General features: G+C 39.8%; 1 protein-coding gene across 3 annotated transcripts; it reads right to left on the bottom strand.

The window, feature by feature from the left end:
- Positions 1-39,722: 39,722 nt before the first annotated feature.
- LOC147422367 (polygalacturonase At1g48100-like) lies at positions 39,723-47,484 on the bottom strand. Of its 3 annotated transcripts, none has more exons than XM_086503777.1 (9): positions 46,603-47,479; positions 46,356-46,484; positions 46,031-46,207; positions 43,982-44,008; positions 43,522-43,729; positions 43,052-43,133; positions 42,691-42,799; positions 40,656-41,068; positions 39,723-40,054 (listed from the first exon to the last, which is right to left on the bottom strand). In XM_086503777.1, exons 1-8 carry the CDS (start codon positions 46,900-46,902, stop codon positions 40,661-40,663), a joined length of 1,440 nt encoding a protein of 479 aa, XP_086359903.1. In that variant the 5' UTR covers positions 46,903-47,479; the 3' UTR covers positions 39,723-40,054; positions 40,656-40,660. The 3 variants fall into 3 exon arrangements, with proteins under 3 accessions (XP_086359903.1, XP_086359902.1, XP_086359904.1); XM_086503776.1 differs by having other exon boundaries at positions 39,723-40,051; positions 46,603-47,477; XM_086503778.1 differs by lacking the exon at positions 43,982-44,008 and having other exon boundaries at positions 39,723-40,051; positions 46,603-47,484.
- Between the last annotated feature and the right edge of the window lie 24,605 nt (positions 47,485-72,089).

Below are 72,089 nucleotides of genomic sequence, written 5' to 3'. Positions count from 1 at the left end.
AAATTTCACATCAACCACCAGTAATCATCACATTATAATTAGGGTTGCAAGAAAACACACATAGCTTGGAGAAGACGAAGGAAGATCAAGGCACACAACAGAGTGTGCATTACTCAATGTGCAATGGAAAGATAGATAGCCCTAGAATGATGGGCGTATATAAAATGCATGGGGGAAAAAACCTCCTAAAGAGGGAAAAAATTCCCCGAGGGTCCTAAGTGTTTTCAGACACATCACTACCACATGTATATGGTACCAAATCCCCCCTGGAGTGATGCGGTGAATGAGAGCTAGCACATAGAGTAAAGGGAAGTGTCATGTCCTGAGGACATCATCAGTCTACAAAGGGGAGTAAGCCCAAAGCTCTGTGGAAAGCTTCAAACTTCTCACGAGACAATGCCTTTGTGAAAGGATATGCAAGGTTGTCCTGTGCTGGCACATAAGCCAAGCCGATCTCTCCTGCTGAGAGTCTCTCCCTGAAATAATGGTAATGCACCTCAATGTGCTTTGTACGAGCATGAAAAACTGGGTTCCTCGCAATTGCCAATGTGCTTTGACTATCGGTGTAGATAGTGTTGACAGTGTCCTATCCAACACCCAAATCAACCATAAGGCATTTAAGCCATACACACTCAACCGTAGCTGTAAAGATTGCCATGTACTCAGCCTCACAACTAGAAGTGTCCATAGTAGGTTGCTTCTTGCTCAGCCATGATATACATGAACTGCCAAGCATGAAACAAAAACCACTTGAGGACACTCGCGTGTCAAAAAAACCAGCCCAATAAGTCCAAAAAAGCATGTAAGTCTGGCGACAATGATCTCCCCTTGGGATAAAACAAGCCAAGATGTAAAGTGCCACTCAAGTAGCAAAAAATCCTTTTAAAAGCATGCCGATGCTTAGACCCTGGGCTATGCATAAGTGTGCTGACTTGTGAGACTCCAAATTAAATAACCGGCCTCGTGTTGCATACATAAATGAGGCATCCAACAACAATTTGGTAAAGAGTGACATTTTCAGGATCACCAGCATCTTGAACACTCAATTTCAAACCTATTTCTATGGGAGTGGCAATAGGTTTGCAATCCTCAACGCCAAACTTACATAGCAATGTCTCTATGTAACTTTTTTGACACAAGGCAATACCACCATCACACTGCTTAAATTGTATACCCAAGTAATGATGCAACATCTCCAAAAATTTCATCTTGAAAGTAGCATTCAAATCAGCCTTAACTTCATCAATATGTCTGTCATTTGGTCCAGTGATCAACAAATCATCCACATAAAGAACCACAATGAGAAGTACATCACCCTCATGCTTTACATACAATGTGCTTTCTGTTGGACTGTTATGAAATCCTCGTTTGACCAAATGAGTGTCAACTTTCTCATACCAATCACAAGGAGATTGCTTCAACGCATACAAAGCTTTCTTACATATGCACACTTTATCCACTTGTCCTTTCTTGAAAAAACCGTGAGGCTATGTTACATAAACTTCCTCAAATATGTCACCATTCAAGAAAGCAGTAACAATGTCAAATTGATGTACATCCCAACCAAAATGAGTTGCCAATGCACATAGAAAGGTACAGTAGTCATACAACAAGTGGGAGAAAAAGTCTCTTCATAATCTATGCCTTTTTGTTGTGCATAACCCTTTGTAGCAAGTCGAGCCTTGTAGCGATCAATCTCACCATTCGGCTTGCGTTTCAACTTGTAAACCCACTTAGTACAACGGCTTTTTTTCTACGAGGAAAATCACATAAAGTACATGTGTCATTTTCTATAAGTGCATCATATTTAGATTGCATGGCAGCCATCCAATTTTGTGAATTCTGTGCTTCATCAAAAGATAGAGTTTCCTCAAGATCATCTAAGCTAAACACAACCAAAGCATAACAATCTGATGCATAAGATGCACGGTGAGAACTTGAACGAGTACCTTTTTTTTTCAGCACTATAACCAACAAAAATACATTTGACAGCCTTACCATCCAATTTCCAACGCTGTGTTTGTGGTACCAAAGCATATGCCAAACAACCAAAAACATGCATGTACTCAATAGAAGGCTTTCTATCATGCCATTCTTCATATGGAGTAATAGACTGCAAAGATTTTGTAGGACACATGTTAAGAACATAAGTGGCACACATGATGGCCTTAAGACAAAACGAATGCGGAAAATATTGACGTTTGACCATACATTGTGCCATTTCCGTAAGTGACATGTTTTTCCTCTCAGCAACACCATTTTGTTGAAGTGTATAAGGCACTATACATTGGTGTTTTATCCCATGACTAGCCAAAAATGCATTAAATTCATGAGACATATACTCCCCCCCTCGATTGGAACGGAGGGTGCCCATAGTACATTTCAAGACATTTTCAGCCATAGCCAAAAATTGGTTGAAGCACATAAATACTTCAAACTTTGTGAGAGGTCCCTCCCCGTCTCACCTTGATGGAACTGGAGGACACCTGATGGTCACTAGATCCTATGCGAAAGCAAAAATAAATTGGGTAAGAAGAAAACCAGTGGATGGTCTCTCATCACTTAGTGAGTTGAGTCCAAGCCACCAGTGAAAGGAGTCTAGCTCCGCCCCACAAGGGAAGCATAACTACGTACTATCGGTCCTAAATCTCATCTTTTAAGAGGAGAAGAAACCTTTTTCCCCGTATCTTTCAGAGACACGTACAAGTTGATGGAAGGAGTGGAAGCACTGCAAAAGAGGAATGGCAGTGTGAAGATACCAGCTCTTCAAGCTCTGACAATCAGTCTGACCAAGAAAGAGAAGAAATTCATGTGAAAATTTGTGATAGAATTCAGAAGCTGACTATAGAGCTAGAGGATATCACAAAAACCTTGCCTGAAGTGGCCAACTTTATCAGACAGCGCAGGAAAGCTGAGGTGGAGGCCAGAACAATGGACCTGACAACCGTTCGAGATGATGAAGTTCCACTTATTCAGGTGGACTACAAGGTTAGGAAGCAGTGGGAACCTCTCTCAAGTGTTATCTTGGATGGAGGAGCAGGAGTCAACATAATGGGAGTTCATCTCCAGCAGAGAATGGGTATCACTAATATGAAACCAACACCATTCAAAGTACGAATGGCAGATCATAGAGTGGTACAGGCGACAGGTGAAGAGGTAAATTCTCCCTCATCTAGACCTTGCATGCTGGCTAACACATTAATGGTTTCTTGAACTATTGATTTGCTTGAATGTGGGATGGGTATGGAGATGATCCTTTGAAGGCTACCAGCCCAACAACATGCTTTGATGTTTGTAAACCATTCTTCATCTCTTCCTACATCAAGTTAGGGGCCAATCCCATGGACTCGAGAATGTCGAGTCTGATGTATAATCCAATGAGAAAGCATGAGCTACGATTCTTTTCACCTCAAGCTTGGAATCATCCATTTTTAGCATACGGGCTCAATGTGAGTGCAACCGAGTGGAGATGTTACTGGAAATCATGATAGTCTAAAATGCAATCAGGTTCATGCAATTGGGTAGGAGGTTCAACAAAATCAACTAGAATATGTTGGCCAATAATATTTCATCCCCATGCAAGCGTTTACGTAAAAGAATTACATGAAATACCGGATAAATACGAGAATGTGCCGATAATGAGAGTTTGTAAGCTCGATCGCCAACTTGCTTGAGTATATTGAAAGACCCACAATATCTCAGAGATAAGTTAGGTGTTGGCCCAGTCTTCAGACCTTCTAAATGCTCTAGCACACGCAAAAATACCTCTTTCTCTTCCATGAAGGTAGCTTGCCGACATTTCTCATCAGTGTACTTCTTATACCAATCATGCGCTTGTCAAACATTCTGACAAGCAAGTTTCAGCATATACATATAGTCTTGAATAAAATCCTTAGCTTGTAGGAGTTTTTCAATTGCTAACCCCACCATAACACCGTACATGAGCATGAAGGGCCTAAATCAAGTCGTGACATGCTTACCACTGTTGTAAGAAAACCCAAGAAGAGATAGATACTCTTCCAAGTGTGATTGTTTCTTGCTAATGTATGCTAGTAGCATATCCTCTAGCACTTGGTTGACTCATTTAGTCTGACTATCTATTTCAGGATCATCTATTGTATTGAGGTTGAGTTGTGTACCCAATCATTTAAACACAGCCCTCCAAAAATGACTGTTAAACTTTGGATCACGATCACTCACAATATTACTTGGCAATCCATACATCTTGTACAGATTCTCCACAAATAACTTAGCTAATTCTAGCTCCTTTATTGTCAACTTTGTTGTAATAAACTTTCATAGTTTAATCAACCAATCTATGACCACCCATACCATGTCATGACCTTGTATAGTGGTTGGTAAAACCACAATGAAATACATAGAGATACTTTCCCATTTACCATGAGGTATCTCTAGTGGAAGAAAGAGACATCTTGCCTTCAGGCACTGTGCTTTGTTAACTTGACATTTCTGGCAATGCAAGACATAGTCTTGGACAAAGCTGTGTAAACCTGGCCAGTAAAACCATCGTCATATGAGAGTATAAGTCTTCTTAATTCTTGGGTGCCCTACACTTGGACTATCATGACATTCATAAAGAATTTGGTGCCGAATGTCCATGTCCATCGGTACACAAACTCCCTCCTTGTGAAGTAGGTATCCATTATCAATGGAAAAATTCTTCAATCTCTGCAGTTCATCACTTGACAGAGGAGAATTGGGTGTGGAGGTTAACGACACACTACCAACATTGGAGTAAGAAGATCCCTCATTTTCACATGACTCCACAATTTGGAGATGTGTCATCGTGCTCATATTTGTCCTTAAGAGAATCCAAAAACCTTGGGGGGGTCAATATGTAGTATGAATTTTGTATATCGCGTGCATTCAAGGACTATTTTTAAAACTCCTTATCTATGAATTTTTATAAATAAAATAAACCCTTTTCCTATTCAATCTATTTGTTTTTTCAATTCCATTTTACAAGACCCTTTTGTATGTAAAAATATGAAAAAAAGATATTTTTATAGCCCCTTCACTCACGTGATAGTCATATAATTATTAAGTGACCCCCTCAATCCAGAAACTCACTTTGAATTTCTATGAATAGAAGAGAGTTGATCTCATGCATATGACTAAGAGCGTCAGCTACCACATTGTATCGTCCTTTACGATACTAGAGCTTTGCGTCATACTTTTGAAGAATCTCTGCCCACCTGGTCTTTCGACCCTTCAAGTCAGTTTGTTGTGTAAAGCATTATATGCTTTCATGGTCAAACACGATCTCAAACTGAGCTTCATACAAGTAATGTTGCCATGTCTTCAAGGAAGACATTAATGCATAGAGTTCTCGTAGAGTAATTCTGTTGTGTTGAATCAAGCTTCTTGCCTTCAAATGCAACTGGCCTCCCTCCTATAGAAGGATTGATCCAATAGCACAATTACTTGCATCCGTTTCCAAAACAAATGGCTTCAAAGGATCCACAATATCTAGAATAGGGGTTGTAGCTAATGTGTCCTTGATAGTGTCAAAACTTTGCTGCTGAGTGGCACCCCATTGAAAGTGTTTTCCCTTTCCTTTCAGCTGATCCACCGTTGGCACAACAATGTGAGCATAGTTCTAACGAACCTTCGATTAAAACCTACAAATCCCAAGAAAATTTTCAACACTTCCAGATTTTTGGGAGTAGGCTACCTCCAAATGGCATCCACTTTGGATTGATCCATATGCAGCCTACCAACTAAGATAACATGCCCTTGATAGTGAATTTCCTCTTTGAGAAGATCACACTTTGGCATACAACTTGTTTGCTCAAAGAAATTTATACACCTGCCTCAAATGTTGCAATTGCTCTTCCTCAGAGGCATTGTATACGAGAATGTCATGGAGAAAAACAATAAAAAAATTGCCCAAATACGATCTCAAGACACTATCCACTAGCCTCATGAAAGTTGTGGGTGCATCAGTTAACCCAAAGGACCTAACCAAAACTCATAATGTTTAAACCTTGTTCGGAAGGTAGTCTTAAGTATATCAGCAAGTTGAATGAGTACTTGGTGATATACTGACTGCAATTCTATCTCAGTGAAAATACGAGCATGAGTGAGCTTGTCAAACAACTCATCCACTCGTGATAATGTATACTTGTTTCTTACCAGTTATACCACATTCAAACCACGGTAGTCAACGTACATGCGCACGCTACCGTCCTTTTTCTTCACCAATAGGATAGGAGAAGCCCATGGTGAAGAACTTGGTTGAATAAATCCTCTGTTGAGATAGTTAGGTAGGTGACATTCCACCTCAACAGTCTTAGAATGGCCCATTCTATTGGGTGGTTTGTTAACGGGTGTACTGACTGCAACAACGTCTATGCCATGTTGCACAAATCATGTCGGGGGTAATCCTGGTGGTAAATCATTAGGAAAAACATCTTGAAATTCCATTAACAAATCTTTTAATTTACTAGCAACTTTGCTTGTTGAGGAGAGAGAGTAGTAGCCATTGCCGGAAGAGAAGAGAGAGAAGCATGTGGCGTTGAGGAATTTTTAGCAGAATCAAAACTTGAAAGAAAATGATACAAAGAGTAACACAAGAAAACGGTGTACTGACTGCAACAACGTCTATACCACGTTGCACAAATCATGTCGGTGGTAATCCTGGTGGTAAATCATTAGGAAAAACATCTTGAAATTCCATTAACAAATCTTTTAATTTACTAGCAACTTTGCTTGTTGAGGAGAGAGAGTAGTAGCCATTGCCGGAAGAGAAGAGAGAGAAGCATGTGGCGTTGAGGAATTTTTAGCAGAATCAACACTTGAAAGAAAATGATACAAAGAGTAACACAAGAAAACTTCTTCTATTTCATTATCAGAAGTGACCTTCATAAGCTTTGTTGTACATATGAGTGGTGAGGAAGGTACATCCTTGTCTCCTAACAGCAACACATGTGCGCCATGGGATTCAAACATAAGACTGTTGTGCTAATAGCTATGCTAAATGGGCTATGAAACCATTCTTAACCAAGTACTACATCTGGCCACTCCATATTCATAACCTATAAATCCAAGGATGTGGTATACCCTTGAATCCATGCATAAACACGAGCTCATGTGGATCAAAGGTCTACTGCCACATGGAAATTAAAATACAACATTCAAGTACCACCTCGAGGTGTGTGGAATTGGAGCTGGTCTCTTGAGACAGCTAATTCCAGTGTTAGAAGATTTCAGCTACTAGTGTGAGAAGATTTCAGACAGTAGACTGGACAGAAATCAGAAACTAGACTCGAATTTGGATACAGGAATAAGAAACAGGCTTATGTACTGGAAATAAGGTTCAGATTCAGATTCAGAAGATTGGACGAGAAGTAAGTGTAACTGGAATATATGTCATGATTGGGATTACAGATCAAGATTACAACGAATATGATTTACAAAGAGAGTACAGTCGACAATACTGCCAATGATTCTCAAGTACAAGTGTAGCCAAAGTGCTAACCCAAATGATAACAATTGCCAACCCGATTACAATGTAATGGGCCCTATTTATACACTTCGGGTTTACTGTAGTAATTACCATAATAACTACTAAGTAATTCGTTGCCCATCTCTTAAGAGGACATTCCCACATAGTGAACTATCCATCCGTCTACATCCTTCCCTTCTTTCTTGAATTTTGGCAAGATTCCAAATTTTTTGAAAAACTTCCCCTGTCTGATTCTGATGTGAGACTGAAAAATCCACCGTCTGGTTCTGATGTTGGGAATCGGGCTTGACCACTGACAGAGTGGCCATACAAAGATTGCGAGAGGTAGCTGAAAAGGCCAAGATAGAGCTCTCACCAAGCCAAGGTAGAGCTCTCATTAGGCCAAGGTAGAGCTCTAATCTCCACCCTGCCCGCTGAGGAAGAAAAGTCACCACTGAATTCTGAGATGGAACTACCCAGTATCCTTCCATTGGACCGTCTTTCGTTTGCCCTTTGACCTGGAGGGTGTCTGAGAAGTCCCAGTACCAGCATTCTCCTTCTGAATCAGTCAGTAAATGGCCTCATGCTCAAGCTTATCCCGCCTTTCAGTGGTCATCTCTACTTCATAAGGCGTGAGGGAATGATAGGTTTTGGTGTCAGGATCATAGAGTGTATGCCTGCCCTTGGTAATCTTGGTTCTAGCCAGCTTATGACAATGCGAAGCCGTATGGATCCATCCTTCTGGAAGAGGCTGATTAGTTTTGACTAGAGCTTCGAAAAGAATCTCAGCCATCTCCCTATACTGTGGTGCCAGACCCGCCTTTGCTGCAATATCCTTTTCAGGAAATTTAGAAGATTTGACACTAAGTTGTAGCAGCTGATTAGTAATCCTGGTCAAGCCTCTGATTTGAATCTTCCACTGGCCCATACACATCCGGATCCTATGCATCTCCTCTTTCAGTGCCTGAATATCATTGATTTGGAGAGCATCATTGAACAGCGTTTGCCAAGTCTTCCATTCCACAGTCGATCGCTCATACCAATCTTGAAGCTCATCAGTAATCTTGAAGTATGTAAGGTGATCAACTGGTTCTGGGTGTTGAGGATACAGTTCTCGAAAGAATCTTGGCAGCTCTATCTCTCTTGCTGGAAAGGCATACAAGAGAACTAGAGAATCATGCACGAATTCTAAAAATTGAGAACAGCCTGGTTCTCTTGCTGCATCATCTTTCTGGTGATTCTCACTAGCTGGAACAATTTTCGAAGAGCAGTTGCCTGTGCTCCGACTGACATTCTAGTCTGAAGTCCTTTGCTAGTGGCTGTCTGGTCCTCAATAATGGCTCTGACTCTCTGATCCAAAACTCCTCTGGCAGTTTGCATTGCACCAAAAATTCCTTTAGCTGTTTCCTAACATCCTTCATACATCTGTAAGTTGGTTTGTTTCCCAGCAGAAGTTCTAATTCTAGGGCAAGAGAGTGACAATCTGCAGTATACTGCCTTTGCAAGTGTGGGTTTGTCACTCTCTCTTCAGGAACTCTTTCCAGCAACGAGCTGGACTGTATTGGGATGTGCAGGTAAATGGCAAGCTTCTTTATCATGGAAATCTGTTGATTTCCAATGCTCCACCATTTCCGTGGATCCAACATACAGCCTTTGAAACCGTTCCAAATCAGACAGGAGATCATCATCCTCCAGATATTTTCTGGTTATGGAGGCCTGTTGATGTCTCAATTGCCTGTTCAGGGTAATAAGCTGCAATGAATGTTGATGATCAGCAGAGCTGATCCCTCATCCTACACGTTCATTTTCTCTTTAACATCCCTACTGAGCTGGGATTGATCAGCTGGCTGATTCCCATTGTGACTGGGCTGCTGTTCTTCAGTCTGCTGATTACCCGACTGGTGCCCTTTATTCTGTCCTTCCTGCTGACCCTCATTCTGGTCTAGCTGGTATGGCTGTGACTGGTTTCCTTCAATTGGCCATGTACCACCAGTACCAGATCCTAGAGATGGAGATGGTGGTGGGGCATCATCATCATCATTTGTATGCCCTTCTTCTTGGTTATCCTCCTCCTTATCAGCCTCATCATCCTTGTCTTCTACTGCTTCATCCGGAGAAGTCTGCTGCTCAATATAATCCAATATGGCTTGATTCATCAGAGCAGTATTATACTCAGTCACTTTGTCCTACAAATCACAAAAAAAGCATTGCCTGCTAGATTTAGAATTTTAGCCAAGCTGTTATAAATGTATCTCTTAGTAAGAGAAGCCTTCATAGCTGTATGGCGCATGAACAAAGAGTTGAATTCCATCCGCTTCATTTTGAGCATTGTTTCAGCCCATTCTAAAGCTCTCAGGGCTTCATTTCGTTGATTCTTGATGATCATTATCTCAGATTCAGCCTTAGCTAGCTTCTTGTTTAATAACTCATTAACCCTTTCTGAATGAGCTTCTAGTACCCTGTGTTGTTTGTTCTGCTCTTCCCGTGATTTTTGGAGCTTTTGAATCTGATCTTCAGCCTCCTTCAATTCAACTTTAAGCTTTTTCACCTCATCTTCTGACCCTGCAGCCTCCACTAGTTGTCCCATACAACTGATAATGGTATTCCAAGAAGACTGTATGAGAACTGAACATCTGTCCTTAACTATAGCTGGATCAGAATCAGTAGGCTCATATATTGTCACTGGAGCCATGTAAGGTAAAGTTGCATAATCAGCTTTGCGTAGCAGAAGATGCCCTTTCAATTGATGGGTCTGCATTTGCTGCAACTTGTCATGTTTCACCAGGTGCAGAATGTGTTCAGTATTTGGAGTAGAAAATCCCCCTGGAAGAGTCAAAGAAGCTGGGCCTTTGCCTTTGTCCACATGGACCTTGCCTTTGTCCACTGACTGTTCTGCTCTCTTCTCAGAAGTTGCTGCCTTGGCCTGATCTTTTCCAGAACCAGTAGCAACTGCACTTTGTCCTACTGACTGGCTAGGCACAGTCGTCTGAGCAGGTTGCTTCTCTGTTTGGCTCATTACAGCTTTCTCACTATTCACTGTCTTGACTTGGCTTTCTATCTGCCTCAAAAACGCACTGCTCTTTGTCAGTGTAGTCTTTGGCTTCTTTGAACTACCAGCCTGTTCTTCAGTTGCTTTCCTTTTCAGGTCTGTTGATGTAGTCTGACTTTCCGTTGCTTTGTCGTCTGAGGACAGCTCAATGTTCTTGGGCTCAGAAACCGGCTTCTCACTCCAAGCCTTTTTTACCCAATACAGAAATTGCCAAGCATACCAAGCTTTAAAAACATTTTGGGATTTTAGCTTGGCAGTTTGCTGGAGCACATTGTGTGACAGGATTTGAAAAAGGTTAATAGGAACCTTTGGATCCAATATCTTGGCCAAGAGCATAGCAAAAAGTTTTTCGGATACATATGTTGGGTTGTTTTTAAGGATTACTGTTTCAACTACAAATCTGTAAGCAGTGGAAGCTTCCAGTCCTGCTACTGGAACACCTTGACCACTTGCCTTGCGCTTATGTTTAGTTGCTTCATCCTCCTTCAGGGTGATACTTATCTACTGTGGAGTTGCCACAGATGGTTTGGGCTCATTGGGCATTCTGAATGTAAAAGCTATGGCCTCTGATGTCACCGACACCTTTCTACCATTTACCATGTCACTGCCATCTTCAGCGTCGAAAGAATCAGAACTTGCTTGATGATGTCTGCGTCAAAAGCAATTCTTGTAGCTTACAACACAACTCGGAGATCCCATAGTTGTATCAGAGTCATTGCTTGGTCAGTGAATACATAATGCTGGATTTTATTGTATGGTATGATGGGAAGGCTTGCCTTTGCAACAACAACTATGGCTTGGGTTTCCTCAAGAGACTCCTGCATCTTGTCTGAGCGTTTCCTTCTACCCATACACTATGAAGACGATGAAATAGGCGAAGGAGAAGAAGACTTACTTGACATTTCAAAGCCGTACCCTGGTGTTGCTGGCAAGGCTAGCTGACAGTTAACTATCTCTTCAGAGGTCGAGGTTTGCGGTTGGAGCGAAGAAACCTCGGAGCTTGGCAATTGCAAATGGTTAACAGGAGAAAAGCGTCGCGCAGGGGAATTGTGAGGAAAAATGCCAACTCTCGCGACTCTTATACGTGTTCGCACCATAAAATCTCCACCACTCGCCGTTCTTAGACTTGTGTGAGTCGTTGTTGTCGTGGCAGACATGCATTGGACAAGACTGAGACCCATCCTTAAAATGATTACTACTGGCGTGCCATCTGACCGTTGGGCGCTTAAAAATTGAAAAGTATGTCCCCACTGATACTGGACTTGTTTCCAGTCTAGCTCAATCATACTAGTACTGATTTTAAGATCAGTCTGATCTGGTTCTCCCAGTACTAGTTCTGAAATTGGAACTGGTTGCACATGAAAAAGCCCAAAAATATCTGATTCTGGTATCTTTTGATCAGCAAGTCCCAGTTCCTTAGTACCTTGTTCTTGCCCATTTTCTCTAGCCTCTGAATAATAAAGCTTGATCTTTGCACCATTATATACTCCTGGCAACAATAATCCAGATAAATCTTTCAGTCTGATTGTGCCATTGGAGAAGACCCAGTCTACCTCAAATGGTCCTGCCCAAGCAATCTTCAGGTTTGGCTTCTTTGGACCCAGTCTAGACTGATATAGAAGCACCAAATCTCCTTTTTGAAATTCCCAAACTTTAATTTGGCGATCATGCCAGTACTTCCTTCGTTGTTGAACAATTTCTTGTTCCAACATAGCCCGTTGCCTGAGTTCATCTACCTGCATCAGTTCATCTAGACTTTTTTTAAGATTGTGGTTGAAGTCTAAGACATACTTCACAGCCATTCTCAGACTTGGGATCACAAACTCCATAGAAACCACAACTTCAATGCCATACACCATTCTGAATGGTGTCATTCCAGTAGTGACCTTATAAGCTGTTTTATAAGCCCACAGAGCAGTCTGGAGTTTCAAATCCCACTGGTCTGGTTTCTTTTGCACCACCTTAGTGAGAATAGTCTTTATTTTCTTGTCGCTACTTTGAGCCTGCGTCCATTGCATCTGGGATAGTAAGGAGTAGATTTAGGATGCTTGACTGAAAGCATATCCAATAGGATTTCCATAGTGTCATTGATAAAATGTGTTCCTTGATCTATCACAATCTCTACTGGACATCCATATCGGCAGACAATATTCTCAAACAGAAACCTTGCAGTTGACTTGGCTATGTTGTCAGGAAGAGCCTTAGCTTCAACCCACTTGGTTACATAACAAGTAGCCATTACTATGTACTTGTTTTTCATGGGGGTAACCTTCTTAAAAGGTCCCATAAAATCTAGTCCCCATTTCATGAACACTCCATGTGGTTGTACTGGCATCAAAGGAGTCATATCTGCAGCTGTTGGTCGACCCATTCTTTGGCATATGTCACAAGTTTACAAAAACTTCTGACATCATCAATCAGTGTTTGCCACCACAGACCAGCTTGCAGAATCTTCTTGTAGGTTACTTCGTTGGAAAAGTGTCCACCAGATTCACCATTATGCGCTTCTGAAATCAATTGCATTCTTCCTTCCATAGGGACACAACGTCAAAGTATACCATCAACACCCAATCAATAAAGTAATCCTCCGATGATAGTAAATTTCAGGCTTTTTATGATCAGGGCTTTCTTCTGGTTCTACTGCCAATCCTCTGGAAAGGCACCTTGGGAAAGAAATTGATAAATATCGTACCATTCAGGATCAACTGATTCTTCTGCCTCTAACTGAAATAAGTCAGCGTCCACTGGTTCATCTCTCAAGGGTGATTCTGAATAACCTTCCATACTTCTTGAGAGAAAATCAGCTCCACAATGGTTTTTGCCAGGCTTATGAAAAATTCTGAATTCAAACTCCATTAGGAACATCATCCATCTTATCAGCCTGCCTTGAATAATGACTTTATTAATCAAAAACAAAAGAGCTTGATGGTCCACATAAAAATGGAATAACTTCCCCAACAGGTAATGCCTGAACTTTGTAGCGTTGAAAACCATTCCAAGAGCTTCTCTCTCCGTAGTTGTATAGCCTTGTTCAGCCTAACTGAATCTGCGACAGGCAAAATAAACCGGATAATCAATTCTTCCGTCCAGACGAGCTAATATTTCCCCCATTGCCAATCCCGAAGCATCTACATGTACATGGAAAATAATATCCCAGTTTGGCTGCCTAAGGACTAGATTACTGATAATGGCTTTTTTCAGATTCTGGAAGCTCTCCTCACATTCAGCAGTGGTACTGCTTGAGAAGCAAACTTACTGGTCTTCTTTGTAATCTCATATAGTGGTACTGCTTGAGAAGCAAACTTATGTACAAATCTTCTATAGAAATTCACATAACCCAAGAAAGAGCTCAAATCTAAAGCAGTTATGGGTGCTTTAGCTTGCTGAACACACTGACTTTTGTCATTGGCCATCTCTATTCCATTTCGGGAAACCACATGTCCTAGTAGCTGTCCCTTCCAGACTAGAAAAGCAAATTTGAATGGATTCAAACAAATCCGCTTTTCTTGACAGCATTTGAAAACCATTTCTAGGAATAGTAGGTGATGTTCCTCATCTGAATAGACAGTAAAGTCATCCATGAAAATGGCGAGGAACCGATGAAGGAATTCATTAAACATCTCCATCATACACCGCTGAAAGGTAGCTGGTGCATTGCACAGGCCAAAAGGCATCACCAGATACATGAAAGCTCCCCACTCAGTGATGAAAGTGGTCTTGGCTCTATCTTCAGGAGCGATCTATAACTGGTTATAGCCACTGTAACCATCCATGAAGCTATACATTTCATATCATGCGATCTCATCAAGCAACATGTCAGTAAAAGACAAGGGAAATGGATCTTTGATAGTTTGGGCGTTTAGTTTCCTATAGTTGACACAAACTCTCAATTTCCCATTCTTCTTGGGAACAACGACTATGGGAAATAGCCAATTGCTACTTGCCACCTCTGTGATGAACCCAGCCTTGAGAAGATTATCAATCTCCTCCTTGACCTTCTTTGCATAGTTGGGGTTCATCCGGTATCTTTGCAGTCGTATTGGCCTAGCATCTGGCTTCAGTGGTATTCAATGCTGACATACTTCAGGATCTACTCCCTTCAGATCTGTATGTTCCCAGGCAAACACATCTTTATAGTTCTGGAACATCTTACGTGCCTTCTCCTTCATTGCCGGTTTGAGGTGCTTGTTGACCTTGATCATCCTAGGATTATCCTCCGATCCTAGGTTCCACTCTTCCACTTCTTGGTCGTCTGGAAGAAACCAATTAGGCCCGCCTCCTTTTCGTTTGGTCGACTCTTCAGCGTAATCCCAGGTTGGTCCATTCATTTCTGAATCAGTATTCTGATCCACTGGGTACTCTTCAGAACGTACTAGTTCCTCTACCATACCAGTATCAGCTGGTTCCACCATCCTTCCAGTTAGCTGAACTGTTCTTTTCCCTGTGTTGACTTCAGTAAACTGATCAAGGAATTTTCTTTTCTGCTTATCAGCCTGCTCTTTATTCAGCAAGACTACATTCAAGTCAATCTCTGCCAAAGGGAATATGTTCATGGTTGCTAGCATTCGCTCGATCTTCTTGGCCCTGTACTTCTGACATAACTCCTTCGGCCTCAGTTCCTTCTCCAGATCCTAGTATTGTTTGTCTGGATTTGGATTCTGCCATTGGCCCCTTCTATGGTTAATGTTTGGTTTGCATAGTCATGAACAACATGTGTTGTTCTCAACCATGGGCGCCCTAGTAGCATCCCATATGCCCCTTGCACATCCAGAACTAAGAAAGTGGTTTTAAATTTCTCCCTTCCAACTCTTATCTGCATATTTTCAATCATACCTTTGATTTACGTACGCGTCATCATGTATGTCGACACGCTTTAGTCAAGTAGGAAGATTGACCTGAAGAAGGTGCCACTTGGGAAACCATTAGTTTTCTTAAGAAGAAGTTTTCCACTTTTGTGTTCGAGGATGAAAACACTTCTCCGAGGGGGGAGTAATGTCATGCCAAGGGAAACCCTGGGGGTCAAGGACCGGAGGGAATCCTAGGCTAGGTGGCTATATAAAGGGAGGTTGGGCGGAGGATTCACTATTGTAGTTCTAGGGTCCTCATATTGAGGATCCTTTGCATCTCTTTAAAGATTGACCTTCCTCACAGAGTCTTGCCACTAAGATCTACAAATGTGTGAAGAGGACTTGGAAGGTGCTCTTCTTTAGGAATGACCTGGTTCTAGGAGCGAGAAGATTCCAAAACCAAGCCATTTTGATGTGCACACAAATCACCAAATTCTAATATTCTCAAAATTAGATGTGGAAAGCACGTAAGCTTTGGATCTTTTAAAGAAAAAATGTAGTAGTTCAATTCACTACTATCATATGTGAAAGCACGCAACTTATATTTTTAAAAGGGTAAAGAGTAGGGTCTATGAGTCAAGGGTGTGTGGAATGTGATACTCCGCCTAGCCTGCTTGCCTACTCTTATACGTAGTCCCCCAATGCCGGTTCACACCCTTGGCCATGTGTGGACTGGGGCGGGGGGGGGGGCTACCTGAGTAGGCAGACATGTTGGGTGGAGTATCGGGTTCTACAGACCCTTGCATCACATCATAGGTTTTTATCAAAGGTTTGTTAAAAGCTATGTCCAGATTGATATTCCTTTGACGGACCAATTGAAAGCCAAGGGCAAAGAATTTCATTGGAAGGAAGCTCAACAAAATATTTTCAATGCACTTAAGGTTGATGGTCGCTCTAGCTATGTCATCCATATTAGCTATTGTCGATCCTATGAAATCTTTTGTGCTTGAAATAGATGCCAGTGCTCAAGCTATTGGGGTACTTCTTCTCTAGGAAGACATACCCATTGCCTTTGATAGCAAGAAACTAGATTCAGCATAGCAAAATTATTCTACATATGAACGTGATCTCTATGAAATGATGTATACACTGAAAACATGACAATGTTATTTGTATGATGTTGAAGACATAACAACATTATTTGTATGGTGCTCAATTTGAAATTGTGTTTAACCATAAAAGTATAAAATGGTTTACACAAAAAATTGATTTGAAGGTTCAGAAGAACAGGTGGACTAAGGTTCTTTAAGAGTACGATGCAAAGCTCCGCTATCATAAGGGATGATACAATACGGTAGCTAATTCTCTTAGTCCCATGCTTGAGATCAATTCTCTTCTCTTCATAAAACTTTGATGTGAGTTTTTGGAGTCTTTGTAGGGTAAAGCTGGGCATGATGATGCGTACTCCAAAGTGTGGAGCCATGTCAAAAAGAGATCCTTCTCACCAATGCTGATAGATTGTCTACTTCATCCACACCCGGTTCTCCTCTTTTGATCAATGAGCTGCAAAGATGGAAATTTTTTTCTCTAGATTATGAATACCTAGTTCACAAGGGGAGAGTTTGTGAACCGATGGACGTAGACATTTGGCACCAAATTCTTTATAAATGTCATGATAGTCTTAGTGCAGGGCATCCAGGCATAAAGAAAACTTATGGACTCATACAAGGATAGTTTTACAAGATAGGTTTACATGGGTATGTTGAAGACTATGTCTTGCATTGAAGACCTATTTAGGAATTTTGGGAATTACTCAAGTCCCATTTCTTATAACGCTATTAAAAAACTTAGTATTTTTGTGTAGTTTGAGCTATCATCTATTCATGGTTACACTCTATGTTTCATATACCCCTTAACACATATCTATAGGGATATGTACATTTATATACATACTTATATGCATCAACTACAATGACATCAAAATAATGAGGGAAGCATGGCACTAACTCAATTTGCATTATACTATATTATTCAAGTAGAAAAAGTTCTTTGAATCAGTAGCTCAGATTTGAGACATTAACGTTAAAGAATTGGCTATATCAACACTCATAAAAAGAATCTACAATAATCAAAAACAAATTTTAGAATTGAAGGGACCTCAAAATAGTGTGGTGTTTAGAAACACCAAGATAAAAAATAAAATTCAATTCACATATTTACATGGATCCAAGTATTGTACAACTCATTTGAGGAAATGATACTATGTCAAGAGGCTCAATGACTATAAATACATCATTAAACTTTGCGTTTTCTCATGTATTGCTCCAATACGTACAAGGTTTCTCTATCACAAGCTGCTTCATTTACCAACATATTGCAAGTATACTCTCGTTTGTCCCTTGCATATATCCAACCAAGTAACCATGCAGTGATTGTTCTCTCCAAAAAACTTTCAAGCTCTTCATTTGATTGATTCCACATTTTTGGAAAAATCAAGTAGGTTCCGGGCATATTCCACATTACACTGTAAAGGGCCTCGTCAAAAATTAAGGTATTATTTCCATCCAGATCATGAAAAATTCTCCATGCTACATCCAAGTTCTTGTGGTATACAAATCGATATCCAATTAGAAGATCTGTCTTTTGGCATGTTGCTTGTCCTGCTATGACATTAAATTTTTGATGGTGTTATGGAAAGCATAACTCAAGAATACGACAAGTCCTTTGCAATCTATTAGTGCTCCAAATCCACACCTCAAACTATTGCATGCAAAAATCAAGGAAAGTGAATGCATCTTTGCGAATAAAATGCCACACATTTGTACTCTCTTCAACGAGATGCATATGTTTTCCCCAATCTAGGCATACATCACCATGTTGCATTTCAATGGTCTTAAGTAAAACACCATTGAGTTCAAGGATCAATACTCTTCTTTGTTTCTGTATAGTATCTGAGGGTGGTGGAATCAATTTCCTTCTAGGCCTATGAGTCCTCAATGACATGTGCCACCTCAATAGTAAATGCTTTGTATATTTGAAATCAAATTTATATGCTTCAGAATCTCCTGTTCCAAAAAAAAGGCATGATGGTCAATGGAAGATATATTATTTTCAATTAACACACTGTGCACCAACATTATTTATTTTATCCATGATATATATAGACTTAAACCTTGAGAAGACAACAAAAGAAAATATTTTTCTTCAATACACAGAAGAAATCTTGTACAAAGAGCTCCAACCACAAAGATAAAAGAGAGACTTCTTTTCCAAGGCTGAATAACATCTAGTTGATGAAATATAACAGTGTACATATTTGGTTCATGTTCAAATAATTGGACCCAACACATTGTTTTGGCCGGAATACTAGAGCCCAACACATTGTTTTGGTCAAAATCTTCTTAACACATTTCCACCACTCTAGATGTATGTGAACATTCCAGGTAATTGAGTCAACACGCACGCCAAGCCCTTACTGGTTGTTTTCTTCCACCTGCAATAACAAATATGCTAGATTAGATAAAAATTTGATTTGATTTTTTATATTTTTTGATAAATCTAAAGTGAGTCCTACTAATAAGCTTAAGTAGGCCTTTTGTACCTTTGATATGTATGCTTTTGCTGCAACTCCGCTAATGAAATGACCACGACCATACCCCAAGCTAGTAGCATAAGCAATAGCATGTTGATCACTCAAATTTTTTGTTTTTTGAGACAATTTTAACAAGTTCAGCTGGTTTGAAGATAATAGTGGCACACCAAACTTGGATGCCAACATAGCTGGATCCTTGCTTAAGGAGTTTACTACTTTCTTGCCTCTACTTTCTTGAGCATAACTTAACTTGTTATTGCACAATGGTAGTTGTGAAGTTGCACAAGATGAGCTTTCCACTTTGACTGAATTGTTGTCAAGTTCTTCCCTTAGAACTTGGACATTGAACATGCCCCATTCTTCCATAATGTCTTGAAACTTTGTAAATAGGTCATGAACCTCTGTGATTGGAGATTGTCCTAGCCGATTGAGTGAAATAACAGATCGAATGTCATCTGTATTATTTAGATTTAAAAGGTATGGTAGAAGCTCATTGCAAAGAAGATAGTCAGGCCTCCCTTGAAAACTTTCAGGATATAAGCAGTTATCATTTGGGTTAATACATCCCTTGAAAGGGCTATCATCAATAAGCAATATATTCTTTGTATTGCATAAATTCCTGCACTGATACCAAACCCTCAACAAAGGCTTAAACATAGCCTCAACATTAGGCTTATCCGGTCTATACACTTTTCGAAGATTATGGATGTAGCAATCTTCTTGTCCCCATACCATAAAGAAATGATATTTTTTATGTGCATGCTTTTCAAGAGTGTTCACATAAGTGTAAACATTCTTTTGTAGCATGGTTAACCAAATACCAACATGAAAGTACTCACATATCTCATCCAAAAATTCAAAACAACTCGGGCGAACAACAATTGTGGTGTGACCAAGGTCAATTTTGACACAATCTGTACATGGATGCCTCTTGTCTTCTTTGCTGAGTAAAACTCCATTAAGATCAAGAATGAGTGCATGTTTCTTCATGCTGATTGCATGAGAAATATTTTTTGCATACGATACAAAAGAATGATAACAATTTAAGTTTTTGCACTTATAAATCTCAAAACAAGGGACCATATATTTGCAGCACACAATTGTAGATTGCACACGTTTATTTACGTCTCATACTCCCATACTCATCTATAATGATGTCTCCTAAAAGTGATTGCATTTCTCTATTGATGTGGGAGGCTTAAAAGACTAGTTTATTTCCATCTCTCTCAAAAGAATATAAGCTTCCAAGTGGCCTACGTTTTCGTACATCAGGATGTAGCTCCTCAATGTTGATATCTACTTGTGGCACACTGGATCCTTGATTTTGAATGTCAATTTCACCTGCAAAGACAACATAATAGAATTTTGTATTATCTTCCAAAAAGGGCCATATCTATACTAATCACATTGGACAAATAAGTACCTTTGTTTTTCTCACCAACTTCAATCCCTTGCTCCCTTTCTTGAATGCTTTGGACTTTGTTTGTATTTGGTGTCGCTTTTCCTGTCCCTTTGTCAGTTTTTTCTTGTATGTCCTTGGTTGCAAGAGTCGCTTGGAGCTCTTCATTGGCTTCACCCTTCTTCTCACTACCCTCTGCATCCTCATCTCTTTGAGGCATGTTGTTAGTGTCGTGTGAAGGTTTTGGAGAATTTTGCACAACAAAATCACTTTGATGCTCTACCACCACCATCTTCTCTTCACTATTCCTAATGTCACTTTCATGAATTTGGGTCTCTCCAATTGTAGGTAGCATGTTCTCGCTCTCTTTAGTCATGTCATTTGAATTTTTTTAAGAGGTTTGTTCTACAAGATCACTTTTGTGCTCTACAAGATCACCTTTATGAAACTCGGTCTCTCCAACAATGGTGGGCAACACTTGTGCTGCTTGAGATATGTTATCTCCGTCTTCTATTTTGTTGTCTTCATCTGAAAGATGAAAAAAGCCAAATTTTTACCTATTTAGAAAATAGTCTAGTGGATTTTCAATAACCATAGAATCCATTTCATTTCCATAATCTAACCCAGGCGTTTTATGCTAGAAAGGCTCCATTTAGCACATTAACACAAAAATGCTAACCTAAAATGATACCTAAAGCACATTTGAAAGTGAGGCTTAATCTTAAGCTCAGCCTAAGGCTTAAGTCTCAAAGTTTAGGCTTTTGTTTCAAGCCTAAAACTTAACTCTCAAAATTTATGCTTATGTTTGAAGTTTAAAATGTAAGTCCTAAGCCCTTTTTAGTCTTCATCATTCACTATGTGAAAACCTTTTATACTATGTGCAGTGAAGACCTATTTATAAAACCCCTTATCTATGAATTTTTCAAGGTATCATCCAATTTTCTTCATATTTTGTTATTTGTAACATTTTTTTGCTACAATGCTCATGAGACTGGACTCATATGGTAGTGCTACTGATAGCCGTTTTTCGGCTCTTTGTAATTGCGACAGTGAGTTACCTCACTCTACCAAAATCACCCAAACACTGTGGCTATCCCTACCATTTCATTGTACATAGGCGTGCGTGAGTCACGGGACTTTTCCCATATCTTCTTAAAAAATCCTCAATTAGCTAGTCATTGGGCTAGTTGAGCCAAAAAAATAAAAAAAAATAAAAAAATATAAGTATATTATGGCCCATGCGTATGTAAATATTTCTTTGTATATAGGGCCTAAATAAAAGATTTTTTCATAATTATTTTGGTATTTATTTAAATATTTCTACCTAGGTGTGTGTTATTTATGCTCTGTACATTGCCTCACCATTACCACAATTTTTCTTACCATTTTTCATACTCTTTATTCCATATAGAAATATTTTCATGTAAGCTTCTCTTATATTTGGTGTAACTCCACCCCAACAAAAATCCAAAAAAACTAGTTTTATTTATGTGTATATTTTTTCACTATTGTGATTTTTCCCTTCCTACATCTATTTTGTTTTTTTCTAAAAAATTAGAACACCAAAAATATTTATCTTTTTATGGTAGCCTCATAATGAGAGAGATTTATTTTGACCCCTTTATATTTTTTCCACTTATATTATTTATATTTGACATGTACATATTTTTTAGACCCCTCAATATTTGATTTTTTTAGTTATACTATTCACTTATATCCTAATCTCAACAATATCTTCAATTATAGACCTACCAAATAAGGTCAAGGGTAGGTGGCATGCATACATGCACTATAAAGGGCTCACTCTTGGAGGTATTCAAAAGAATCATCCAAAGAAGGACCCCACAAGGACCTTGTGCAGTGGAAAAAAACGGTCGGTTTTGCTGAATTTTTAAAGTTCACTTGCTCTCCGAATTTGAAAAGGTGATACAAACAAAAGTTGTAGTTCGTGGGCTGAGCTTTTGCCTCAAATTTTTTCATTTTTTTTTGAGCTACGAGCTGTGAGCTATGATTTTATTAGTGGACCCCAATTTTCCCATGCTATGCAGCCACACTCTCTCTTCCACTTTATCATTTTCCTCTTTCACACACACTTCTCCACTCATCATCTCCACCTCTCTCACCACTCCTCTCTGCACCCTACTCACCTTCTCCTCAACCTTGAAGAATAAGAGAAACCATGGTGAACTCATACCTCCCACACACAATTCCATTCCAAAATTGACCACCTAGTCTCATTTTTCCTCCTCCAAATTACCCATATCTATCAAAAAAACCACAAAATTCAGCCTCTTCTCTTAAAAGACAGCATCATGGTGGTTGATTACTCAGCTTCAATTACTTGTCTCTCAAGGAAGGTCAAGAGTGGAGAAAAAATGTACCGTCAAAGCTAGTGGACCGTCAACAAGCGTCAAAATTGGCCCTACTCAAGACACTTGGAGCATCAACCTTGTAAGAAATCCACCTTTTCTTACCTCTTAAGAGTTTTTCTTCCTTATTTTTATCCTACATGGATACTCCCATTGTAAATATCCAATTCCATTTGTAAATTAATACTAACTCTACTAACACTAACCCACTATGAAAAGTCCTATCACCTCCATTTCTCTCCTCTCTCTTTTCCCACCAACTTCTTGATAATTCCAAGCAAAAGAAATTAGATAAATTGCTGAAAATCTAACCCAACCATGGTTAGAGGAGTAACCCTAGCCTTCAAAATTGCTATAAAAGGAGGGTGTAGCTAGCACAAAAAGGGGAGCCATAAGCAAGAGCACTATGCTATAGCTTGAGAAGCCAAGCTCAACCTCCCTAGAAGGAGCTCTTGAGTGGAAGCTCATTGTCTTATGCACGTGCATGTGTTGTAATAGGGGATTAGCAAGGGAACTCTATGCCATTGTAAGAGAGAGAGTGATCATTCAATTGAGAGTAGGAAATCTATCACTTCTCCTACTAGTGTAAGCCCAACATTTGCTGAATCAAGGAGGGTGGATTTGGACTAAGCTTGGATACTCTGTCTCCCTTCCAACGTGAAGTAATGGAAAACAATGATGCGTAAGTGTCTTGGTGTTTTTTGTTAAGTTCTTGATAGCTTGTCTCTGGTGCTGTCATCAATCTAGCCATAAATCCCACATACTGTAAGAGGGCGACAGGGTGGAGAGGACTCCCCTGGCCTTAAGACAGTGATTGGGGTGGCTTTTCTTGTGATGTGTTGTGGTGAAATTTACGCAAGCTATGTTCAACAAATACTAATCTCACTTTGATTTGTCATGACAGATTTGTAAGAAGGTATTAATGCAACAAGCACCCCCTCCCCCTTTCTCTCTCTTTCTTACATATATAATTGTGTTTGCTTGATCATTGCCGATACGTTTCAAAGCAGCCCGAGCACTATCTCTCTCTCTCTCTCTCTCTCTCTCTCTCTCTCTCTCTCTCTCTCTCTCTCTCTTTACGCGTCCTAGTTCGCATCCAAAACTAGGTGGTGCCCCAAATTTGTGTAGGGTTAGGTTGCGGGTTTGTGTGTGTGTTTGTTGTTTTTCCAACCCCAACCCAATTGAGCAGCACGGGAGCCTTGAAGGGTGTCTAGAGGTTGCTCTTCTTGTTGCCCGCCCCGGACCGCTTCACTACACTAACATACAAAGGCAAGGCTCGAACTTAAGTTTGATCCTACAAAATAAATTTCAGTTTCTTGTTATAGATTATGACTCTTTCTCTTTCTTAACATATGTAATCGCTACAATAGGATATGAAATTGTGAGCTTCACTTGGAAGTACTGAGGTAGGATTCTATGACAAGGACTTTTGAGGCTCAAACTTAAGTTCATGCCTAAGGCTTAAGTCTTAACCTTAAGCTTATGTTTCAAGTGTAAGACTTAAATCTCAAGCCATGTCTAGTCGCAACGCATTCACTATGTATAAAATTATTATATTGTACACATCTAGGGCCTATTAAAAAAACCTCTTAACTATGAATTTTTCTAGGTATGATCCTTTTTACTTCATGATCCATAAGTATTGCTATTTGGAAGATTATATTACTACAATGCTCTTGAGATTGGCATAACATGGTAGTGCTCATGAGCTCGGCCTCACATGGTAGTGCTACACTAACATGTGGAGACAAGGTTCAAACTTAAGTTCGAGCCTACAAACTAAATTTCAATGCCTTGTTAGGCACAAATACATTATGAGTTTCACGTAATATATGCAAGTGCTACACTAGGATAAGGAAGTTCAAGTCTCCCTTAGAACAACTCAGCCATGACTTTTTTGATTGAAGTTCATACACAAGTGCTTCACTATCTCTCCTTGTTAGGCTTGAACTTAAGTTTGAGCCTCATTAGTGTTTGATAATGCTTCATTATTGTCTCACCAAAACCAAAATTTCTTACTCTTAAAACACATTTGTATGTTAGCTATGCTTTGTGAATTGACACTTTAAATAAAGACATGTGCTTTGTGATGGCTCAAACTCAAGTTTGATCCCCCCCATCATTTTTTAAAACAACAACAATTAAATCTAATTAAAATGACATACTTTTAGATAAAGACACAAGATAGTATTAAGAAAATAGTGTTTGAAGGACCTAAAATATCACAATTGATCAATTCAATACACTATCCTGCCTTGTTATACTTTAGGAGTCTGTTGGTACATGATAATGGCATGCATCATTAAACCTAGTATCAAAAATACTCTAAGAAGCATTCGCACCTTTTTCATCAGCTACTACAATGTCTTGAGGGGCTCTATCATCCTCTTGTGCATCCTCATTGCCTGCATCATCATCCTCATTGCCTGCATCATCATCCTCATTATCTTCATCATTTTCTTTTGGACAGTCAACATCCACAACTAGACTCATTTCTCCAACATTGTCTGCCCCCCCTTGATGATCAAAATTCGTAGCTTCTGGAACTTCACTATCATCCGTGTTGTCTACGTTATCGTTGTCTTCATTTCCATCAACATCGTCTCCACTGCTTTGTTGCTCATCGATGTCAAGATTGTTAAGGTCTTCTTTTTCTTTATCATCCAGCTCCACTGTTTGTCTCGCAAGTGATGCTTGACTTGCACCACACCACTCTTGCAAGGACAGATTGCTCTCCAAAAGACTAGAGCATTGAGATTCTAACTTCATTGCTTCAAAATCATCTTTACATAGAGCAATTGCCCTTCTCTTCTTCGACAAGCTTTGCTCCAACACAACTCCACTGCAGAAAATTTCCAACACATAGCTTTGCTCATGACAAAACCCTGTGATAAGGCCATCAATGAAGTTTCTATCAATAAATTCATGATCCTTGCCATGAGAGCCTGAGAAAAAGACTCTTTTTGTATGAGCTTTGTCAATAGCCTCAAATCTATCAACCTTGCTAACAAAAAGAGCAACCATTGCAGAGTCCACAGTTCCATCTATCCATGAGTCATCTCTTGTGGCTTGGATATTTCCATATTCAATATGGACCTTAGTTGACTGGCTAGAAACCCCTTCAACAAGCATTCCGATATTGATGAAATCAATGAAACACACTAGCACATATTCGTATTGTGCATTCAATGTGTTTAGATTGAGTGCCAAATTTGCAAAAAAATCTATAGAGAGATTTTCTTTAGTACCATGAAGATCCAAGACAACCAATTGAAATGGTACATGCTCTGTATTGCAAAAGTATTTGATCTTCCCCATATCAAAGCCCACCCCCTTGATTCTCCATGGAATAGAATCATCTTGAGATATTATGCTCATATTAGCTCTATAAAGATGATTGAGGAGAGTTATTATACTTTTTGGAAGTGAGGGTGGAGTCTTCTTTGCTCTATTGAGGGAGTCCTTGACATAGTACTGGCTATAGCTCCTCATTTGATTGTACGCATGCTCTCCTAGCTTGTACTTATCACAAACTTGCTCCCAAGATAAATTTTCCCTTGTCAAATCAAAGAAGAATGATATTATTGCTTCTTTCAACACTTGATTTGTTTTTAGCTTCCAAGCCATCTCAACCATGTCCATTCTATGAGGGGTATGCTTGCTCTTCTTTAGCAAGATGGTTTTGTCCAGGATTGCATTCTGTAGTTCAAGAACTTCTTTATTCTCGAGGCCTAAAATGCACCTGAACAATGTAGGTGTCAGTGTTGCTGTGCCAGGTGCTTGTCGAATCTGACCACCCTTCATAGTTAGAAATTTAGGATTTTCGTTGGAACCTTCGTCAATTGTTTCTCCCTTTGTATTTGGTAGCAAGCCTCGAGCATATTGTCTCATGATCTTGACCCAATTCTTTCATATCTTCTCATCACATAGAAGCAAATGCAAGTCGGTCTTGACAAATCCCTTTTGAAGTGTGTGCTCTGTTGTCTCAACAAAGGTCTGCAAAATTGAAAATTCCAACATCAATATTGACAAGGCTCTAACTTGTGAGATTGAGACGTATACTTAATAAGTTCAAGCCTATCTAGATTGAATTGTTTCTTTATATGCTCACATACATCTATGCAAAGTCCAAAATACATGGGTATATGTAAGTGGGGCTCAAACTTAAGTTCGAGCCTCGCTTAGCCTCATATGCAAGTGACACTAAATCTTAAGTTAAAACCTGAATTTAAGTTCTAAATGAGCACATGGAGGTCTTGCTTGAGCCTATGATAGACTCTAGTTTACAAATAGATATTGATTAAAAAGACTCACATCCATTTTTTCAAAGAATCAAACAAGTACCTTCCAAGCCTCAAAGTCCTTCTTGGTTTGGTTGACAGCAGGTGGTGGCTTAGAAGGACAACCATTTGCATGCCATTGTGCTCGTGCTTGCATAAGTTGGTCAAGAAATGGCTCCTTTTGCATTGACATTGCAACAGATAGATTCGAATCTTTGGAGATTTCACGAGAGATCTTTGGTGGGCAATTGAGAATAATCTTTGATCGTCTATATTTGAATTGTTGACACAATTGAGGGGTAACCTTTGCAACGTTTGCACCTTGCAAACGTTTTGCAGCACTAATGGAGTGTTGTCCAGAGATGATCCAGTAATCAACATTGCGAACATCCTCTTTGGCAAGTTTGTCAAGAGGATGTTTTTTGGAAGGATCACAAGGCATCAAAATTGCTAGTATCTCCTCTTGCTTTGGTTCTTGAATGAAGTCTAAAGTCAAAATCCTGACCCAATCTAGATTTAATCTTCTGTACACATAGTTTGATGGAGCAGGAAAACACCTTGTCACGTCAATGCTAAAGACTTCATTGATCCCAAAAGGATAGAATCCCTTCTTGATTTCTAAAGAGGTCAGTGCCTTGTTATCTTCGGATGGAGTTTCCATGTCCATCAACTCCTCTTCAGAAACCTCTTTTTCTTCTGCACTCTTTTTCATCTTCCTCTTTGCTAGTTTTTGTCGATCTTCCTCAAGAGTAGAATCATCCTTTGACTTTCTTTTTCTTATGAGTCCTTGTGCATCTTGCCCTTCTGAACCTTCTTGCTCCTCTAAATTAATGGTGGCAGTGATCTTCTCTACATGTGTTGAAGCGATTGCACAGGCACCTCTTGATGCTGCAAGTGCACTCCTAACTATGGCTTTCCCTGTCTTCTCTACAACTTTCTTAGGTAGTGCCCCTATTGGTTTCTTTGCAGGTACAATCTTCTTTGGTAAGCTCAAGACTCGCTTTGCATGTTTCATTGCCTTCACTAGGTCTTCCACACAGTCCACACCCGAGTCTTCTTGATTACTGAAGTTGGAGATCTTCAATCCTAATTTTACAATAGAATTTTCTTTTCCTAGTTTGCTACCATTCATGTCTGCTACATGAAAAATGCCCAATGATAAGCAAAACTTGTTTGCCTTTGTGGTCTCTCCAATAGGTAGCACATTACATGCAAAGCATGGCATTGCTGTTGCATCCACATCATCTTTGACACCCACAACAATCCCCATGTCTCCATATTTCATATCACCTTGTGACAAATATAGATGGATGTCACCTTTGTAGTTTGCATCTGTATCGTAGGTATCCACAAACCACTTCACTCCTTCTTCTTTTGTTAACTCAAAGGTCTTGTCAACCTTTATTCTTGGATTAGTAGTTTTGGCGTGAGTGGACATTCCAAGAACATCGAGTGTGAAGACTTGTGCACCCTGCTCTGGTATACTTGGTACATTGGAAGCCTCCATTCCTGAAACAACCAAAAAGAACAATGTTAGAACCTAAACAAGGAGCATATGTTTAAGTTAAATAGTACATTTAAAAAAAAACACTAGCATGTGTAGGCGAGGCTCGAACTTAAGTTTGAGCCAAAAGATGTTGTTTTGTACCCTTGCTAGCCACAAGGATGTCATGACAGTAGTCTTGCAAGTTAGTGCTACATTAAATTTGAGCCTAAAAGTGAAGCTCTATGATTTTTCTAGCTAGAAGGATGTCATGAGGCTAGGCATGCACCCCAGTGCTACATTAGCATATGGAGAGGAAGCTCAAACTTAAGTTTGAGCCTGAAAGTGATTTTTTATTCCCTGATGCACTTGAGGCTCGAACTTAAGATCGAGCCTAAAGGTGCTATTCTATGCCCTTGATAGCCACAAATATGTCATCAAGCTAGCCTTCCATGCTAGTGCTACACTCAAATATGCAAGTGGGGATCAAACTTAAGTTTGAGCCTCTTGTCATCGGTAACCAAAAGGATGCCATGAGGCTATACTTAAGTTCAATCCTAAGTGTTTTTCTATTCTTGCATGAATCCTAAAAGGACTTAGTGAATCTAGATTTTCATGATAGTGCTATACTAACATATCTAGGTGAGGCTAGGCTCGAACTTAAGCTCGAGCCTCTTGCCTTTGGTAGCCACAAGGATGTCCCTCGGCTAGCCTTACACCCTAGTGCTACAATAGCATATGCAAATAAGGCTAGCCACAAGGATGTCATGAGGCAAGCCTTGCATCCTATTGCTAAAGAATATGCGCTTGAGGCTCGAACTTAAGATCGAGCCTAAAGGTGTTCTTCTATGCCCTTGGTAGCAACAAGCCCTACATGATGGTGCTACTCTAGTATATGCAAGTGAGGATCGAACTTAAGTTTGAGCCTACTAGCATTGGTAGCCACACAGATGTCATGAGGCTAACCTTACACCCTAGTGCTAAAGTAACATATACAGTTGATGCTCAAACTTAAGTTCAAGGCAGACTTGCTATATTAGCATATGTAGGCAAGGTTTGAACTCAAGCTCGAGCCTCTTTTCCTAAGTAGCCACAAGGATGTCATTAAGCCAGACTTGCTACAATAGCATATGTAGGCAAGGTTCAAACTTAAATTTGATCCGCTTTCCCTAAGTAGACACAAGGATGACATTAAGTTAGTCTTGCTATGTTAGCATAAGTAGGAAAGGTTCAAACTTAAGTTTGAGCCTCTTTCCCTAAGTAGCCACAAGGATGTCATTAAGATAGCCTACAATAGCATATGCAGGCAAGGTTCAAACTTAAATTTGAGCCGCTTTCCCTAAGTATTCACAAGGATGTCATTAGGTTAGACTTGCTATACTAGCATATGTAGGCAGGTTCGAACTTAAGTTCGAGCCTCTTTCCCTAAGTAGCCACAAGGATATCCCTCGGCTATCCTTACACGTTGGTGCTACAATATCATATGCAATTGATGCTTAAACTTAAGTTTGAACCTAAAGGTGTTGTTCTTTTCCCTTGGTATCCACAAGGATGTCATGAAGCTAGACTTTCATGCTAGTGCTATACTAGCATAAGTAGGCAAGGCTCAAACTTAAGTTCGAGCCTCTTGTCCTTAGTAGACACAAGGATTTCATGAGGAAAGCCTTGCATCCTAGTGCTACACTAGTATATGAAAATGAGGCTTGAACTTAAGGTGCTATTCTATACCCATGGTAGCCACAAGGATGGCATTAGGCTTGCATTCTAGTGCTACAATAGCTTATACAATTGAGGCTCGAACTTAAGCTCGAGCCTCAAAGTGTTTTTCTTTTCCTTTGGTATCCACATGGATGTCATGAAGCTATACATGCATCGTAGTGCTATACTGACATTTGTAGGCAAGGTCTACACTTAAGTGCAATCTTTTTCCCATTGTTTGCCACAAGGATGCTATTCTATGACCTTAGTAGCTATAAGGATTTCACAAGGCTAACCTTTCCCCCTAGCGCTACAGTATGAAATACTCAAACTTTAGCTTGAGTCTAAAGATATTTTTCCATGTCCTTGATAGCCACAAAGATGTCATGAGGCTGTGCCCTTGCATAGTAGGGCTACACAACAAGCAAGGCTCTTTCCATTGGTAGCTACAAGGATGTTAGGAGGCAAGCCTTGCATCCTAGTTCTAAAGAATATGCACTTGAGGCTCGAACTTAAGATCGAGCCTAAAGGTGTTCTTCTATGCCACGTGTAGCAACAAGCCCTACATGATGGTGCTACTCTACTATATGCAAGTGAGGATCGAACTTAAGTTTGAGCCTACTGGCATTGATAGCCACACAGTTGTCATGAGGCTAACCGTACACCCTAGTGCTAAAGTAACATATACAGTTGAGGCTCAAACTTAAGTTCAAGGCAGACTTGCTATATTAGCATATATAGGCAAGGTTCGAACTTAAGCTCGAGCCTCTTTCCCTAAGTAGCCACAAGGATGCCATTAAGCCAGACTTGCTACAATAGCATATGTAGGCAAGGTTCAAACTTAAATTTGAGCCGCTTTCCCTAGAGCTATTATGCTCTAGCCCTAGCTAAGTCTCAAGAACTTGCATGAGGCAACGCTATCATGCTAAAATATCCACAATAAGCTCATGAGGTCACACTAGAGTGGAATATGCTAGTGCTTTGAGAGCATCAGAAGGCGAGGTTTAAGCTACATCATCTCATTGTTCTAGTTTCTCAACAAGAAAACAAGGCACCAAAAACGAGCTAAATATCAAAAGCAAAGAATCTACGTCAAGTGGAAATGTCACACTCAGTACCCAACCAAGTAAGTGTTGTTATCTATCTTTTTCTTTAAGTAGATTAATTACTTAATTACAGTTTTAAAAAATTTTAATTAAAGTACTTATTGATTAAGTACTCTAATTAAAGAATAGACACTTACTTTCAATTTATAGAGCGTGATTTTAGACGTAGTTGTAGTTTGATTAACTTAATGATAGAGTTTAAAAGGTGTATTAAGGAGACGATAGAAAACAATAATGAGTATAAGTAGTCATTAGAAGTAGATTAAATAGAGATTAGAAACTAATAGAATGATATTGAAGACTGAACTTTTGAGATGCAAGTTTAGGAGAGATTAAGAGGAAGGGAGGGAGTGATTAAGAGGAAGCAAGGGAGATTACATAGAGAGATTAGAAGAGATTAGGGAGTGATTAAGAGGAGGCAAGGGAGATTACATAGAGAGATTAGAAGAGATTAGGGAGTGATTAAGAGGAGGAAAAGGAGATTACATAGAGAGATTAGAAGAGATTAGGGAGTGATTAAGAGGAGGCAAGGGAGATTACACAGAGAGACTACGGAGTGATTAAGAGGAGCTGATGGTAATTACATAGAAAGATTAGAAGAAGATATCACACACACACACACACACATGAGAGAGAGAGAGAGAGAGAGAGAGAGACAAAGAAGTGCACCTGGATAAGCCTTTCGAATTTGAAATTCAAATTTCAAATCTAAACTGCAATCAGATCTTCACCTGCAATCAAAAAGAGAAAGATATGCACACACACACACACACACACACACACACACACACACAGAGTTAATGTAGAGTGTTTTGGGACTGCAAATAGATTCATAGAGGAGAGGGAGATGGGTAAGTAAAGAGCCATACCTGTCACGTCGTCGTCAGTTTTTTCACTGTCTGCACAAAAACCGAAACCCTGTTTTAATGTAGAAGAGAGAGAGGGGGAGAGAGAGAGATAGAGAATTAATCTAGAGTTGTGAAAAAGAGCCTTGTGGGGCCGCGAGCAGATTTGCAGAGGGCAAGGATATGCGGGAGTAAAGAATCTCACCTGTCGCGCCGTCGTCGAATTCGTCAGAGTCTGTAGAAAAAACCAAACCTATTATAATATAGAAGGTTTTAAAAGCATTAAAAAGCCTTTAATAGCTTTTCCCACCAACCCTACCAAGGTTAGATTAGCAAACTCACATGCGTGGACCAAAACTAATGGTTTTCATGATGGTTAAAAGAAGTGAAAAAAAAACTTTTCACGAAAATCAACATAACTTTCACATACGGAGTCCGATTGCAAAAATTTTGTTATGAGCCTATAGCTTGAGAGCGGCTCTATGCTTTTCTGAACAAACCCTGTTCAAAAAACAACAACAACAGGTTTTATGAACAGTTTTCAAAAAAACGACGTTTAAGGGGTCAAAAAATTCGACGAAGTTAGGGGTGTCTAGAACTAGTTTTTTGAGAGTTTTGGGAAAATAATACTCACAAGTTGGACATAGTTTTGACTTCCCTTGGCTAAAACCTCTTAGGATCAATGAGTGAGGGACCCACCTCCACCAATCCTCTTCCTTAACCGATTTCATTGCACCTTTTTGCATGTAAAATTGTCCTGCTACAACACATAAAACACCAGGACTATAATCACCAAGAATCGATTTACACATAAACAACTGAGAAAAAAACCTCATTGTATTTTGAATGTCCATCAACGCTCAATTGTCATAGCATATCTCCAAGCCCACCTATACTCAAACTAATGTCCTATCCTAAAAGAAAACTATATGACTAACTAGGCTCGAACTTAAGTTTGAGCCACTCATGCAACTACTTTGAATCCTCACCTTCTTGTAAGCTCCGACTCTTTTGATAGTTCATTGAAGGAAACTTAGGTTTTATGTAAAGCTCATCATTACCTTGGATCCACCTTACAACTCTTTAAATGTATAATATAGCTCGAACTTCAATTTGAGTCTCCTTCCAAATTCAAGGCTACTTCAACATAGCTTGGGTTTTTTCTCACACATGTTGCTCGTACATTTCTAACACTTGAATGTGCATCTATGCTCAAACTTGAGTTTGAGCTTTCTACCAAATTCCATGGGTGCCTCCATGCAACTTGGGCTACATCTTGCAACCCGTGTGACAAGTATAGATTTCTAACACTTGGATGTACATTTAGGCTCAAACTTGAGATCGAGCCACCTACAAAATTCCATGCTTGCCTCTATGAAACTTTGGCTTTGTGAAACTCTTTTTATCTAGGTATTTATAGCACTTATATGTACATCTAGGATCAAACTTGAGCTTGAGCCTCCTACCGTCGTGCGTGGGTTGACTTATAGCCTGAGATCCATCTTACAACTATTTTAAGCTAAAGATTTCTAGCACTTAGACCTACATTTAGGCTCCATCTATGCTCCGGCATTGTAACTTAGGCACCATATTAGACCTATTTTCAACTTTAAATTTCTAGCACTTAGATGTACATTTAGGCTCAAACTTGAGCTCGAGCCTCCTACCATCCCCAATGGGTTGATTCAGTATAACTCGAGATCCATCTTGTAACTCTTGTGAGCTATATATTTCTAGCACTTGGATGTGCATAAAGGCTCCATCCTCCTATCAAATTCCATGGGTACCTCTGCAATGTAACATAGTCCCTATCTTGCAACTCTTGTCAGCTTTATATTTCTAGCACTTGGATGTACATAGAGGCTCAAGAGCCTCCTACCATCCTCCATGGATTGACTCATTGTATATTTTCTTAATTGAATGGGATGCAAGATTTTGCCAAAATTGTGAGTGTATCTTGGGAATGCATTAAATTTTGAGCTATATGTTCAGGCATACAATTTTACTGATATCTCTTGATTTTCTCAAAAATTGCAGGGTCCAAAACAAGGTGATTCAGTGTTTCTTGTTGATGGTTCCACAAAGAAAGCTCGTGGGGTTATTCATTCCACTGATGCATCTCAACGTTGTGGTTTTGAATTGATTGGCACAACATGTGTGGCGATACATGTACTAGAAAGTTTTGATGACACCTTCTTGATTCCATTCATCACTATGGATGCAAGAACCATGTCTCAAGCAGTTGGAAGCATCATCAAATGGCCATTGCATAATATTGTTATGGATAGAGGAAAATCTCACACAATAGATGAGGATTTTCTTGTTGGTCAAGAAGATGGCTTGATAGATAGAGCGAGTTGGAAAGAGAAAAGAGTCATCCTTTGGGCTGACAATAGATCTACAAAACTTGGTAATGGAGTGGTATTGCTGGTCCACCCATATGAGGCTATAAGCTGTACTGAACTAGGTGAGAGTAGCTTGGGTGTCATTGTGGAAGGGTCGATGCATCCACATCAAAGTGATATTTCAAGTTTGAATTTGGTAAGCTGGCCTATTAGGCAGCTCATATTTGAGAATGGTGAGCCCTTGATCAAAGACACTGGATCCTCTTCTGCCATTGAGGGTATTCAAGATTTCCTCATGGAAGAAACGGGAGATTCCCTTGACAGCTTATATGCTTCCAGTGATGACTATGAGGATGATGGCATAGATAACAACACTGAAACTAGTTTTGAAGAAGGTACCACCAGTACAGAACTAGGTCTTCTTCTTCATACTCAAAATGATAGAGAGCAGGATGCCATTGCCGGTGACTATGATATAAGAGATGGGACAGGTAAGAAAAGGAGTTATGTGCATAGAGTTAGGCCTAGAAAAAAAAAGGTAATGCTCATGCTTTCAAAAAACAATGTGATGCTACAAACATTCACAAAGTTGCAACAATTGATTGTTGTGAGATGCGATGCTTCCAGATTGGAAACAGATCCAAAATCATGCAAGCGAGGGCAGACTTTTGGGGACAAAGCTACACTAGTCGATGCACATTTGTATTGGATTGTATGAGCATGGCTCATAGAAAAGATCAAGAAGAGGAATGCTTTGAGTTTACTTTTGATGGAAAGAAGGTATGTAGTAAAGCATGGTATGTAATGCATGGAGTAGGAAAGTCAACATTTTACAGGCTGCGTAAAAAATTCTTGGATGGAGCATGCAATGGCAATCATGGAAACACTGGAATAATAAGGAAGATCTTGACACATGTTGAGATGGCAAAAGCACTCATACAAGGCTTCATAGATAATAATGCAGATCAAATGCCACATAAGTCAAGGACAACCATGCATGGCACTTGGGAAACTCAACGTGTTCTACCAACGATGTACAAACAAATGGACATTTTGCGGGAAGTAAATGACACACTTGTCACAATGGAATACAAAACGTTGTCACAGCCAACATTCTCAAGGTTGTGGAACACAGTCTTCAAGAGACAGTCACTTTATCAAAATCAAGCACATTCTCTAAATGTGACATTTGCACATCCATAAAGGTCAAGCTGGAGTCTCCCAAAAATCAGGTGGAGCGTGCTAGATACATGGCACAGAGGAGATCACACATGTTGCAACAAATGAGCTGTAGAAATCTGTACTATGCTTGGAGGAGCTCTTCAGAAATGAATCCAACCTAGTTCTTGTGCATTATACATGACAAGATGGACCAGAGTAAGACTGCTATACCACAAATTAAACCAGTTCCAAAATCTCTCAATGGAGTTGAGAGGCTTCCAGTATCCTTGACAGGAATGCTCACTCATGGACATGGACAAACAACTTATGGTCACGTTGCATTGGGATTATGGCCGAGTGATCCCAACTTCACAATTGCATCTCTCAAAATGTCTAAGAAACTTAGAAAGAAGAGATAAACATATGTTTGGTGACTTGAGCTTAGAAAACTCAAGTGTAGAACCACGAACAAATCTTTTTGATTGTGTTTTGTCTACAGCTTCTCTCTATCACCATATGGAAGTTCTTAAGGAGAAAAACCAGTACTGCAAGGAACAGAGTGCTCAGAATGAAGAGGCAGAGACTGATCTAATCACAAATGTGAATGTGGACACTGAGAATTTTGCTTCTAGACAGGGAAATGATTGTCCAAGGATGCAATCAATCTTTGGTACTTATGCAAATGTACAGGAGGATGGAAATGTATTTGGGTTCAAGAGGTTGCCAAGAACATTGCTGTTGCAACTTGACAATTGTGGTTCAGAAAATAAGAATCGATATGTGTTTGCATACCTATCATTTTTGGTTGCACGAGGAGTCTTTGACAATGTACAACTTGGATTTCTTATGGTTGGTCACACTCATGAAGACATTGATGCATTGTTCAGTCGCTTTTCTGAGAAGGTTAGAAAAAAAGCCATTTTTACATTTCCACATTTGATGAAGATCTTCAGTGAGTGTGTTAGCATGCATCCAACACCTTTTCTCTTACAAAAGGTGTCAGACTTTAAAGGATTTGTAAAGGGGTTCTTACATGATGGAGCAGATAGCTTAGCGGGTCATTCAAAGCCATTGCAATTTAGGTTCTATATGAGTGATGGAATACCTTTGATGCAGTACAAAGTGCACCCTAAAAATGTGGATTGGTTACCCGAAAATGGTATAGAGTTATGGAAGAGAAATGACCAAGGAGGAGCCAGGTTTCCTGAAGGTGTTCCAAAAGTATTACCACCCTTTGAGTATGTTAAAGATAGTGAGAAAGTTATGGAAGGAATAAAGAAGTATGTTAGTTGGTGGAAAGATCACTTGCAAGAGAAAGGAGATGAAAGTGAGTATGCTAGGTGGATCAACCCAGTTCTTATGTACTGGGAGAATCTCATGCAAGCTATGCAAAACCCTGGACAAAGTGAAAACACTTTATTTGATGACTTTTGGCCAAGGAGTATGCGTGAACAAGATCATCCTCTTGAAGTTCCATTGGAAGATGGTCTAGATGAAGCACTTGACATAATAGAGGGCCACTATTGTGGTCCAATGCGCAACAAACCTGCTGAGGAGTTCAACCCAACTCTTGATGTGGCAAAGGGAGACTTTGTACTTGTGCAACCTTGTGATGAAAATTACCCAATTTGGTTAGGAGTGGCAGCAAGAGATATTGATCAGAACAATGACTCGGCAACCTATCTTCAAGTGAAGATACAATACTGGGCACCAATTTCAAAGAAGAAGAATGCAAGTGATGTGGAGGTTTACAAGGATTGTTGGAACAAGTATTGGAGAGAGAACATCAATGATCCTCAACGTTGGGAAGACACTAGCTGCATCATTTGGGCATGGAAGCCCAAGGGTGGACGAATTCCTGAGAAAATCAAGATTCCAAAGGCAATAATCCTCAAGGCCAAAGAGAGTCAATTGAAACTTGATGAACATGAGGCACGATCAAATGTCAATGCAAATGAAGAGGAATGATCGCTTAGCATTCACCTTTCAACTTTGTAATCTTCTAGTAATGGGTCCAATTAGTCCACCCATAGCTATGGTCATTATCAACATTGATAATGGCATCCCACCTTTGTAATCTTCAAGAAATCTTATTCAATATGAATGGTGTTTTTTTTCACATTAGTCACCCAAGTTTTTCTTGCAACTTACATTTTAATTGTTTTATCAAATGAAGCATGTGTGGGAAGAAAATTTTGGGTGCATGAGCATGTGTGTGTGTGTGCACGTGCGCGTGAGTGTGTGTGTGTGTGTGTGTGTATTTGTAAACTAACATGTGCAAAAACACTCTAGTGTATAGTATTGTTGTTGAAAACGGACCATATTGGATCTTGCAGACTCATAAGCATCCACTAAACATTGTATCTCAGTTTTCATATGTGCAACAACCTAGTACAATACAACCTTACCTCAAGTCCATGAGACACAAAGAATCGTCCCAAATATGTGAATTTTTCCCTATTTTTCTAAATAGGTGTTATTGCCAAAAATGTCAAGTTAATAAAGCGAAATGCCCAAAGGCAAAACGTCTCTTACCTCCTTTGGAGATCCCCAATGGTAAATGGGAGAGTATCTCTATGGATTTTATTGTGGGTCTACCAATCATTGTGTGAGGTCATGACTTGATTTGGTTGGTTGTAGACATGCTAACTAAACTTTGTAAGTTTATTCCGACCAAGTCCATTATTAAATCTAGAGTTAGCCACAAGCTATTTGTTGACAATCTATACACTTTATATGATTTGCCAGCAACATTGTGAGTGACCGTGACCCAAGTTTAACAATCAATTTTGGAAGGTTATCTCCCACCTAGAAATACAACTCAATATTACTACAGATCATCCAAAAACGGGTGGGCACACTGAACGAGTTAACCAAATGCTAGAGGATATGCTACGAGCATAAGTTAGAAAAATAAGCAATCCGATTGGGAAGATTACCTAAGTTTGCTTATTATTGTGCTAAGCATATTACAATACACTTTATTCCTTTCATGCTTATGTATGACTTTCAACTTAGATCACCAGTTACAACAAGATTGGCTATTGAGAAAATTCAGTAAGTCACGGATTTTATCCAAGATCATATTGATATGCTAAAAACTGCTCATCAAAACGTTCGACAAGCACAAGATCGATACAAAACGTATGCTGATGAGAAACATCGATAAGTAACCTCATGGAAGGAGAAGAGGTATTCTTAGGTGTTCTAGAGCATTCAAAAAGCCTGAAAATTGGGTCAACACGTCCTAATCTCCTAGATATTTTGGGTCGTTTAAAATACTCAAGCGAGTTGGAGATATGGTCTACAACCTTGCTCTACATGTGCACTCTCATTTTCATCCAGTTTTTCATGTAAGTCATTTATATAAATGCTTTCATAGGGACAACAATGTAAATGATCAGAATTTGGTCGATTACATTGAACCTCCAACCCAGCGGCATGAACCCGATACTCCACCTAGCCAACCTACCTACTCTTATAGGCAAACCCCCATGCCGGTCCACACCTAGACCTTGGCACAAGCTTCACAAGCCAAAGAATTGAATTATGCACTGAGTTGCATTGGTTTCTTGGGTTGTTACATCTTGGGGTGAGAAAATCGAGACTCTACGAGTAGAGTTAATCAACTCTACCTCCAACCTAGCCGCATGAACCCGATACTCTACCCAGCCTGCTTGCCTACTCTTATAGACAACCCCCCATGCCGGTCCACACCTAGGCCCTTGGCGTAAGCTTCACAAGCCAAAGAATGGATCATGCATTGAGTTGCATTGGTTTCTTGGGTGGTTGCATCTTGGGGTGAGCAAATCGAGACTCTACAACTAGAGCTGATGTATAAGGGAAAAACAAGATATCTAGCCTATAAGTTGTAGATCCCCCCTTTGTCCCCTCAAGGCACATGTAGTGCGTGATGTCCATTGCACATTCTTTGCTTAGTTAATATAACATCTCCACTCACAATTGTGAGTATGGCAAAAAATAAAATAAAATTCGAAGGCAATCTAAGCTACATAGATGATATGAGAAGAAGCTTATTTTGAAAACACTCCCAAAATGTTCAATGTAATAAGTGGACCAACTTTAAGTCAACTTGTGCTTTTGATTGACCATTTCTCTTCAAAACCAGGCACTAAAAGCTAATGTAATAAGTTAATGTCCATTCAATCAAGGTCTCATATAAAAAAGAATCTTTTTACAAATTTATTCCCTTCATTATACAAGATAGTCTCCACCAAAAATGGGCAGAGATTGGTAACGTGACAATTGTGGCAAAGGAAAGAGCATAAACAAAGGAAGTTATAAACATAGTCCCATTTTGCAATAGTTCTATATCCTCGCATTGAATCAAGTACTCGATTCATGCAGCCTCTAATGTATAGTTTTCCAAAAGAATTATAGTGGTAGGTAGGCTAGACAACACACTTATATCATGTTGTCAATGCATAAGCTCCATTGCTCATCTTAGCCTGCTAAATACACCATTTCAAAAAGGATGTCAGCATTGCTCATGTTTATCCTTAAGATGCTGGCTGTTTTGCAAATGTTGGTAATATATGTGACACATAAAGTTTTTGTATGTGTTTGGATCCACACTTGTCCATATTGTATACAAGACATTGTATGCATATCCTCGTGAATGTATCCATTGTAACCCAATAGATAAATGGCTAGTGTTATGTCTCTATGTGTGTGCTTGTTTGAGAGTGAGTATTCTGTGTGTGTGTGTGTGTGTGTGTGTGTGTGTGTGTGTGTGTGTGTGTGTGTGTGTGTGTGTGCGTGTGTTCGTTTGTGCATGTAGATGCTACCCATAGGAATACAACATATTGTGCATTATACCTAGAAATGTGAAATGTGAAATGTGTGTGTATGTGTATGCGACTAAGTTTCTACAGAAACCATGTATATGGATTGTATATAATATGCAAATGTTTGGGAATGTATACACAAACAAAGAAGTACATGCAATAGTATATACACACAAGCACATATAATTGGGCATATAAGTATTATGTACATGCAATTGCAGATCTTGGAGAGAGAGAGAGAGAGAGAGAGAGAGAGAGAGAGAACCTTTTTTAGCAAGCATCATCGAGGGAGGATTTCTTGAGTCCCTTTGAGGATGATGGAGGAGGAAGACCGCCTTGAAGGCAATGCAAGGGAGGAATGGTAGGGGATTGAGAAGCTCCAAAGATATTCCAGCAAAATGGATCATCCACATAAAATCCATGTTGAGGAAGCAACTCCACTTGAGCCAAAGTAATAGAAGTGCATGGCACCGTGTCACTACAAGCAAAATGCACAGGGCTACTTTTGCTATAAGTCCCTCTTATGTTGTGATAGGTTATGCCCGTCACTTCAACTGCAGATGATTGGTTCTTGCACTTGCTTCCATCACAATAATACTGGTCTATAATGATTGGATTGCTTATGTTCACTACATATATGTTCTTGTAGCTTATAGATTTAACAGATCCAGAACCTCCCTGCCACAAAATAGAGTACCATGGTTGTGATTTAATGATGACATAAAGTAGGGCCTATAATAGATTTATTTGAAAGAAATTTCTTTACACCTCTAAAACCCTATGAAAAGTGAAAAATAATAATAATGTCTAAACTACAAAGATGCAAATTAATAATAATGTTTAAACTACAAAGATGCATTTTTCAACATTTTTGCTGCAACAATACTTATGATGTTGACTATATTCACAGAATAATCTTTTGTCATGAAGGTAGAGCTTGAGAATTTTTCTTGTACTCTTATAACTCAATGGACATATTGCCACAAATAGAAACTCTCTCTTATAGAATATAATCTTTCACAATAAAATGCATGTACATTCTTTTAGCCGTTTCTATATCAAAACCTCCAAACATAAATATGTACCCAAGTGCTAGGCATTTTTCTAGAATTTTTCTTGAAGCAATATTTGTGCGGATTTACACATATGTGCACGAAAAGAAAGAGAGAGAGAGAGAGAGAGAGAGAGGGAGAGAGAGAGAGAGAGAGAGAGAGAGAGAGAGAGCTCTTCAATGCTTCAATTGAAACCTTTGTTTTATAGTAGTCTTTGTTAACTCTTATGTTACATGGATTCAATTCTTTTACTTGGCCATTGACTCATAAATATTTGGGGAAAAAAACATTTGATCCCTTTCCCTTGATGTGCAAATACATCACATTATGTATGCACATGTTTTAAAGCTATGTCTGTGCATACTTAGGGGCTCAGTTGTGCATTAGTCTATTAGGAAAGAGAAGGTACATGAAATTGTTGTGCAACACATGCACCCAAGCAGAGCTTGCATAGGAAGTTTTTGACATCTTCCCATGTGAAAAAAGGAGCTCTTTTCCCAATATTTTCCCCTATAGAGTTCAACATCATGAGCTATTGTGAGGAAGGGACCGCATGGCTAGCTAGGTGCAATTGGGGGGAAGTGGCGGCCCTAGTCCCCACCCAGCTAGGCATGTGGTCTCTCCCTCGCAATAACTTATGATGTTGTCATAGTCCCTATGTGGGAATTTGTCTCAAGCTTCGTGTGTCGAATGCTTTGAAATTGTGCATACCAAATTCAATTTATTTGTCTCTTCTTCCATAATATGCCCCTCCATGCCATGATTAACTCCTATTTGTGAAAGAGTTTGAACATGCATGACCTAGTATAAAATTTAAAGGATCCTGACTTGATTAAAAAAATTGATTCTACCCATTTGATAAAACATTGGGAACCCAGATACCAAAAATGCCCCCAATAACAGACACATATCACAAACAAAACTAAGATAATGATATACTAAAAGCTAAATGTGTCCTTTTAGGTGTTGTTTGTCTTTGTGCACATATGCATGCAAATCATCAAAGCACAAGATGACGGCTTAGCTACACCCATTCTCTTTCCACAATCGCAACATAACTTCTATCCATTAGTCATCTTAAATTTCCTTCTTGACTAAAAAATGAGCACTTAGCGCGTTGACCTAAAATACTGATGCGCATATTGTCGTTTTTTCACACATTAATCTATGTTTGAAACAAAAGATCTCAGTTCAAAGGTCAAGTTTTCTTTTATTTTTGGTCTTTTGGCATGATTTTGAGCCCATTACCTGCCATGTCTTGATTCTAACTCCATTTTGAGAATTTCTTATGAATACATCATGTATAGTGACATTTGACACACAAGCTTGCGTTTGTGCACGACCCAAACCTCCGAGACTGCAAAATGTCAAAACCTATAAATTGTTAGTAACTCTACACCACGTGACTTTGCTGAGCAGATAAAACCTTTACTTCTAAATAGATGCTAAGTGTTTTGTAATTGTATCAAGTAATGGAGGTTGTGAAAATATGAACAACTTTTCAATCCCTCACTCAATGAGATGATTAGTTCTTAATGTATTGTAAAGAAGAGCAATTAGCAAAGATACAAGTGTCTACTATTGCAGAGATGAGAAAATAAGTGTTCACCTTATACCATGACCAGCTTCACAAATGACATCATGGATGTTCAGGTTTGAGCTTCCGGTTTGTACTGATATACAATCATCACCTAAAGACATCCAAGAATACGATACAATCACATTTATTAGCTTACAATTTCACCCAAGAGCTTCCTGGTTTACGAAGACTTTACATAGGCCAAAACTAGCCTTCTTTCAAAATTGTGTTCAACATGCTCTTCCACTCATCCTCTATGAGATATGATGAAGGTAAGATCATGTACGATGGCGGCAAGAGTGACAGAGAGGCTTTGTCCTTGGATTACATTTGGACTTTGGATGCAAAAAAACAATGCAAACAAACCTGGTGAGACAAATGGGTCTATACTATAGGGACCAAACCCTAATGTTTAAAAACTTTGAGAGTTGAAGATAGTAGCTGTATTGAATAATGAAATCTAAGAGCCTAAAATTTAGATGAGAAACTTGGGCCCTTACCATTTTGTATGTACGAGTCAAAAATCTCCGCGTCTTGAGTGTTTTGAAGGTGGATGCCATCTGTGTTAGGGCTATAGCCAGGTGAGTGGATGCTGATGTTGCTAACCGTTACCCCATTGCAGTTATCAAACTTGAGATGTGTTTGAGGGCTATTTACGATCTTCAAATTCTTCACTGTCACATTATAGCTTCCATAAAACCTTATAGCCTGTGTATCAAAACCAAACTCCCATAAGGAATTACTATTGGTTCCTTTTGTTTGCATTGGGAGACAATGGGAGAGGAAAAAAAATTTAAATTCTAAGACTATTTTATGTTGAATAAGGCAATAAGTTGTCTATGGATGTAATTAAGATTATTAAATTTTGGAGGATTTAACATTTTACACATAAATAGCTGCAAATGAACCCTGTATTTTAGGGAAGAAAAAACTTATGGTGAGGGGTTTTGATTTACTTACGGTGGGGCGTATTTCATATTTCTTGCCCTGCAAAAAAGAAAACTGGATTATTAGTAGATAATGAAAAGGGGAAGTATGTATCACACATTTTGGAAAATAGCTCATTAGAGAGAATTAAGCAAGATGCCAACAGAGGCCTGGAGTGAAAGTAAAGGTACGAACTTTGGACTGCAGTCTGCATGAGGGTAAAACGTCTAAAGCAGTAGTTTTTTTGTTCGAATGCAAGTGGCGTCTCTCTCTCTCTCTCTCTCTCTCTCTCTCTCTCTCTCTCTCTCTCTCTCTCCGTCTCTCCGTGGACTGAAGCGATGAGGGGCTAGAACGGACGATGTTGTTGTTGAAGATTGTTGAAGATTGAGGGGCAAAGGGGAGGTCTTCATGCATAGAGGCTCGGGGATGAAGAAGGTGGGCGAGGTCCAAGGGAGGAGATGGGCAGACAGAGAGAGAGAGAAGGGGGGAGGAGTGGTGGCAAGGGGAATCTTTTCACTAATGATTTTTTTTAAGAACCTACCAGTATTGTATGTATGAAAAGGGGAAGATAGAACAATGTTCAGGAAAATTATAGCTCTGCTTACAATTGTGTTGGTTAGAGACTCAACAAAACAAGGTGAGACCTCACAACAGTCTATTAAAATATGGACAATATTACGGGGAGTGCCTGGTCGTAAAGGCGAGGGGCGTTCAAAAGAAGATTTAGAAATTTTCTCGTGTAGGAAAAGGGAGCATTTTTCAATGTTTTTCATAAACATCGTGAGCTTTTGGTCGGGAGGCACGACATACCTAGCTACGTACGATTGGGGGCAGGGGACCACCGGCCCCCACCACCGACGGTCCCCTGCCCCCAATCGTACCTAGCTAGGTATGTCGTGCCTTCCTCACAGAAGCTCATGATATTGAGGTAAGTCATAATGTGGGAATCATTATGAGAATCTGTCCAAAACTTCTTGTGGTTAAGCGTGCCTTTTACGGTTCAATCCCTACGACATGGGCCGGTGGTCCCTTGCCTCCAATCGTACCTAGCTAGGTATGCAGTGCCTCCTGACCAGAAGCTCATGATGTTAAGGTAAGTCATAACGTGGGGATTATTGTGAGAATCTGTCCAAAACTTCTCGTGGTTAAGCGTGCCTTTTACGCCTACGACATGCAGTTGTGCGTGTGGACGCAATCCCGTAAAATTAGCATCAGTATTTGCCCCCCCCCCCCAACAAAAAAAAAAGAAAAAAAAGAAAAAGAGGAGAAGCCCTTCTAGAGCGAAACAAAATAATGAGGGCTGTTAACATCTCCAAACTTCTTGGGTTGTGCATGTGGTTGAGTAGAAGAGACTTGATCAAGTAAGGGCTATTTTTCATGTGTAGAATTGTGAGGATATGCATTGGTCTTACTGATTGATAGAAATCCTAGATACAAAATGCAAATAGTTATTATTTCATATTGCAGCATGCAATAACAATTAAGACGAGAATAATGAACCCCTGCAGTATGTGGGTGCGGGTGTGTGGGACAATCCCGTAAAACTAGCTGATACGAAGCATGATCACATTGCAAAAAAGAAAAAAAACAGATGATAAATATTGAATAGCAAGTCTATCATTTGTGCTAGGTCAATACTTGGCTAGAGACTTTTGGATTGGTATGCACCTACAAGGGTAGGTTGTGGAGCAAAATGGCATCTCGAAGATTCCGGCTACTATAATAAAGATAGAGCCAAATATGTGATACTATTTTGAATTTAAAGAAATGATGAGAAAAGAAACCTGAACTCAGACAATTTTGATTTTATACATTTTGATTATTATGCAATCAAAATAGGTGCTGATTGGTAGGTTGTGGAGCAGAACGGTATCTCAAAGATTCCGGCTACTATAATAAGGATAGAGCCAAATACGTGATACTATTTTTAATAAAGTATAAAATTAATTTTTTAATTATTGGGACCTTTGGCAGCTAAGAAGCAAATTAGTCTTGAGAAAAATTGCTTTGATTTTTCAGAGAAGAATGGGGAAAATGTGGGTGCAGTAAAGCAAATGGAGTGGGAAGGAGAGGGGGGGTTACCTTCTTGGTGCAGTTGGTGGGCCACCAGGAGGCGCCTCTGCCATCCACAGTGCTGGCCCCTCCTCCTCCTCTCAGCTGCATGTCGTGCATCTTGGAGAAGGTGATCCATTGCAGCAGGCTCTTGCTCGCCACCCCCCACTTGCTCGGATTCTCTGGCGCCACGATGGCTCCATCCACCTGCACACACACGCAGTTTCTCTCTCTCTCTCTCTCTCTCTCTCTCTCTCTAGCGCGTGCGTCATCAATCTTCTCTGTGTGTGTGGAAGAGGCGATCTTATATCAGACGAGTTTCGAACTCCAGCACCTTAGTCAATCGAGAACTCACCTGGAAAACCATATTGGGCGCGCAGGGTCCCGAGAAGACAATTGGGCGGACAACAAATGTGAAATACTGCGGCACCGCAAAGATGGCATTCTCCACTTGACAAGCTTGCTGCCATGCGCCAAGGAATGCCTGCATCCATACACAACACACACACACCCACATTAGAGAGAGAGAGAGAGAGAGACAGAGAGAGCCCACAAATTGCTTTTGCTTCATCCTTGTAGAAAATAACAAAGAGGAAACTTGCCTGTGTGTCATCCGTTTCTCCATCGCCAATTGCTCCATAGGAAAGCACGTCAAAGACATTGGAGTAAGGTGCGTAGCTCTCCCCGTGCATGCGGGGCTGCGGGCTCCTCCTCTTGTGCAGATGGTGGCCCTTCCTGTGCTGCTTATGATGCCCCAGCTTATCATGAGTTCTAGTTGCTGAGGCCACACCACCACCACCACCACCACTCCTCGCAATTTGCCCTTGAATTGCAAGATGACCAAGAATGAAGAATGCGATGGCTACCCTCCAAACCCCACACAATGCCCCTTTGTGCGCCATTATATTCACCTTTATCACTCTCTACAATGCCTTACCTTTCCCACACAATGTGTCATGGAATAGCTACTTTTCAAGAGCTCTATTTTAGGTATCAACTCCTATGTTGTTAAGCTTTCCTCCCACAGCTAGCAAATGTATATATCTTGCATCTAGCTCCATCAAGCGCTTGTGGTTGCTTTGCAAGCCTCATTTTGGTTGTTCTTGTCTCACACGATTTAGACGAACATGTGTTAGCACATAACACCTTCATAGACTCAAGCATCAAACAACGCCAACTCACAATTAGAATCCATATATGCAAAGATAGAGTCGATTAAGTGACATATGAGCATAGCACATTGTCATTAAGAGCTTGAATAACCTTCTTTCTAATGACTGTGTAAGCTAGCACAAGTAGTAGTTGAAGCCTCAAAGCAAACCCACAAATTTTTCCAAAGAGATGAAGCTTGACATATAAAGGGACTGTGCCCAAATATGGCATGAACATGCAATAGCCTCAAGCTAGAAGAAGTTATAGAAGAAGGGATTGTACAACAACTTTTAAATATAGTGCAAGGTGGTAGTGGGTGGTGGTGGTGAGCTCCCATCTTGTGTGATCTCAATGAGAACCCCATTGTTGGGTAAGAATAAGAATGAGGAGTGAGCACCTCATGACAAGAAAATAATTGCTAAAGAGGAAGGTTAAAAGGTATGAATTTGAATTCTCTAGCAGGCTCTTCAGCTATAAAAGTTCTGAGCCACCGGTTAGTTTATCTCTTCACCAAGTTTACCATGCCATTTTTTAACTTATAGAACCTTGGACCATCAAAATAAGGATCTCTGGCAAAGTGACACTTGGCAGAAAGACACTCCACAGATGAGCACTTCAATGGATAGAATGCACTTGAAAACAAACAAACAAAGAATGTAAGACTCGATGCCATTGTAAATGTAAAAGAAAAATTTATTTTTTAAAACAATTTTTTTGAAATAATAACAATTACCATACAAAGGAGTTTCTTCTTATGAATTTGTATATGTTAGTTTTTCTAGTGTAGATTAAAGTGAGTGAATATTAAAGAGCATAGTGTTAATACTCAAGAGAGTACACCTTCCATTCATGCCAATGTTCAATTGGAGTTCAATGCGAGGGGTATTTTATCTTCACAAATTATGTAAATGGATAGTAAAAATGACACATGTAAAAACCCCTCTTCAAATACACCTTGTATAAGATTTTCTTGTAGTGTACACATTTAGGTTATATCATAGCCTCAAAACTTCTTTGCCGCTTTTATCAAGCAATACTACTAGAAGCCCTTGTATCTATATACACAATGATTTTGGCAAAATTTTTCAGTTTAGCATTTTCATTGCATTTGGATGGATAGTTTATGCTTTTTGACCAAAATGTCACCAAAACAAGTAACATTTGTGTCTGAAAATGATCAGCATTTTATGTTAAGAGCCCAAGTTATCATCTAAATTAATCCTTGTTTAATTATATCATCTTCTATTGAGTGCTAACCATTCTTCCTATGAAGAGTTGCCCCAAAAAAATGTCTTTGGAGATGTTTGCAAGATTAATATTAAGGGGTATTTTGAGAATTTCGGTAAAAATTAAGGACGTGTATTGTGTGTGTGTGTGTGTGTGTGTGTGTGTGTGTGTGTACACTTTACATATTTTACTGATTGGAAAAAATTACTCCTCTTTCTTCATAAATGTATAAGTTTCTCTAAAAATTGAATGAAAAATGTCCTTGTTGTAAGTGTAAAACTGTAATTGATATGAACTCTCTATGAACTATAGTATACCCTCCTGTCAAGCACAAGTGATACACCTATACCTACAAGGTGCACCTTGCCGTGCTTTTATTTAGCTTTTAGCTCATAAATAATCCCTCTGAACCTTGCACATGTTGGAATTAGGGTTGCAGAGAAACACACACAGCTTGGAGAAGACGAAGGAAGCTCAAGGCACACAATAGAGAGTTTGTTACTTAGTGTGCAATGGAACTTGATAGATAGCCCTAGAGTGATGGGCGTATATACAATGCACGGGGAAAAAAACCTCCTAAAGAGGGAAAAAATGCCCCGGCGGTCCTAGTGTGTTCACACACATCACTACCACATGTATATGGTAACAAATCCCCCCTGGAGTGATGCGGTGAACGAGAGTTGGCACATGAGTAAAGGGAAGTGCCATGCCTTGAGGACAGGATCAGTCCACAAAGGGGAGTAAGCCCAAAGCTTTGCGGAAAGCTTCAAGCTTCTCACGAGACAATGCCTTTGTGAAAAGATCTGCAAGGTTGTCTTGTGTTGGCACATAAGCCAAGCTGATCTCTCCTGCTGAGAGCCTCTCCCTGACATACTGGTAATGCACCTCAATGTGCTTTGTGCGAGCATGAAAAACTGGGTTCCTCGCAACTGCCAATGCCCTCTGACTGTCAGTGTAGATAGTGTTGGCAGTGTCCTGTCCAACACCCAAATCAGCCATAAGGCGTCTGAGCCATACACACTCAACCGTAGCTGTGAAGACTGCCCTGTACTCAACCTCACAACTCGAAGTGGCCACAGTAGGTTGCTTCTTGCTCAACCATGATATACATGAACTGCCAAGCATGAAACAAAAACCACTTGTGGACACTCGCGTGTCAAAACAACTAGCCCAATCTGAGTCCGAAAAAGCATGTAAGCCTGGCAGCAATGATCCCCCCTTCGGATAAAACAAGCCAAGATGTAAAGTGCCACTAAGGTAGCAGAAAATCCTCTTGACAGCCTGCCAATGCTTAGACCCTGGGCTATGCATAAATCTGCTGACCTGTGAGACTGCAAACTGAATATCCGGCCTCGTGTTGCATGCATAAATGAGGCAGCCAACAGCAGTTTGGTAAAGAGTGACATCAGCAGGATCGCCAGCATCATGTAGACTCAACTTCAAACCTGTTTCCATGGGAGTGGCAATAGGTTTGCAATCCTCAAGTCCAAACTTACATAGCAATGTCTCTATGTAACTTTTCTGACACAAGGCAATACCACCATCACACTGCTTAAACTGTATACCCAAGTAATGATGCAATAGCCCCAAATCTTTCATCTTGAAAGTAGCATTCAAATCAGCCTTAAATTCAGCAATATGTCTCTCATTTGGTCTAGTGATCAGCAAATCATCAACATAAAGAACCACGATGAGAAATACATCACCCTCACGCTTTACATACAATGTGCTTTCTGTTGGACTGTTACGAAAGCCTTGTTTGACCAAATGAGTGTCAGCTTTCGCATACCAAGCACAAGGAGATTGATTCAACCCATACAAAGCCTTGTTACATTTGCACACTTTGTCCTCTTGTCCTTTTATGACAAAACCGCGAGGCTGCGTTACATAAACTTCCTCAAATATGTCACCATTCAAGAAAGCAGTAACAATGTCTGATTGATGTACATCCCAACCAAAATGAGCTGCCAATCCACATAGAAAACACACAGTAGTCATACGACAAGTGGGAGCAAAAGTCTCTTCATAATCTATGCCTTTTTGCTGTGCATAACCCTTTGCAACAAGTCGAGCCTTATGGCGATCAATCTCACCATCCGGCTTGCGTTTCAACTTGTAAACCCACTTCGTACCAATGGCCTTTTTGCCAGGAGGCAAATCACATAAAGTCCATGTGTCATTTTCTATAAGTGCATCATATTCTGATTGCATGGCAACCATCCAATTTTCTGAATTCTGTGCTTCATCAAAAGACAGAGGCTCCTCAACATCATGTAAACTAGACACAGCCAAAGCATAACAATCTGATGCATAAGATGCATGGCGAGAGCCTGAACGAGTACGACTAGACAAAGGTGCATCCAATTTACTGTCACGCAAAGTGTGCACCAGCCATTTTGGCATACCTCTAGCTTGCTCATTTTCAGCCCTTTCCTCATCAAGTACATCATGTACATCTGCATCAGTAATAGGCTGATCTAAAACATTTTCAGAAACCCCCATAGGCTGTACATTTGCCTCATTGGAACTTACATTCGTATTTCCACCACTGAAAAGAGGCAACAAAGTGTCATAAATGTCCTGTGAGCTTACATTATTGTCTCTAGTACATGACAGCAAGGGCTGAACAGAATCTTCCACAAACACTACATCCCAAGAAACCAGAATACGTTTTTTTTGCGGATGATACAACCTGTAACCTTTGCTTTCAGCACTATAACCAACAAAAATACATTTGACAGCCTTATCATCCAATTTTCTGCGCTGCACTTGTGGCACCAAAGCATATGCCAAATAGCCAAAAACACGCATGTGCTCAATAGAAGGCTTTCTATCATGCCATGCTTCATATGGAGTAATAGACTGCAAAGCTTTCGTAGGACACCTGTTAAGTACATAAGTGGCACACATGATGGCCTCAAGCCAAAAAGAATGCGGCAAAGCTTGACTTTTGACCATACATCGTGCCATTTCTGTCAGTGACCTGTTTTTCCTCTCAGCAACACCATTTTGCTGAGGTGTATAAGGCATTGTACATTGGTGTTTTATCCCACGACTAGCCAGAAATGCATTAAATTCATGAGACATATACTCCCCCCCTCGATCGGAACGGAGGGTGCCCATAGTACATTTCGAGACATTTTCAGCCATAGCCAGAAATTGTTTGAAGCACATAAAGACTTCGGACTTTGCTTTAAGTGGAAATACCCATGCATGCTTGGAGTAATCATCAATGAAAGTCACGAAGTACAGGTAATTGCCCAAGGACGGAGTTTGCATGGGCCCACAAACATCACTATGCACAAGCTGCAACCTGCATGTGGCCCGAACTGAACCATCCTTTGGAAACTTAGAACGCTGCATCTTACCCAAAATACAGCCTTCACAAACATGTTTGACAGGTGCTTCAAGAGCTAGGTGGCAAAGAAGCAACCATATCAGATTTTTGCAAACGCAGCAAACTGACAAAATTCATATGACCAAAACGTGCATGCCAAAGTTTTGCATCTGAAATAGCCCTTGAATCTGCAACAACATTTGCAAAGTTTTGTCCACACTTGTCATACAAAGTGAGCTTATACAGCCCACGACACAAAAGCCCAGATGCAACAATTTCATCACCAAAACTGAGATCATGAATTGTACATCTGTCATCCACAAATTTGACTACAAGTCCAAGTCTAGCAAGTGCGGATACAGACAAGAGATTCTTCTTGATCCCAGGTACATAAAGTGCATCAACAAGTGTGAAGGAACTGCCATTAGCAGCAGTGAGCACAATCTTTCCAACTCCCTGAACTGGATAAGAGGCGTTGTTGGCACAAGTGACTGAATTCCCATGAGGGACAAACTCAAGAGAGGTAAACAATTCACGATGTGAGGTAATGTGCTTTGTAGCACCACTATCGAAACACCACACATGTGAATCTGCAGCAACAACTGACAAGCATGCATCATGGACAACAGGATTGTAAGTGCACTCTGCGCTAAAAGCCCATTCTGCATCAACATCAGCAACACAGTCTCCTTTCACAGAAGACTCAACAATGACTGCATTTGTAGTGGAACCAGCATTTGCAGTGGAACCACCCTCTTTCTTCTTAGCCTCTTTGGTCTTCAACTTAGGACACGACTTGATCAAGTGATCATTGGCTTTACAATAATGGCAACGCATCTTCTTTTTTCCCTTTTCACCAGAATTTCCAGACGAATTGCTGCCAGCAGAAGCATTAGGAACATAATTTTTGCCACTCGCAGCAGAACCATAAGAAGTGGCTGCATTATTGTTACCACCCTTTCTTTGAGAAGCAATAAAAGCCTGTTCAACTGCACGCTGCCTAGTCCTGTTTTTTCTGGAAAGTGACTCTTGCAACAGCAATGTGCATAATGCATCAAACTTGACAACTTCAGGATTTCCTTGGGTCATCAGTCTCCAAGTACTAGCAAAAGTCTGGTAGGAATCTGGTAAGGCATCAAGAACAGCCTGCACAAGGGAACTGTCTGAAATGACTTCACCTGCAGAAATAAGCTGCTCATTGATATCCTTGACACTAGCAAGGAAAGTGTCCATATCATCTTCCTCATACATAATCTTCGACTCCAACTCTTTACGCAACAAAGCAATTTTAGCCTCATTGTGGCTTGCATAAAGACCTGCTAAAATATCCCAAGCCTGTTTTGCTGATTTTGCTGAACGGATGTGAGGAACAATGGTGCGCTTCACAGACAACGCAATCAATGCATGAGCCTACGCATCCTTAACATCCCAACGAGATTGTTCTGTCGTAGGCAAAACAACTCTAACAGCTGCAATCCTTGCAACAAGACCTGCAATATCCTCAACATCGCCTACATCCTCAGAACCAGGACGTACATCAATGCCTTGCACAATGTTCCAGACACCTTTTGACACAAGAACATGTTGCATCATATAAGCCCACATAGGGTAGTTGTCCCCATCCAACCTGTCCTTAGCAGCAAACATCTTGAACACATCTGTGTTGTTGTTGTCAGCCATGGTAAATGCTGCACCTGATGTGAAAACTGCCCGAAAATAGGAGAAATGGAGCGGGAAAAACCTATGCTGTATAGCACAAACCGTAGAAGACTATAAGGCAGCTGTTATGCAGAAAACGGCACTGACAGAAATTCTGCACAAAATGACGAAATAGCCTGTGTAGCCTGTAGTGGAAACAGAGGACGAAATGAGCCCAAATCAAAATTCTGAGCAGACCAAGCTCTTCGAGACTCCCCAAAATATTTGTCTACCTACGAACGCTCGCCAAAGCTCACTGAAATCGGAGAAAGTGAGCAGGCGTGTGCTGGAGCAGCTGGCGACTAAGCCCGGAAGGACGTGACCTGCTCTGATACCAATTGTTGGAATTAGGGTTGCAGAGAAACACACACATCTTGGAGAAGATGAAGGAAGGTCAAGGCACACAATAGAGAGTTTGTTACTTAGTGTGTAATGGAAAGATAGATAGCCCTAGAGTGATGGGCGTATATACAATGCACGGGGGAAAAAACCTCCTAAAGAGGGAAAAAATGCCCCGGCGGTCCTAGTGTGTTCACACACATCACTACCACATGTATATGGTAACAGAAAACTCTACGTTTGATAAAATAGATTATTTTTTAACCAAAGTGAGATGTATCTCTCTTTTTTAGCTAGCTTTTTGAGCTAAATTCATAAATTCAAATGCATTCATGAAGGAGAATCTCACGCATGCATGGGGGAGGACTAGACCCAATCTATGCACCTTGTCTTCTTTGTCTCCATCTTTTTAGACGTGTGTGCAATTTTTGTGTATAAGTGTTCTATGTCTACATATCGTTGTGCGCAACATATTTATAATAGCATTCCCCTACTCACAAAAATGTGTTTCTTTGAACTACATCATGGTTTGAGAACATCCTTCCTCATGGAAAAGCATATTGGTAGGAGCAGATTGAAAAAAGCAAAGAGGTTTCTTAGCTAGATTAGTTTTAGCCTACTAATCTTTGCAATATTCTCAATCTATGCAATATTCAAAGCAGCGCAAACGCAAAAAAGATAGTCTGATACTCTTGCTAGGCTAATCTACAAGTTTGCAAAATACCCTCGGTACGATGAAGAGGAGCTAAAGAAAAAACTCAACAAAAGGTGGTAAATCGGGAGTTTGACTCAATGGGCATTATGGCATACCTTCAAGTCCTTACTCTAATGCATGTGGACTTAGAGAAATGCAGTCCTCTTCCGTAATTCTAGACTATGTGCTACATATATATACTTAAAGTTGAGTTAACATGAGCTTACAGAAACTTCTTCAGCAACCTTAAGGAAGTTCTTCATCTTACTCTCCACCAAATTTAGAGATAGACCAGATGGCCATTTGGTTTAGAGAGCTAGCAAAGGTTTACTCTCCCACAAGAGTTCTACTACTTCAAGAGTGGAAGACCTTCCGTTCAAGTGATAACACATTCATGATTCGTACTAGACATTTTGATACATTGGTCAAGGCAACCATGTTGGTTGCTAAGTGAGGCATAATCTGTGAATCTTTTTTGTTTGTTTCATACTCACAATTGCTAGTGATAGAGCTATATTATCTCAGAAATGAATGCACAAGAAGTCTCAAGATTTGTCTATGCCTTGAGGTGCCTAAAATGTACAAAAGGAAGTAGAACTTTGCCTTTTCATAGCTTTGACTCATAGGTGGAAGACCGCAGTTAACACTTTCTGAAAAGTGTTTCCTTCCACGCATCAAAGTCCTTGTTTTTCTTGATACAGAGAATTCAATCCCTGAAGTTCCTATATGACTTCTTCAAATTTGGTTGTCACCGGGTTTCTTTTGAATACTCAAGCAAGAGACTCGCTTGGTTTCTGAAAACTTTTCCTCCTAGAATTAGATCATTCTTGAAAAAGCGGATCTTCCAAGTCCTCTTCACCCATTTGCAGAGTTTACCCAAAAAAGACCTCCTGTGGTCCTTTCATGGCCAAGCAGTCTTTGAATAGATAGAGGGGTTCTTCAATTGCCTTCGTAAATCTTGAGCACAAGTCTGGCGGCTTACTGCTCCCAGTTGGTATGGGCCCCCATAGCACCTTCCAAACGTCCAAACCAAAGTAGGAAGAATGAAGACACCTCAACGAAAAGAGATGTTGTAAGTAATTTGAAAATAAAAAAAGATACTCAAAATCTCTTTATATTTGATGCAAAAAGAGCTAGAGGGCATAGTTAGGTCGCCAACACCATATAATCATTTGCATATTGTGGAGGGAATCGAGAAAGATGTATGAGAGGGCTAGAAGAGTAATCTTATGTTAAGAACTGATCCATGTGGCTTGCACTCTTATTACCAGCTCCTCTATTGGATAGGTATTGTTCCTTGATCACCACATTAGTAAAATATCTCCCCAACCTCGTGTACGCTAGCAAATACCATAGGCATTCGAAGGCTTAGTGAAGCACATGATGAAGGGGCTCTCCCGATTGATGTTTGAGTTGCTATCAATGTTCGGGAAAAATCATTTTTCCAAACATACAAAATTCCTTTCCTTTACCAAGAGGAAATTTTTAAAAAGTACATTGTTTTTTGGGATTTTTACACTATTTTTCTTTATTTTAGGGCGGATTTTCTCCTTTTCCCCTTGCCCTCAACCAGCATTTTAAAAATTGAAAACGACACGATATTAAGGTGAGACACATTTTTCCCAAACATTGCTTGCTATTGAAAAGGGCTTAAAAGAGTAAGTGGATATTAAAATGTAAGAGTGCCACTGGTTTTAAGAAAGGTGTTCGCTTAAATTAATATTGCTTAAATCAAATGACTTTTATGTGACTATAATTAGAAAGAATCAAATGAAAATAGAGTACGTGACTACATTACAATATATATTTAGTTAGGGTTGTAGGCGGGAGGTGGAGTATGGTTGATTACACGATGGTGCACTTTGTCGTCTGCAAAAGCTCTAGCGACTCATGCACCGCCTCGTCAGACAGCGTGACTACCTCCTCATCCAGCTCCCGTGACCAAAAAGCCACCCTTTATCACTGCGTTCAGGTAACAAGGCCGTCACAATGCAGGCGGAGGCACTGCCTCTGGTAATTCTTTCTCTCTCATATGCGCAAGAAACTGCCAACCGACGGGTGGATATTCCTCCATGAAGCCACAAACTTTTGCCTGGTTTCTCAACGGCTGTGAATCTTCATGTCTATCGCTGCAATTGGAACTACACCCTCTCCTCTGCCTTGCCTTCACTGAATATCGTGGGTCTTGCACGCAGCACAACACGATTGTTAGACCAGGATATGTCAGGCATCTTCCATTTTCTCCAGCCTTTTCTAGGTGCCTGCAACCTTGTGTATGTGCGTTCAGTGGCTGAGAAGTTGTTCCTCTCTCTCTCTCTCTCGATCTCTCGATAGTTTCCTACTACGTTTCTTCTTCTCTCTCTCTCTCTCTCTCTCTCTCTCTCTCAAAAGTGGGCTTTGACCCTTTTAATTTTATGAAACAATTCAACACTAAGCATTACAAATAGCAAATAGCAAATCTAGAAGTGAAAAACGTATATGACGCCTACAAAAGCATAGGGAATGAACCACCAAGGATACAAGGGAAAACACGGGAGATACATTGAAGAGCTGGAGGCTAAAGGGAGAAGGGGGCAACTATAGTGGCAGACCCGCCCCTCACCCAACGTCTCTGGTAGTGGTTCACACCCTCTTCTCTACGGGCCCCAAAGTGCTAAATTACTCTTTGGGATCGATTACTCACTCAAATCTCTTGTGTCGATTAAGAAAAAATCCTCAGTGGAGAAAGTGTTGGTTCTCAATTTAATACAATAGCATTGGCCATGTCACCTTAAAGGACAATCATAGAGGAGAGCCACAACATAAAATAGCCACTCAACTTGCGAACACAACTAAAAACTCTATCTAAGGATCTCTCTCTCTCTCTCTCTCTCTCTCTCTCTCTCTCTCTCTCTCTCTCTCACACACACACACACACACACACACACACACTACAAGGGATCACTTGGTTACCGACGTTGATGACGGGCGCCGGTATAAGGGTTGATGAAGATGGAGGGAGACATTTCTCAATTCAAAATTCAAATTCTAAATTCTGCCCCATATACCGACGCCTATACCAATACTCATATCAATGTCTATACTGACGGCAATACCGAAGCATATACCGATGCCCATACCGATACCTATACCAACGTTTTTTTAATCGACACATGTACCGATGTGTATATCGACGTCTATATCAGCAACTATATAGACATCTTCGACGATCTGCTGCTTTACAATACCTGAGAGCTCATTTTCTGTGTTTTCTCTCTTCTCCACACCGCGCCCGTCTCCATAGCTCCTCCCCATCTCCTCCTCCCTCTTTGCAGATCTTCATGAAGTTCCCTCTTTCGACTTCTCATCTATGCTTCCACACATTTCTACACAAAGAAGGTACATTTTTTTGTTGTATTTTTGTGAGAAAATGTGTGTTTGGATGTGTCGATAACAAAATGCTTATGCTTTGTTTTTGCAGGTGTTTGCTTGACCCTTTGTACTTCTCGCACACTCACATTCTTTAAATGTAAGTGCTCCTTCTTTTTGTTTCATGCACACACACACATAATTTTGTTTATGTTTATGTCATTGGCATTGGTTAAGGTTATTTGTTGTTTATGGTTAAGGTAATCAATATGTTTAAATTCAAGGTTATGGTTTATGTTATGGTTATCATTATGGTTATACTTATAGTTTTGTGTTCATTTATGGCAATGGGAATAGTTATGGTTATCATGGTTTTGCTTATTGCAATTTCTAATTTCGTATTAATGGTCGATTGCTTAATATTTCTTTATTTTTTTATGATGTACTATCAATCTATCTTAATGCAAAGTGCAATTACATTTTCCTTCTTCTTTTGAGTAGAGAGGTTGTGCCTTTGTTATTGCAACACATGTAGCAACAAATGGAACTACCCTCTGCTCAAAAAAATGTTGCAGGTGCAGACGTCGGTGTCTGTATAGGCGTCGGTATACACGTCGGTATAGAAAGTGATTATACCGACATGTATACGGACGATATGATTCCGACGCATATATGGGTGCTTACTCCGATGCATTTTAATTTTAGACCACGTTTGTTTTCATCGGTACAAACGTCGAGTTTCGTGCAACGTGTTGTAGTGACACACACACACACACACACACACACACACACACACACACAATCAATTAGTTAGACACTCCAAGTTTTGAGAAAAAATATCAAAGACCGCAACTTAGCACTACTTTGGGAGGTTTCTAGCAGTGCTTTGGTGGTTGTAGCATTGTTGTGCTTTGATGATTGGACTACTTGGTTTATAGTACTAAGTAGGTGTTTTCTAGTATTCCTTGAGACAGGTTTGTAGCACTTCACTGGCATTTAAACATTGTGTTGTTTTTTAGGTGGATCTGTTTGAAAGGTTCAAGGCTGCATATCTAGATGCTCAAATTCAACAATGATCTTTTGAGTATTTGAAGCCATATTTTGTGTGCAAGCTAAGGAAAGAATTACATGGTGCTGCATTGTGCATGTGTAAATGATCTATTAAAGGGAAGCAATAAATCACATGCGATAGAAGTGTTTTGGCCTACATGGAGTTGCATGTAATTGCACATGCTCAATATGTGCCCATGATTTAGACACTACTTCTTGCAATGCTTCTTACCATGCATAGAAGAGTACTACAACTTTATGTGAGTCTGTTTTGTGCCCCAATCCCATAGAAGAAGCTTTTGACAAGCACAATTGTTTAATGGGCAGCACTATTGATTGCGGTACTAAAAAAAAAATCTTGTGTCTAGCAGAGCTTGCCGAGAAAGACTTGCAGGTTTTTGTTAAATTTTTTGAAGATGTCAAAATAGTGGTTGATGTTAACGATATTACTGATAGCAATCAAAAAGGGAGAAAAAAGAAAAGAAAGGATCGTTTGTACATGAAACCACCCTGCAACGAGATTCTCCATATGTTTCATACGCACCTTCAAAATTTCATTAAACACAGTTTTATTTGTTGATGGCAAGCTGAACAATATAAGGAGTCTCTTCAAAAAAATTTGGCTGATACAACTTAGCCCAAAAATTGTATGAACAAAAAAAACACATTGCACATTCTGTCCACCTCAATCTCTTTAAAAACTATGTACTTAAAGCCAAGTTTTTATTATATGCTTAGGTTTGGACCTAAGCTAAAAACTGACCATGTTGATTGAAGGAATTGAGAAATTTCGGAATACATCTCTAACTCAAAATGAGTTCGATTTTTATAAAATGTTTTTTTTCTCGACTTTCTATTGTTGGTTATTAGGGGTATTAGGTGCCCCAAAACTAAAGAAAGAGGAAGTACGTAGTGATGAGTCTATATGCACAATCAAACTTCCATTTCTATTGCACATACATTGCCAAAAGTTGAGCACGGTGTAAAATTCATTCCTAAATCTGCATGGCATGATTTTCATAAATAGGACATAACTTCAAATGCATAGAGTATCTATGCATTAGAATCATTTGAAAACCTTTATGATGATGAAGGCTACTTATGTAGCACCCTGGAACAATGTAAAAGGTATTTTAGGGTGGTGTATGGTCAATTTTATGAAAAATGTGCAAAAACAACACATGTGTTTTGGCACAATTTAGGCTAGAAAGTGTTTAGATAATTCTAGAGCTAGAATCCATAGCCCAAAAAACTTCCAAACTTTTTTTTAAGCTCATAAGCTATCTTTGTGGATATCAAACATTCTAAAACCTCATTGGAATCCCTTGTAATGATTCTAGAAAATTGCTTGGTTAAGAGGACATAAAAGTGTGCTAATTAGATAGTACTTGCTCATGCACTTGTTACAAGTTTTTGAGGGATAATCAAGAAATTTGGGCCTACTAGTTCTTAATAAAGACAAATGTTTTTGCATGTGGGTTTGCCCTTAGTCGGATCCAACTTGATGTTGGAATCTTCAAGAAATATGGGTTGTACAACATGTGGAGTTGTTGCAAGAGGATTACGTACTTAGATCCTTAGATTTAAGAAAAAGTTAATGTGAGGTAGCTCACTTATTTGAGGTGAGTCTTCTTAAAATTATTCATTCTTGAGGAATGAAGAAAAATATGGACAAAGTATTGATTAGGAATATTCAAGCTAATGCAATGTGTATGATGAGCATTACTTTAGAGAATACTCAATTTCTTGATATATGTGATCAAGTGCTAATAAAGAGAAATTGGACTACTAGGCCTCAATAAAGATGCTTAGTTGTGCACAAGGATTTTCAGTGAGCTGAGGATTAGTTTCTGTGTGAGAAGATTCCTAAAACTTCAGTTGTACAACATGGTAGATCTACTTGAAGAAGAATAAGGGATGCTCTAGTTTAATGAGAAGAATGACCAGTTTAAAATTTTGAGGATCTATGGAGTATAAAATCTTGTACTTTTCCGCTTTTGAGGACAATGTAGAGTCCCTCAATATGCCCGACATTGATGTGGAAGATTGTTTATTTTCATATGGAGATGCCTCTAGTTGTGAACCATGCTATAGATCTTAGAAGCAACCAACTCAATATCTTGAATCTATTATCTCATCATGGAATTTCTTAGAACCCTTGTAGTGCAACCATTCTTTTGTACTGAAGTGTAGGATTTTAGCAAAGCAAAAAAAGATTGGCTTATATGCATAGTCTATTATTGGTGGATACAAAAATTGCCACCAACAGTTAGGAAGATGTGATTTATAGAGAGATAATACATTTAATGAGAAGATATGCATGGATTAGTTGCATAAACGCATGTTGGTGATGAGGTTAAAAACTACTTCGAGCAACATATTTCAAAAAAAGTTCAAGGCCAAGTGAAAAGGTCCATTGTTATGTAGCAGGTGTTTGATAATAAAAAATTCACATTAGATGCAAAAATACATAAGGCAATAGTCAAAGGATTTTTTGTAAATTAACGTCTTGTATAATTGGAATCATCTTAGTAAGAATGCGTATGTACATAAAACACTTGAAAGTGTTGGACAAACACCAGATAAAACCCCAACCTCCTGACAAAAGACATACCACATCCATGCACAAAGTAACTGGAACTCTGCAACCAAACATGCTGGAGAGGGGTGAAGAAGGTGTTCCTCATCAAGAGGGTCATGAAAATGGGTTTTAGATCTTTTAGTTAATCTCTCCTCATCTAAGTTTAGGCAAGGAAGGTTGCGGGTTTACAGCTTCCTTGGTCCTTAATCTTAGTTGTTAGGAACTTAACCCCTTGTGGGATCTTTGTTATATGTGAAGACAAGATCATAATGAACAAAGAGAGAGTTTGCATCTTTCAATGAAAGGACATAGGGAGATAGACATGCCACTAACCACCCAATCGTAACTATATATAGGCCCTTGGCCCTCCTATATATAGCCCCGGTATTGCATGTGTATCCATCGGGACTTGGCTAGGGCCGTGCCCTCCTATAGTCCTACCCTTGGCATGACATTACTCCCCCCTTGGAGAAGCATTTTCGTCCCTGAAAACAAAAGTGGTAGGGTCTTCATAAGAACACTAATGTTTTCCACTGTGGTATCCCTCATGAATCCAACTATTTGTTTGATTGAAAACACGATGCAGTAAGAGGTTCAATGAAATAAAGAATAACATCTTGATTTTGCACATTGTTGTCCGTTTGCAACCATCTAGTGTGTAGACTCCGTTTAGAACGCACATGAGCATGCTAAACGAGTTATCACGACAAAGATGTACTCGTAAGAGTACTGCTTTTCACTTGCCGTGAAAGTACTTGCTGACATAACTCATCCGCCAAGTGTAAGTCCTTGACGTGTTCTCAAGTTTCAACAGTAAACAACCCCACCATAACTAGTGTTCAAGGTTGAGAACCTGACTTATACATGAAGAGACAAACTTAGTCGCCACCATGCATTAATTGATATTAAGTAAACTCCATGTAGAGCAGTAAATGCTTATTAATTGGAGTGCTTGGTGCTAATGTACGCACTTTGCATATCTTTTAGCCCAAGATTACACTTTTTAATCTGCCTATCCCCTTGGATAACTGACAGTACTAAGGTGTGTTTTCCCCATGGTTTACAGACAGTCTTCCCAGATGACTGGTAAATGGGAATCACAATATCATATAACATTGCAGAGGAATCAACCATGTCCGGAATAACCATCGTGGTTGACTTAAAAAATCTACAAACACCCAAACCGAGCCATGACCTCTATTGGTAATTAGTAGACCCAATAGTAATCTCATAGAGATACTGCACACAGAGTGAAAAATGCTTCATAAGCAACAACTTGATGAATATGCATGCCGTTCAAAATTAGCCTTTGCTAAACACTAGGGCCCATAACACCTAGTGTGCATGCATTTAGCAAAAAATAGATCCGAACCTGTATATCCATGATCATCCTTGCCAATACTTATGGCAAATGTGATGCGCCTTGCACACATTAAAGAGGAATAGAAATAGTTTTGAAAAGAAACTAAATACTTTCAGTTGCAACTCATTTGCAAGCCTTGCTAAAACGTCTGAACCAAAGAAGGTGAAACAATGATCACTTCTAGGTACAAACAATGAAACTTTTTCATTAACAACTCATAGCCTTTCTATATGTAAAAAAACTATATGTAATGTTGTTTAGCAGCACTTGTACCTTAACAAGTCATTCTAAGTATCTGACAATTTTTGGCCACTGAAATTGCTCCTGATACGTCGTGTTGAAAATGGTCTAGAAAGTAGATTGGACCAGCACCTAGGGACTTTGTCATGACACATATTTGAAATAGGGAGCGCCAATGTCAGTCCCAGAGACTCATATTCACCACATGTGGAATATGTCTCAACTATGTACAAGATGTACTTGTGTGTGGAGGGAACTCTAAACACTCTGCGACAAGAGTGAGAGGGACCCTCATTCATTGCTCCACAATGGCTAAACCAAACTCCTTGAGTCCCTAGACCATGTTGTATCCCATGTGACAACATGTGCCAAATCGAATCCGACAATTGGATTCATAACAACATAATGTACATTGGACACTACGGCCCAAAATACTTGTTCCGACCTGCCCTTGGCATGGGCCTAGGGATTGAACTGAAAGTTCAGTTACTCGTAATCAAATGCACATGAGCATGTATCCCACTTGTGGAAAAACCAAGCAGCATTGCACTGGCAACCCTGGGTGTTGCCTTCGCAATCCAAACCCATTGGGTAGCATCTATGTAGTCAACCCCTTGGTAAGACCCTTTGTAGAAACTGCTCAACTATCAGGTAACGATAACCAACATAGTTAACCATGTACAGAATGATGAGAATCAACTTGAAAAGTTGAATTTTTCCGCTACCATGTGGTAGATTGCGGAATTCTTTCCTTGAAAGTATAACGAGAATAGATCAAACTGTGATCTTCAATGTCTATGGGGTGATTTAGGAAGCACCCGCGGGGTCTTACCCCAAAAGAGTGCGTCCATAGACACTCGTAGTGCTATAGAGAGAGCAGGAGATCCATAGAAGGGAAAGCCTAGCTCTTATGGACAGCCATGCTGTTGCAACGGTATGTTGCATCGAACATCCGTGGTAGAAATTAGCTGAGTCGAGTTTATGGTTATCAAAAACTCAACTCAAGTGTGGCACTGAAACCATGTCGTGCAAAAATGACACCCTAAACATCCGTAATGACAAGACTCTTGCTTGTCCATTAACGTCTTTGTGTACTCCAGTGGGTAGGTCTGTTCGATCTTAAGAACAATCACCCAAGGAATGCCAACAGTTGGGTCGTACCCGAGATTTGATAATGACTCTTAGTCAGCGTGTGTAGCTCATAGCCCTTATGGAAATTAGTATTCAATCGACGAGACGATGAAGACTAATGTAGAGGGCGTCATGCCCCATTTCTAGCTGAGAGTTAGAGCACCTTGGCTCATGCCGACTCCCCAACAAACATGTATCAACAATTATTAAAAGTTTTCATTATTCTTCAAGAAAAATAAGAGAGAGAAAGTGAGAGAGAGAGAGAATGCTGGGCTGAGGAACTTTCCTTAAGTTATTTCCTTGTATATACCGCGCCCATGGTTGTGTGCATCTTATGCATAGCGTGCAACTTATCCTATAAGCATGAAATAATCTGACTATATAGCGCTCTCATGAGAGAGGTAACAGAAAACACAAGTCACATCTTGCTTCACCAATGGTGTAGGGGATCGTGACTGTACAAAAATGATTTAAATATGGCACTTTGCTTGTGACTTAAGTGTGAAGTCTTAGATGTAGGTTCCTTTTAATATTGTTGTGCATTGACAGCATGTTTAAACTTAGAAAGCATGTTGAACGAATCCAGAAGTATCCTTGTCCTTGACAGAGTGTCTGGTGTTATAGTGGAAGCGTAATTTATGAGGCAGTGGATTTGATTCCACTTGACCAACATGCCTTGCATGTGAAATTGTAAGTCCTTGGCTAGTATGATGGCCTCAAGCGTGAGAGCCGAAAGCATAAGTGCCTTGCACAGTCTGCATTGGTAGTGATGCATCATAACGTGATGTCAACACACATAAAAGGGGACAAATTTCTAATCATAACAATTCCCCAAACTGGCATGCCAATGGCCTTGATACCAAATCAATGGGCAGTAGCGTGGCACGCGTGAGAAGCCTTGCTTCATGTGAAATTGTCAAAGCACTTTTCTTTACATTACCAACAATAGTTTCCAAATGAAATGTGTAAACATGGAGAATAAACAAAACTGAATATGGTCTAACCTGGTCATCCTGCTGTAACCAGTTGTCTGGAGATTTCGGAAGAAAAGCTCGCTCAAATGTAGATCATAACCATCTCTGTTGTGCAAGAGAAAGTTGTCCTGAAATATCCTACATGCATATGGAGAAATTTCCCAAGGGCGTGTGCTCATAGCATGCCCCAAACGGGAAAAATCTCAATGTAATAATTGTAAATTGAAGCCTTGCTTCACATAAATAAGGATCGACCATGTCGAGCAATTTCAATTGAAATTAACTAGTAATGTGTGATAAGCATCCTCCATCATTGTGTAGAAACCGTGACAAGGAGTCGGCAATGCCGAGGAAATTGCTTCCGTCAACAAGTCCAGTAAGAGGCCATGCGTGTTTCCTTGAGATACTAAAAAATAGTCCCTTTCCATTAATGTATGCAACAAAATTTGAGTGCTTATGTGATGTCAGAGGTCGTGCCTGTGCTTGGAGTGGAGAAAAGTGCATCACCTTTGATGCATGTTAGATATATGCAATAGAGGTGATGCATGTTCCATCTAGGTCAAATGCTTCATAAGCAATTGACAACCCTGTTGTTATTACATCAGGGTTGTCAATTTCAATTCGTGGTCGACGATCAAAAGATGTATGTTAAGTGCCTCATGCCATTCTCATACATTACCTTATGTAGAGATACGACCAAAATTGTGTAACCAGTTATGTAGATGACAATAAACAAAAATCAACTGCGTACCTCCTTAAGTACACCTGCATCTTGCCGACCCCAAAAATCGAATGATTTGGAAGCAGTAAGAAAAACAAGAAAGGATTTTCTAGACACTGTTGCTTGGTGCAATAGACAATCTACTCCTGCTATATCAAGGGCCTTGCCCGATGCGCAAGAAAAGTGGACATAATGACCATGGGTATACTTGACCCATAGGTAGTCTCGTAGGGAAACATAGCCAAGATTAGCATAATTACATGTTTTTGCAATACTTCTGCACACATAAAACTATGAAAACTGCAAAAATGTGAAAGCGCAAACCTGAGAATTTTAACATGTAAGAGAGCCATGCTTGTTGCCAGCTGTGGTAGAAACGCCCAACTGGACTCTATCTGAGTCATAGCCCTGGATTCCAACAGGTAATGAAACCCTTTGGTCGATGCACATAAGTAAATGCAAGAGCTGAAATTCTCGGGCCCGTGCCTTGTCTTTCCCATAAGCAAAACCCGCTTTGAATTTTTGCTGCTTCATGAAAACTGGTGTCTACCGAAGTTCTGAAGCGTTAAGGATGTTTACCGATTTCAAAGAGAACTTGACTATTTTCAATTCTCTACTCGTAGCTCCACGACCTTGTCAGCCACATAATTGTGTATTCCAGTTTCCTTTAATTTTTTTCCATTGCCGACAAACATTCACAGCAATCAAAAACTGTTATGTACTTATGCTGGCTCCATGACTTCATCGGCAAACTGTTTGTTGGAACCCTGTTTGGCTTCATGGTGTGTACATGCACCCCAAGCCTAAAATAAATGGGTGAATTTGACATTGGATGTTGGCCGGTGTGAACAAAAGATTCACCATTTTTGTCATGGTGGGCAGCGATCTGCGCAGGCTATAGGGGAGGAACCAGGGCGACATGAAGAGCCTGAACGGGGTTGCTCCAAAGACGAAAAAATGGCCTTGATGCAACGCCAACCCAACCACGTAAATCGCATGCGAATCCGAGCAAGTCAATCGACACTTCTTCTCTATGCAAGCCTTGCTTCACGCGCAACATAATCAATTATTCTCGGCTTAGCAGAGGTGGTTTCCTGCACGTCCTAATCGATTATTCTCGGTTTAGTAGAGGTGGTTTCCTGCACGTCCTCCTCCTTTGCATGCCTTCATGCACTCCTCAAATTCACCATGAGAGAGACTTCATGCATGCTTCCATGCAGCCCTCCGAGCCTTCTTCCTTCCTTAAGGCGAGAGAGAGAGAGAGAGAGAGAGAGAGAGAGAGAGAGAGAGAGAGAGAGAGAGAGAGAGAGAGAGAGAGAGAGAGAGAGAGGCCATGCCGAGCCTTGCCTAGCTCGCTTTGCATGCTCCTCCATGCCTCCTTCCTTCTTCTTCTTCCTCCCTCTCCCCTGGCTCTGAGACCAGTGAAAGGACATAGGGAGATAGACATGCACTAACCACCCAACCGTACCTATATATAGGCCCTTGGCCCTCCTATATATAGCCCCTGTACTGCATATGTATCCATTGACCCTTGGCTAGGGCCGTGCCCTCCTATAGTCCTACCTTTGGCATGACATTCAATCTCCCATTTTCAATTTCATGTGTAAATGCCTGATGTTATCACCATTATTACAACAACATAGATGGTCCATTATTGCATCATTTACTAGAACACTAGAATACTTTCGATAAATAATAAAGTAATTTCCTATGGCTAGGGGATATGCTTAGATATTGGAATCACAATTTATCCCATATTGTAGAATGAAGCCAAATCTCAAAAAAAAATAAAATCTCTCAAAGCTTTTCAAAATGAATAAGTGAAGGGTGAGTATAGAAAATGAAAAGCCCCATGTAAATGAGAATTCATGGGAAACGAAAAGGCAAAAGACATTTCATCTCCGTATAAAAGAGATGGTCTAGTGCACATCATATACATATGTGTTTTCCATGTCTTATTTTTTCCTTTGGCATTTTCTTAGGGTCATTGCATTGCATAGGAGTTCCTTAGTGTCTTTGCACTACTTATGTAGTGAATATTTTTGTAGTGAAGCCATCAGGTAAACCATTAGTATGGACCATTAGTGCATCATTTACAAGAACACTAGAATACTCTAGAAAAATAATAAAGTGATTTCCTATAGCTAGAAAATTTTCAAGTTATTTTCTCATGCTAGGGGATATGATTAGATTTGGAAATCACAATCTATCCCATATTGTAGAATGAAGTGTTGGTGCCTTGATGCTCTTATTTAAGGGGTCTATTTATAATCAATAATAGCATGTAATATTGAAGGGGTAGAAACTTCATAAAATATTTGTCACAATCCCAAGAATGAAATAAATGAGCATGAATCTTTTAGATATTCTTGTGAAAAATTGATAAGCTCCTTGACATCCTTAACATCATAAGGAAAAATGGTGCTACCATAGCAACACATAGAGTCCAAGGCAAGCTACCATAGCAACACATAGAGTCCAAGGCAAGTGTATAATTGCCCCTATGGAAGTTATATACTAATTTGTGTGTACATATCATCAATCTGTAGTGGATAATAATACTACTTGTATCTCCAATAAATGGTTTATGCTCGGGGGATATGCCCAAAAATTCTAGTATATAATGTGCGTTCAAAAGGAGGAATTTTTTTAATCCATAAATTTTATTTTATTAAAATTTTGTTACTTACAAGTGGGGTGTTTAAAAACCTATGAATTAAACAAGAAAAAGGGATCATTTTATTGCATCATAGTATGTACTTACATTTTATTGCCTCATAGTATGTACGTACATGTGTTTTTCTGATACCATTGCAACTGCAATGCAATGCATGTGATACAAATGATTTCTTATAAGTGCATTCCTCGAGGGTTCATGACCTACATATAATTCATTAAGTCCCTATATTTGGCACTCTTTACCACAAATTATCTAAATGATAGAGAAAAATATATCGTAAAAGTTTTCTTACCTAATTTTGAATAGTGCCAAGATTCTTAAAATTTTTAAAGATGGATTGCATAACTTTCTTCAGCTTCATTTCATGGACAAAAACTATTTTCAACCCTCATTTGCATGTAGTATTTGGAGTTCAAGTAGCAATAATTGCCAGAAACTATAGCATTTACATCCTTTCGTGACTAGTTAAGTTATTTGCATCCTTTTGTTATCTATAGCATTTACATCCTTTCGTGACTAGTTAAGTTATTTGCATCCTTTTGTTATCTGCATCCTTTCGTGAGTAGTTAAGATATTTTCATCCTTTCATGACTAGTTAAGTTATTTGTGGTCATAAAGTAACCTATTTCTTTGAAGCATTTGGCACATGATCATCCCTATGATCAATTTTAGTGTCCATTCATCAAATTCATTATTTTTGTAAATAGATACATGTATCCCACATATATCTACACCAAGATCAAGAAAGCTTTGTTCAAGAACCACATCATGAATACGTCAACAAGATGCACTAGAGTACTTCACATACATGTCACAAGTAGTTGATGATAAATCTTGATGCATAGCTAGATAATGACTAGTTTTCATGTCTTCATGTCATATCTAGCCCTTTTGGTCTTTGCTATATCCATAATGAGTTCACTACATCCCCCTTGTTGATCTTGCATCATAGCAATCGACCATGGACTTCCAAAATTTGAGTGGATATCCCGAAGATGTTTGCAAATTACATGGTCAAATATTATAGCCATTTTTCTACAAATACTTCGAGTTACAAATCATGAATTAGCCCTATGCATTTGATGTTGTTATCATTGGACACCTTAACATTGCAAATAGACTTCCACTACCATACATGGTCTCCCCTCTCATCATACACACATGCTCCATTCGAGTATACTTTTTATTCCATGAATATATGCACCCAACCATAGGTTATACATCACTTAATATGTTAGTGTGTGTTAGGCATCTTCACTTCCTCTCTTCACCCACTATCTAGTTTATGCCGGGTCTTCTCATACTCAGAACTTAAGTGCAAGTGTTGTCCAAATGATATGTTTTTTTCCCTTTTCAAGTCCTCCAAAATTTTGTATGCTGATTGCCTCTGTCCAAGCTCAAACTCGTTCATACATGTCTTCCTCCTTGTTGCTTATATCGGACTATCTTCCTCCTCTATATACCATGCAAAGAGGATTGGGTCTATCAATTGTGGAAAGCATTGTATGGAATGAAGCAGGCTGGACGACAATCGTACCTCACACTTGACCAGTTTCTTGTGAAGATGGGATTACGTCGTACCTCATCAGATTCCAACTATTATGTTGTCTCTTATGGCTCTTTGGTTGCGATAGTGATTGTCTATGTAGACGATTTTATTTTCATAGGCTCATGAACTAGTAAGATCAAGTCAATCATGAAAGCTATGGAGATACGTTTTGAGATGAATGATCTTGGGCTTCTTCACTATTTTCTTGGATTCGAGATTCTTCAGACACCAAACGTCATCTTCTTTTCTTAGTGGAAGTATGTGAACGCTATCCTGGAGAGATTCTAGATAATAGACTGCAGACCAATTGGCACTCCTCTTGAGCCCGGAAAGAACATATCGCTTCACGATCCAGTTAGGTAAAGGCGATGTGCCTCACCGTGCTTTACCCATGTCCACCGGTCAGTGTCCGACCGTCCACATTTATCTCCTTATGCTTTATACATACAAAGAATAAGGAGCTCTCACTCATTTTCACATTGTGCTCATACAATGAGATTTGGGAGCTCCACCCACATCCTGTGTACTCTCTCTCTCTCTCTCTCTCTCTCTCTCTCTCTCTCTCTCTCTCTCTCTCTCTCTCTCTCTCTCTCTCTCTCTCTCTCTCTCTCCACATACGCACCGCATTTGCGCAATTGCTATCAGAGCTTTGGCGATGCGCGTGCGACAGCTTTCCGGCGGCGAGATGGAAGCGACAAAGCTCGGCTATGGCAGCTTGAGCTCGACGGTGGTGGATACGGCTCGATGGTGTCAGATCTCAGCTTAGGCATATAAATTCAGCTTGTGTAGAGCCTGTATAGCAAGCCATTGCTGAATTTTGCGAAAAAAGATCAGAAACAAGAAGTGTTGTAGCTCTTTTTTGTTGTTTTTGGCTCTCGAAACAGTGTTTTTTGCATATCTCTGTCACACGGAGTCGGATGGATATAATCCAAAAGTGTAGGTTGTGGTTTTGGCACATTTTGGACGCAATGGTGATGCCAATTTTCTGAAATTCTGCTCTGAGTTACAACAGGTGCAACAACAACAAGTTTATGTTGCGTTTTTGGACCGAAAACGAAGGTTTTTTGCATATCTCTCACACCCGAACTCCGATACATGTGATCCAAGAGTCTACCCTAAGGTTTTGGCACGTTCCAGACGCGCTGGATATTAGAATTTTAAAATTGTGAGTGCTGAATTTTTTGCAGCAGCTTGGCAACAATCTTGACATATCGAAGTTTTGCGATTTGATTCCTACACTGTAGAGAGTGATGCGGTTTGCATCTTTGGCTATGTATGGCACTCTGCGGTGCTATTTGAGAGAGAATTCACCTTGCTTTTGCATACGCAAGTGATACTTTGGGAGGTGACTTTTGGATCGCTACACACCTGGATGCGGTTTCATGCGCATTGTTTGACTGTGCATTTCGGAGAGCGCTTTTAGCACGGTTTTGAGCAATTTCATGCTATGTATGCATTATGCGGATACAGTTTAAGCTATCCATACTCGCAGGTAGTAGGTTTACAGGTTTTCAGTGTTTTTTAGAGAGATACATGTCCATAGAGCTACTCGATCAGGAGTGAGCCAATTTGCAGGCTTTTGGAATTGCATGTAGACCATTTGTGGATTTTGCTACTGAGATAGTATCTATTGTCATGCGTATTTAGTGAGATTTTTTAAGTTTTTGCTCAGTTGCCAAGGGAAGCTCTGATGGATTTTTCCCAAGAGTTCTCACCATGGTTTGCGTATTCGCAGTTTGCTCTCTGATGGTTTAGTGGCGGAGTTGATTTCCACTCTGGCAATTATCTGCAATTTCTTGGCTTGCGGTTTGCATTGAGTTTTGACTCATTTTGCAAAGGAAATTCTCTCCGTTTTTTTCCGTCTTCTTGCCATAAAAGTTTGCGGTGTTATGCCATCCTGTACAATGGTCGATATATTCCCACTCTGACACTGATCGAGTGTTTCCTCTCACTTTTGACAGGTTTTGTCAATTTGGACACGATTTGGTGTTCTTGTACCCACTCT

The sequence above is a fragment of the Adiantum capillus-veneris genome, chromosome 27 (assembly GCF_014529385.1).
Source record: "Adiantum capillus-veneris isolate H3 chromosome 27, ASM1452938v2, whole genome shotgun sequence".
Classification (NCBI taxonomy): Eukaryota; Viridiplantae; Streptophyta; class Polypodiopsida; order Polypodiales; family Pteridaceae; genus Adiantum; species Adiantum capillus-veneris.
The sequence above is the reverse complement of the archived record's forward strand: the minus strand, read 5'-3'. Positions and strand labels throughout refer to the sequence as shown.

Bases quoted from the DNA above. Each gene is read 5' to 3' on its own strand.
- LOC147422367 (XM_086503777.1), bottom strand. From the start codon at position 46,902: ATGGCGCACAAAGGGGCATTGTGTGGGGTTTGGAGGGTAGCCATCGCA. The intron at 46,208-46,355 runs GTGAGTTCTCGA...GTGTGTGTGCAG, and splicing joins CGCCCAATATGGTTTTCCAG to GTGGATGGAGCCATCGTGGC. The intron at 43,730-43,981 runs GTAAGTAAATCA...TTTGATACACAG, and splicing joins AATATGAAATACGCCCCACC to GCTATAAGGTTTTATGGAAG.